At 36.1% G+C, this 72,089-nt stretch overlaps 2 protein-coding genes and 1 long non-coding RNA gene across 3 annotated transcripts; 1 reads left to right on the top strand and 2 right to left on the bottom strand.

Annotated features, from left to right (window-relative positions):
• Nucleotides 1–11,011: 11,011 nt before the first annotated feature.
• On the bottom strand, nt 11,012–18,134 carry LOC104095698 (uncharacterized). Its single transcript, XM_009601882.4, has 13 exons — nt 17,788–18,134; nt 17,436–17,512; nt 17,266–17,346; nt 14,771–14,899; nt 14,592–14,678; nt 14,136–14,189; nt 13,888–13,978; nt 13,741–13,811; nt 13,576–13,645; nt 13,434–13,486; nt 12,120–12,213; nt 11,884–11,981; nt 11,012–11,307 (listed from the first exon to the last, which is right to left on the bottom strand). Exons 1-13 carry the CDS (start codon nt 18,017–18,019, stop codon nt 11,218–11,220), a joined length of 1,227 nt encoding a protein of 408 aa, XP_009600177.1. The 5' UTR covers nt 18,020–18,134; the 3' UTR covers nt 11,012–11,217.
• A 40,160-nt stretch (nt 18,135–58,294) lies between these two features.
• LOC104095696 (uncharacterized) lies at nt 58,295–59,943 on the top strand. The gene is made up of 3 exons (XM_009601879.4): nt 58,295–58,864; nt 58,931–59,416; nt 59,489–59,943. The coding sequence occupies exons 1-3, from the start codon at nt 58,388–58,390 to the stop codon at nt 59,609–59,611; spliced, it is 1,086 nt and encodes a 361-aa protein (XP_009600174.1). The 5' UTR covers nt 58,295–58,387; the 3' UTR covers nt 59,612–59,943.
• A 257-nt stretch (nt 59,944–60,200) lies between these two features.
• LOC104095695 (uncharacterized) lies at nt 60,201–61,029 on the bottom strand. The gene is made up of 3 exons (XR_686175.4): nt 60,923–61,029; nt 60,665–60,827; nt 60,201–60,583 (listed from the first exon to the last, which is right to left on the bottom strand). It is a non-coding gene; the product is annotated as an uncharacterized lncRNA (long non-coding RNA).
• Between the last annotated feature and the right edge of the window lie 11,060 nt (nt 61,030–72,089).

The raw sequence follows: 72,089 nt of genomic DNA, 5'->3' as shown, positions 1-72,089 counted from the left end.
ACCCATGAGTGAAGTATATGTGATAGGTGTGGTGGTCAAAATGGTCATTGGGCTAATTGTGCTTATTTGCACGTCCCTTCCCCGAACACCCCTTTGATGATTCTACTTTTTGTGATAATAATTATAGGGATATGCAAGTGGAAGAAATTGAGCGGGGCCAAAATGAAAAGTTCAAGATCATTATGGAATGCCTACTTGAAGGAAGAAACAATGAGCAAAAAGCCTTGGAGGAGCTTTTGGAAAATAGTCTCCAAAATAATTTGGCGTTTGAAAGGTTGAACTCATAAATGGGAGAAATACTTGAAGCTTTAGAGGTCCGAAAATCCTCATAAGTGAATGATAGCCAAGAACCTTCCTTAGATTATGAAGCCCAAAATCCCTCTTTGAAAATTGATCAAAATCAAGAAGAACTCTCAAATGCTCAAAATGAGAGGTTTATGCTAATGTTCGAGGCCATTCTTGAAAATGGGGAGAAGAAACTTGGCATACAAGGACTTGAAACAAGTATTAAATCATAATGATGAGAGTATCTGCATTTTAGAAGATCAAATGAAATAATTGGTTGAGGCTCATAATGCTGACCAACTTGAGAGTGTGGAAAGAGGTCAAGAAGAGTCTAACTTCGAGGAAGAAAGTGAGCTTCATTTTGAGGAATCAAGAATTGAACATCTTCCAACTGACTCCATGCGTGTTGGTGATGCCGAGAAAAATATAGAATTAGATTCAACCGGTGTAATTGAAAATATGGTTGAAGTTGGCTCTAGTTCGGGGGAAAAAAAGGATGTCAAAATCCGGGAAATATTACAATTTGGAGGCTTGACGCCACATTCCAAGCATTTTTCAATATTGGAGTTATGTGGTGATATGGGAATTGAACTACACGAATCAATGAGGGATTGTGAAGAGGAAAGGCAAAGTCCATACATTTTATAATTTGAAGGCACGAAAAGGCAAAATGACATTCCTCACGTGAAAGCTAAGAAATGTAAAATGAAGCAAATGGCATTCGGCTTTTTCATCTACTTACCACCCCCACCGCTCGTGGTCACAAGCTTTATTCCAAGTTAGGTGCCCAATTCTCCAAGTAGCGATAAAAGTGGTGAAGTTGGTAGTTGTCATGCCACACCACTAAATGCGGTGCTTAATGGGAGGCAACCCGACGTATTCAAATTTTGAACTCATTTTTGAAATCTTCTTTTTTAGAATAGCTTTATATATTATTTTTGACTAATATGCTAAGTTTCACAATTTTTGGAGTTGATTTGGGCAGGTCGGGGTGATCGGACAGCCAAAAACCAGTAGCTGCTGGAAATTGCAGAAGCAATGCTTCGCGTTCGCGATAGCACATCGCGTTCGTGAAGAGTAAATAGTTTTCTCACTCTTTACATTCACGATGACACTCTTGCGTTCGCGACTGTTAAGGAAAGTTTTACTTTTTGTAAAGGCGATTGTGCCCTCGCGAACATGACTCGTCAGGTAAGTATAAAATACTAAACCACTGGAAATTGACTCTTAATTCTCCTCTATGCTCAAGAACCATTTATTCCTACTCCTTAACCCCCAAAATCAAATTTCCCATAATCTTCAAATTCATTGCAAGTATCCCTCGCCATTCTTAAGGTATGTTATTTACTCTCTTGTCTTTTAATTTTTTCTTCCTTTTCTTGGTGTGAATTGATAGATGGGCAGCCATTTTCATTTCATGCTTAGGTTGTAAGTTTTGAATAGTTGAAGTGAAAATCTTATGTGCTTTATATGCTTGCTTGCTAAGTGAGGTTAGTTGAGTGTGAGTGTGTTATTGTGAACAAAAATTGGCCAAGATGTGTGCTTAAAAGGTCTCAAAATAACTACAAGAAATCAGTGCACACAAACGGTTTTAGAAAATGCCTGAAAGAAAAAAAATGTCTGGGCGATGAAGATGACCTTCGCGAATGTGATTGTTTGCTCGCGAACACGAAGGTCAATTTCTAGGCAATTTTATTTTGCTCTTCGCGAACGCGAAGAGCAATAACCGGAAGTACCAAAATTGCCTAAAATAGTAGCTTTTCACAGCTCTACCCGTGGACCTTTTTCACCCATTTATTTGGATTAAATACTTCCTAATACATTGTTTTAAGTGTCTATATGAGCTTTTAACATTGTTGGTCTATCTTGTAGGTATTTCGGCCATAAAATGGATCCATAACATAATGAAATAGAGCAATAACATGTCCCTGAAGCTAAACAAGAGGAACCATTTGATCATGAGAGATTTTTACCTACGGGATGTGAGTGAAAATATGACGAACTCTTGTCCAAAACCATCGTCAATAAAAGAGGCATAAACATGAAAAAGTTTGAAGCTAAAATATCGGGCTTCTACATAAGACTGGTATAAAGCAAGTGGATTTGTTTTGCCCCTCAACCAAATGATGCCAACTACACAATGGTACTCGAAGTTTACGCAAATTCCTTGAGGACCAACTTCCAAGGAGCATTAGTTACTATTGTGCGGGATATGCAAGTAAACTTTAACCTTAAGATAATCAATGAAATTTACGGCATTCCCAATGCCGATAATAATGTTTGCAGAGACAAAGAAAAAGCAGAAGGAAACCAATGGTTGGTGAAAAAATTGCATGACGGGGTGACCCCAAAGTGGTTGACACTACACAAAGGTGTTGATTCTCATGAATTCATTGCTGTAAAAGATTTGGCTCTCCATTATTAGTGTGAGGATCTTGCTTTCGACAAATGACACTGATGTGACACCAGAGAGAGCACTGATAGTTGTTGTTGTTGTCATGGATGGACTACTTGTGAGCGTGGGGCAATACATTGTTAGAGAAATCGAGGAAGCCACCCATGGGAGTTACAAGAGCCTATTCATCCCTCATTTATTACTCGGATATGCTATGATGTTGGGGTGTTAAAATAACTAAATGATGATGAGAGAAGCCCGGGAAAGGCGGTGATCCACCCATTGCTAAAAAGGGGGCCCACTGACAAGCAGAAAACGAGGAGTATTGATGTTGCATCCTCTTCATTTGGGCAGTTCTATGAGGCCACCACTGATCCCTTCGGATCCTTTGCACCTGCACCAGGGTCATATGACCTGATGGGACCACTCCAATTTGGCCCTCATACTATGTGTCACCTCTCCAGTCAGATACACGGGGTAGATGCACACATTAGGCAGCTTATAGTTGGCCTTCCTACTGGCCCATATGGGGCTCGCACATCTAGTGGTATTGCTGCCCCACCATCCCTGGATGATGTGGTCAAATATCAAAAATCAATGACGGGCAATATGGAGGCCATAAACAAGAGGCTGAAAAATATGAGCCGTTGGCAAGGGAAGATTGAAAAGCGGCAGAGAAAGTTCAGGGAGTAGAAAAATAAAAGAGCAAACTCCTTAACAAGATGATGGATAAGCTGAGGTCGTTCTATAGTTCCTATGACTCTGATGATGAGTAGGAGGAGGAGCTCAAATTTCCCTCCACCTCCTGCTCCGACTGAGGCCGATTTAGGGAGCCTCTCTAACTATTATACTTTTGTTTTGATATTGTACAGTGAGGACACTGCAATGATTTTAGTTGGGTGTGACACACTTTATTTATATATTTATGCTTGACTTATGCCCTTGCCGGGCTTGTTTTGTGATTAATATAGTTATTGATTAGTCGCTTTTGTCATTTTATTTTCTTTAGTAATTTTTAGTTATTTTATTTTTATTCCTTTAGTATTTTTAGTTTTTTTTTTTTTTTATTTTTAGTAGTAATATACTTTCCAATAAATCTCCTTGGGTTTTGTTTATGCTACGGTTCTTTCTCAATGAATATTTTTGTATTGAATCGAGTGACTTTTCCCTATGATGGATGACATGACGCCTTTCTTAAGAGAATTAGTCTTGTAGTTTAGGTGTATTTTTAGTTAATTTAGGAGCATAAGTGATTTGAGTTGTGAAATTTTGCCTCATGGCCAATTTGTGGCTTGCTTGATACCATCATGATTTAAAACTTGACATATGAATTCTTGATTTTTGGAGAAGAAATGAGATTGAAGTAATGATTCTTATTATGACTTTTAGATTCAATATTTGGCTCTTAGGTTCACTAAGTATTCTCTTTAGACTATGAGTGACTTTTTTCAATTTATTTATTTTAATTGGATTATAGATACATATATCACTCAAATTCGCATGTGCCATGTGTGGTGAGATTTGTTGTGAGTTCTTTTGCATGATTTGTAGTCTAGAACTTGTCCAGAATGTGCTTCAAGGCAAAATCCTAGACTAAGTTGGTTTGAAAAATGATTTCAGGCCTTCCTTGGACCGTTCTTTTGCCTTAAATTTTCTACCCTTGCATATTTTCCCTAGTCAACCTCTTTTGAGCCTTTAACCTTTTATTTGGCAATCATGTTATGTGTTTTAATATTTTGTTCTTTATTTATATATCTTTTGATATCCCACCTCTCTAAGTGCTTTGAAAGTGTGAACATGAGCTAAGAGCCTAAGTTTGGTGGTGACAGTTAGAAAAGTTGTGATGTGGAGGTGCTTATAAGGTGAAAGGTTGAAAAGATAAATAAAAAATATATATAGTGGAACATTCCTTGGCTTTTGAAAAAAAAAAATCAAAAGGAAGAAAAAGGAATAAAAAATAAGGAATTGCGAATAAGTGGAAGATTAAGTGATGAAATAAAAAATAAAGAAAGGGTGGAAAAGTTTTTGAAGAAAGTGTACTTTAATTGTTAAAATATTATACTACTTATGGAGGTTTTGAGTCACTCTAACCAAAATTGTGCCCTATTTTAACCAAAACCTTAAACTACAACCCTTTAAGTCCTAATTGATTTTGAACCAATTGTGTTTACATTAGTGGAGAAATACATAAAGGAAAAGCATATGGTACTTGTGTGCATTTGAACATCTTTGTGAGAAAGTTAATTCTTTTTATTTGATATCCCATTTATGTTTTGAATTGCAATTTATAAGTGTGGGATTCCCTCTTGCTTGTGAGGGCATATTGAGATTTGAGTTGTTAATTTGTTCCATTTTTCAATTGAAAAGAATGAACAAAAGAAAAGTTATTTTGTGACGAATAGGCAAACTTTGAAGCTTTAGTGACATGACTTGATTGCTACTTTGATTAACTTGGTGTTTGAGCACTTGGAATGAAATGATATTTTTAAGAAGTTGTTGGTGATTCATATGCCTTGGATTAATTGTTGGTACCAATTAAAGTCATGTGTTTGTACTTAAAGTAGACTTTTTAACTTGGTATGATATTGATGCTCTATTGAGTTGATTACTTGGAAGGAGATTTTGTGATTTGATTGCTTGAGGATAAGCAAGTTTAAGTTTGATATTGATGCTCTATTGGTAGTTTACCAACTTATCTCTTCTTTAATCTTAAATTTTTGCTATGTTTGATTGATAAAATAGTATGTTTAATGTCGTTTATTTATATTTTATAGGTCTCATGTTATATAGAAGTGATCAGGAAGAAACCAAGTGAAACAAAAGTCAAAATAGCTAAAATGAACATAAATTTTGTCCAGTGAATTACCCTTCGTGAACGCGAAGGAGGATCGCGAACGCGTAGCTTCAGAAGTCAAACCTTCGCGAACGCGAAGATTTAGAGGTCAAACCTTCGCGAATACGGAGTCATGATCGCGAACGTGAAGCTTAAGGAGTCAAACCTTCGCGAGTGCGTAGAAGAAATTGGCGGAAAAACTAGGCAGTTCTGAAAATTCACATAATTTTTGTCCCAAACCATTTAATACATGACTCAGCTCATTTGGAAAATATCTTTGGCAGTCTTTGAGTAGCAAATACAAATTTTGGAGCTAGGGTTCCTCCACACACACTTGGTACTTGATGATTTGAAGCTTTTGGTTGAGAATTTCTTACCCATTTTTACTCATTTATTCATTTTCTTGCTTTGTATTGAATATCCAAGTGTGTAGTATTTATTTCAACAATTGAATGTTGTTTATGGCAATATTCATTATTAAAGTGTGGATTAAATATCTTGGTGTGCTTATGTATTGAATAATTTTTATTAATATTGAAATGAGTTATTGTTTTTTAATTATTCTTATTCTGTAATGTTTCCAAGGGGATTAGCTAACCCTAGGATTCGCCCATTAATTTTGAATTAATTTTGTAAAAGGTAATTTGGGGTTGAAAAAGATTAATTAACAAGAACTTGAGGCGGTAACCCTCATTTTGTATCACTCATCCCAACAGCACCACGTATGGAACAACAATGATAACATGCGACGTAACAATAAATGATGAACAGCGACTGATATATGACATGCAAATAAATAATCATGACTGAATGTAAAATTACAGTTAAATCGGATAACTTCAAACAACAGAAATAGCTCATCAGGTCTCAATCAAATAACCACATAGCCTAAATATGATTTCTAACATGAATAATTGTTCAATTAATCTAACAAGTAGGAAAAATATAAAATAAGACATGATAGCAAATAATACAAAAGTCAACCTGGATCATGATTACCCAGGTGAACGTCCACTCGCCTGTCACCTAACATGTGTGTCACCCCAACACATCACAAATAACATGGTTCTCGTGGATAATTACCCTCAATTCTAAGTTTAGAAATGTTACTTACCTCAAAACGCCCAACTCAATACTCCAACAAGCTCTTGCCTCGGGAATCAGCCTCCGAGCGACTCGATTCTAGTTAAAGCAACTTAATATCATCAATAATAGCCATAGAAAATAATCCCAAATGATAAAGCTAAAGTCTTGAATCAAATATGCAAGGTCAACCCAAAAAGTCAACCCCAGACCCGCACCCTAGAGCTCGACAAAATTTATAAATTCTAAACACGCATTCAATTACGAGTCCAACCATACTAATTTCATCTAATTCCATCCCTTAGTCACCAAATCGCACTCTCCAACCACATGGTCTAAAATCCCCAAATTTCTCTTCAAATTCACAAAAAGTAGGTATATTAATCAATGGGTAATCAATATCTAACATCAAAAGTGATGAAACTTCACTTACCTCTTTAATTGTAGCAAAAACCTCTAAATATCCCCCTTAGCCGAGCTCCACAAATCCAAACTGAGAAAAATGACTCAAACCCTCATTTTAACCTTCTGCTCAGTGATTTTCGAACCTGCGGTCCCGTAGGTGCAGCCATAATAGCGCTTCTACTATCCATTTGTAGCCTCCGGCCTTCCGCATCTGCGAGTTCGCTTCTGTGGACTCCCTCCGCACCTGCGAACTCTAAAGCTCCCAGCCATCTCTGCATTTGTTGACAACTTAGCGCACTTGCGCTTCCGCATCTGCGGCTCACTATACGCATATTTCACCACTGCCTTGCCCAGGTTTCTCCGCTTCTGCGACCATCGAGCTGCTTCTGTGGTCTCTCACCAGCGGCCAAATCCTCGCAGGTGCAGAGGAAGTACTACCAAACTCTTGAAAAATCTCTGAAATATCGAAGAGAGACGACGAAGGATATTCATGATATTTCAAGTGTGATCAAATAACTAAAAATCAAACAATAACAGAGCTATTACGATTGCGACAACCATTGCATAGCTATTCGAAGTTGCACTCAGAGACTTACGATTGCGACAACCATGGCATCGAATAGCAATTGCGACACCCGAGGCCCTATCCAAATACACCAATTAGTTCTAAAATATATTACAAACTTACTCGAAGCCTCAAATCACATCAAACAACATCAAAATCACGAATCGCACCCCAATTCAAGCCTAATGAAACTAATGATCTTCTAACTTCTAAAGCTAATGTCAAACCATATCAAATCAACTCCGAATGACTTTAAATTTTGCACACTAGTCCCAAATGACACAACGAACCTATTTCAACTCCCATAATCAAAATATAAACCCGATATCAATAAAGTTAACTCTCGGTCAAACCTCTCAACCTTCCAAACCTTCAACTTTCCAACTTTCGCCAAAAAGTCTCAAACCAACCTACGGACCTCCAAATCAATATCCAAATATACGCCTAAGTCCAAAATCACCATACGAATCTATTGAAATCATTAGAACTCCATTCCAGAGTCGTCTACACCAAAGTCAAACTCTGGTCAACTCTTTTAATTTAAGCCTTCAACCTTGGGACTAAATGTCTCAATTCACCCCAAAACTTTCCCGAAACCAATCCCACCGCCCCGGAAAGATACACAAACACAAATGGACATAGAAGAAGTGATAAATAGGGGAACGAGGCTACAATACATGAAACAACCAGCCTAGTCGTCAGAGTTTGAATCCAAATAAGTACAGCACAGGATTGTATTTGCCAATACTTATAAGAATGGGATGCTGCAGTTGGTGGAAAAGCTTGATATACAAAGGTAGACACACTTGTTTCTTAGAACCATTCCTCCCATTTGTAAGGTTGTTGTAGCAGAGTTCTTTGTGAACTTTATGTTTGTTGAAAAGTGGTTAAGAGAAGTAGTATAGGAGTGGAGATGGAGTTTGATGATGTAAAGTTGGGGGTATCTATTCGATGCGCCTTCCAATGGTTTTATCACTATGTGAAGAAGGCTTGGCCTTCAATTGATGAAGGGGTGACAACTACTGTGGATGTTACTAGGAAGCTCTCTCGGAACTTTGACCGAAATGCCAAAGTGAAAATGACACAATTTCACAAGCTGATGTTTGAGTTTATACATGAGTGTATATTTCCAAGGTCCAAGAAAATCCATGAGGCAACCATACTTGATATGGAGATAATAGAGCTATTTCATGTTGGAAAGCCCATTAATCTGCAAGGACTAATGATTAATCATATGGCAAGAGTTGTTGATACAAACAAGGCTGGACATGCTGCCTTGTGGATTTCTACTGACTATATTTTTTGACAAGTTGTATGTGCGCTTTCTTGAAGTCAAGTATGGGACACAAAATGATGTGTATGATGCTATCGCCCTGAGACAATGTGGATATACTAAGCTAAAGTCTTGGGTAGGAGCTGGTTTTTCTGCACTTCTTAGAAGTAGCAGAGTTGTTGATGTGATGAAAAAAGATGGAGCTGCTCATTGAGGACAATCAAAAGTTGAGAGAGGACAATGATATCTCAGGAAAAAAAAAATCAATGAGCTTAGAAAAGATATAAGTCCGTATAGTTCCTGTTAAATTTCTCAAAAGTTTAAAATCTACTTATGTGTGTCTGTCCATGAATAGCTTTGAATCCATGATATAACATGGTGAACAAACACATTTATTTGTCATTATCAAAAAGAAGAAATTTATTGAGTATTGATGTGTTTTGATGATTAACAAATAAGTGTGACTTTGTGCGTGTCTGGATTAAGTCCTAATGTTTTAATGGGTAAGAAATCATTGAGCTTATGTGTTGTTGGACTGAATGTGTTAAGAATCAAGTACTTAATATGCAAGTGTAAAGTAGGAGTGTACTAGTAAGCATGGTCAGACACGTGTGTGCTGAGATATTTTAGTCAGGAATCTTTGTGTATCTGCTAGTTAATGCGAATAATATTATAATTACACGAGATTTTCCTAACTCTTTGAGTTGTAAAGGGTAGTGTAGTTATCTTTGAAAAGTATTTAGGGCGGCATAGGAGTCCTTACTTGTGTGGGGATCCAATTAATTAAGTTTCTTACTAGTGTGATTACTAACGTGTTGGTATATATAGTTTGAATCTTCTTGTAGGTTAACGTACTTACACAAATTGAGAGATCGGGCAAGCAGTTGAGAACGTTCAAGCAATTCATTACTTGGGGAGTTCAAAGGCTGTTCATCTTAGAGTCCGTAATGAGCTAGGCTGGAGCAATTGGTCCTTGTGTCACTACTTTAATTCATTGAGTCCAGTTCTAGTTCAATTGTCATAGGTTATCAAGTGGTAATTATTTTTGCTTACTCAAAAATATTCATAGGTTGCTCTTGTTTTACGGAAATAACTAGTCTGCTTAACCCTCGTACTTCGAAGTACGTCATATAAAGTGGAACATAGAGAATAATAATTTTAGGAATTAATCTGTTATATCTCTTTAATTGGAACCTCTCATGAATTCACTGATGTATGAATTCCTAGTACGAGCTCTTTCTCTTCTTCCTTGGGATAATTTTTATGGTAAAATGTTGATTTAATTGTTCAAATTATACTTTCTTCCTTCTAATTGCTTGTTCTCGTTTTATCTCCATCTTCTTGTTAATTGTCTCATCTTAATTATGTGTTTTTGTGTATTGATTCGTATCAGCGCAGCGCCTTGTATATCATACCCCTTTATAATTTTGAATTTAAGAAAATGATCTTTTTAGATCTCTTATGTGTACCAAAAAAATCAATTGATCTCGTATCAGCCCAAGCGCTAAACCATATAAAATGGCATGATTACTCTTCTACCCCCCCCCCCCCCCCCCAAAACACCCAAATAAAAGTTGTGAAATAAATGTAGAATTATTGTCTTCTATCAATTACATTCTCCCACTTTATTAGCTAGTAAAGCAGCTTTTACCATTATACATAACAGCTTGTTTGGATGGTTGTTACCCATCGTTTTATAATGTATTGTATTGTGTTGTATTGTATCATATCGTTTTATAAATACAATGTTTGGATAGATTGTATTGTTTGCGGTTGTTAAATAATATTTTGCTGTTTGGTTTGACTGTATCGTACTGTATTGTAACTGATAAGTTTACTAAAATACCCTCAATTGTTTAAATATTAAATTTATCAAGAATTACGCATAAAAATAACTTAAGAAAATCCATTTCTGCTAATTTATCACCAAATATGTCCTATAAATAGATTAAGCAATTAAATTCATGCAAATTCTAATAAAATTAGCAATTTTACGTTGTAGTTGGAAGCAGCATAAGTTCTGGAAAAAAGGGACGAAGACAAAGTAGGTTATATGTGGGAGATTTGGAGTTAAAATAAAAAAAAGGTAAATGGTAAAATAGAATTATGAAGTAATAAGTTAGGGCATAATTGGAAAGAAAGATAGGAAACAATCCCAACACACCAAATCGATTGTTTCAAAAAATGAGACTTTTCATTGTTCCGGAACAATAGATTTAACAATACAATACAACCAATTTTAATGAAACAATCAAAACAAATATTGTTTTGGGATAACAATACAATATGATACAACGAGTAACAACCATCCAAACAAGCTGTAAGAAATTATCAACAATCTTTTATTCGTTTAGGGGGAAGTGACGAAAACCTTGCTATTACACTTTAAGGAACCTGTCAAACCAATTGCTCGCTTCCTTCACCATCAATGGAGTCATTTTATGTCCAATACCATCTTGCGCTATCAGCTGAAATGTGAAGGAAAACAGACATGAAAACTGGTCATCTAAACTGGAAAAGGAATTGTTTTGTTTGGTAAGAAGGAAATATTTTCTCGAAAATGTTTACCAATTTTCCTATGTTGGTTGGCTTAAATGTTTTAGAAAATATTTTCCTCGTGAACTCATTTTCCTCCAATCGGAGGAAAATGACTTTCCTAGTTCCTACCAAAATGAGGAAAAATATTTCCTAGAATTGTTCTTCAATCTTCCCCACCCCCACCCCCACCCCCCACCCCCGAATAAAAATACGGCCCCTAGACCTTGACCTACCACCCTCCCTCGCCCTTACCCATTTCGTCTCCCGTGCTGTTTGCCTACATTATATATTTTTCAAAAAATATTTTCTGCTACCTAATATTCTACCTAGTCAAACACCAGAAAATAAGTAAGAACCACTTATTTTTCAAGAAAACATTTTCCAGGAAACATGCCCCTTGTTTTCCCCGTTTGAACCCTTGGAATCAAAATTAGCTGATGGTGAAGAAAGGAAACATGCTTTGTTTTCCTGAAAAAAGGAGGGAGGCAGTGAGGATAACATTGTACCTTGAAATTAAGTGGACAACCAGCATTCTCATAAGCTTTATGGGCTCTTGATTTTGGAATATCCAGGCCAGCAATGGGACAACGAGAATCTTCCGCTCCTACATTTCCCAAATGTTGATTTATCTTCCAGTTATTTGCACAAATTTAAAATGATACATACATTCCGACGATTGATGTTTAATAAATGGCAATGGCACGAATTAACATAAATCATGTGAACAAACAGATCATCATACCATTTAAAATCAGCAAGGGGCGTGGTGCAATGACTGGTACTGTGTATGGTGAATCGAACTGAGATGCCAAACCTGGAGCAATTCTGTCCCAGACCTGGTCACATATTCTAATTAAGATCAAACAGAAATCTTTTTTTGATGAATATTATCGTGCAAAATTTAAAAAGTTCTAAAGCTGCATTTCGGAAACTTGAATTCAACATACAATTGAATTCATAAATTAAAAGTTGCCTTGCCACAAGTCTAACTTGAACAGTCGCTTGATCCAGTCTTTCGGAAAGCTATACATTTACTTTTTCTCAACTTTAGGCTGATTAATTTTTACAGCTTCTCAAATACAATGCTGGCCGATAAAACTGCATCAGAGATCTCCCTTAATTTATGTCACGCGAGGGGAGTTTATCCACTAAGAAAGGGGTCATTGTGGATAGTCTTCTATTGGCTCAAGAAACTTATTGCAAACTAGATGAAGGAAAGATGAAGTAAAAAAGAGACATTGAAATAATAGCAAACCAGATGAATAAGGTTATGAACAAGTACCAAGAAAAACGTCTGAAGACTTTTGGTCTCAGAAATTTAGATGTCCTCAACAGCATGAGGTAAGGGTTTCCATCTTAATTAGTAGAAACTATGAGAGTTCCACTAAAGAAGGATGAGTCTAGGCCTCACCTTATTTATACATCAGCTGAACCTCTGAGAATAATCCGAACAATGTGAGATCCCATTTTCTTTTGGTTACTCCGGAAACTGGTAGAAACTATGAGAGTTCCACTAAAGAGGGATGAATCTATGCCTCACCTTATTTATATATCTCTAAGAATAAATCTGAAAAATGTGAGATCTCATTTTTCTTCTGGTTACTCAATAGATCCCGCTCCCTTGCACGAGAACTTGCTTAAACAGATTCAGTTTTGCTGCTACTGCTCCTCATTTTATCCCTTAAGAGGTCATGGATGTTTAGAGAGCTTCTGGTGAAAAGGCTTGATCAACTGAAACATAGGAGCGTTTGCTTTTTTTACTTTTTACAATTTACACAGCTGCAACTAGTGCACCAAGCCACAGGCTTGCTCCTAAGAACTTACTTCTACCTATCTAGAGACTTTTTTACTCTTGCCCTTTCCTTTGATGATAAGAAACAAGATATGATTTTCCCAAATCTCCAGCCACTTTTAGGCCAGTTATATTTAAAAAGAATGAAGCAACTTGAGTAAAGCTAATCAGGATCTGCACAAACACAATGACCAAGTCGCTTACTAGACATGCAACAAGGAAACCAGATAGGGTACAAGAAGCAGGAAGACAAATAGACCTGACCTTCTGAACCACTTCTTTATCAATTTCATTCTTGCCTAAATCAGCACGTGCTTCTGAAAGGACAAACAGATGACATTTCCAGATAAGAACATACACAACTACAATAAGCTTATAAATTACAAGTTAATTCAGTTTCAGTCACCTTCAAACACAGCCTTGATACTGTCAACTCTTGCCTGCCACCTGTCATGTTCAATAGCCCACTGAAAGCCCTGCAACCTCATTCCAAGATCTTCACAGTAAATCTCCTATTGATATATCCATAAGTCTTTCCTTATCTTCACTTAAACTAATTTTCAAGTGTCACCTGAACTCCAATTATAGGAACAACCACTGCATAGCGAGTTTCAGCGAATGCAGCAAACCATGCATGCATACCTGCAAGACAGAACATATTATGAACTCCACATGTTTAAGTGACAGTTGATATTGAATGTAAAGTGACTCGCCTAACCTCCAAGTGATTCACCAGTAATTCCAATCCTTGAGGAGTCAATATCTTCCCTCTCTGTCAGATAATCTGCCAGTTTTATCAAGTCCCAGACCTTCAAAATTTGCAGAAAAGTATTTTTTTTCAGAGGCTAGATATTAGATAATAAGCATGGTGGTTTAAGATTAAAAACTGTACTTTATCAAGTTCTCTCAACTCAAAAACAGTGGAATTACGTTCATTTTCTCAACAAGAAGTCTCGGTTTCCTTACCGTATCAAATATGAAAGGCATTGTATCACCTTTCTTCCATGATGATATAAGGGCCTGAATTGTAGAGAGAAAGCAGTCAGGCATATCAACACAATCAAATAGTAGCATCCAAGCATTCCATGTAAAGAAAATAGTGTGGCAAGTTCACTTCTTGATTTCTCCTCCTCAATATGAAGCCAGTAATAACAGAAATTAAGTAAACCATGATAGACAGAACAGATCCTCCCCCCCAGTTTATACTCCGAAAAAGCGAAGTAGTTTCAGTATTTCCATAGGCCATAGGGTTAATACTCAACAAATTGGATCCTTCACAATAAAAGGCCAAAGGTTTTGCTACTAAATGGGAGAGTAATTAGTCCAAGGTATAAATTTAAGACAGCTCGCCCATAGCCTATTGGAACTGAATATACTGTTTTGAATGAAAAGATAATCAAGATTAAAATGCTATGTTCTTACATCTCGATATGTTGTCATATTGGTGGCACGTTCTCCATGATATCGAGAATCAATTGCTACAGCTATGTAATCCCTTGAAGCATACGCCTGAACCCAAAAAGTAAAAAGAGATTCAAACACAGAATTGTCCTTACTGATCCATGATGATACAGAGTATTTTGAAGAAAACAGAATATCACCTCAAGCAATGGCCGTAACCACTCTTTGCATTTGTTTGTACTATGCAGGAAGACAACAGCTGGCCTCTTCTTCTTATCACTTTCCTTCATGCTCAATACCAAGACAGGCAACCGCCCTTGCTCTCCTTCCTGGAAACAGTGAGTTCATGCTCAATACTGACAGCTGGAGATTGATAAGTTGGTATTTTGCTAACTTATTCATACCTTTTTCTTGAGTTTTAAGGTTCTTTAAGTAAGATTTAATAGCCTTAACTAACTTAATTCGGTTGATTTCAGGTGTTTGAGCCTAAATGAAATAGTTGATGAAGGATTTGATCAAAAAAGGATGAAAAGAGATGGAATTTGGAGCAAAGGATTGAAGATTTAAAGACTTAACGATGGAAGAAAGTGGAGCCGAAACTAGGGATGAAAAAGTGCATGAAAAAATGGCTGAAGTATGGAAAATTTGGAGCGAAGTCTGCCCAGCTCCACGGTCTTGAGTGGCTAGACGAACAACTCCACGATGTGAATCGTGGATGAACCGATTCAGGCCATGATCGATCTTGAAGAAATTGAAAGAACTCTGTCCAAGTCCATGAACACCAACGGCTCCATAACAAGGCCACGAAGACACGTGAAGCATTAGAACCAAAGTGGAGACGGTCATCAATAGGCTCCATGACTGGACACCATAGGGGCACTTTTGCCAGATATTGCAAACAATTTTAAATAGCAATCTAGGTCATTCTTTAGAGCATCTTTGATCCCTTTGAACGTCGGAGAGCAGCTTTTGGAGTTTCCCTTCAGATTTTGGGCGACTTCACCATTGTTATAAACAAACTTTCTTTCCTCTTTAGCTATTATGTTGAGAATTTCATCTCTTTTTGTATTTTCTTTCCTTATTATGTCTAGCTAAGCTTTTTAAGCTAGGATTGTGAATCCTATGTGGGGTTATGTTTTTGGGTTGTTAATACAAATTCTAAGTTTGATTAAGCTTTGTGTTATCTAATTACTTCATGCTTTATTGATTGATTTTGTGGTTGCAAACACTAAATCCATGCCTAGTTTGCTTGTTCCAACTTGGAAGAGTGGAACCTAGCTTAGGTACAAAGTAATTACCAAGAAATTAAGTGGGTTAATCACCTGACTAATGAAATCTAGCTAGGAATAGTGTGATTTCTACTTGCTAATCAATTTCTTATCATTGAGCCTTAATTGACTTGGAAGAGCAACTTGGGGTAAAAACCTTTTTTTAAGTGTTGGAAGACATTAAGTTAGTAGAATAGAAATTGAGGCCATAACACATGCTTAATTAACTAGAATTGAACATCTATATACCCAAAAGCATAGCCTACACGAAGGGAAAACAATCCTAGTATCTTTCTCTTATTTGTTACTACACTTTTACCGTGTTATCAAAGGCGCGCTTAAAGCACGCTTAAGGCCTGAAGCGAGGCTCAAAACATGTTGAGCGTTTCGCTCGCTTAGCGGGCGCTTCAGTGATGTCATCAAGGCTCTAAGATATACTTTTCCTTGCCAATGAGCATAATACTGAAGAGGTGACGCTAAACAATTAATATTTTACTTTATCGTAAATTTTCTTCAATTTCTTTGTCCATATATTTGGTATTCATGCTTATAGATATTAATCTTGGACTACACATACATATTTGTGGTTTTTCTCCATTTGCGTCGTTCTTCATTAAAGCTCATGCTCCGCTTTTCGCTTAATGCCCGAACAATCCTTAGAGCTTTTTTGCGTTTTTCGCCTTTGATAACACTGCACCTTTATTTGCATTCTACTTGTTCGATAGAACTCCTTAGTTAAATTTTAGTAGTAATTGTAGACATAATTGATCACCACTCTTTTGCTTGAAGATAAACTTAAGAATCACCAAGTTTACATGTATTTGGACACTTTAGCACAAACCTACTCCTTGTGGGATTGGACCTCAACCTTTGTTGGGTTTATTATTGCTAGACCGTGCTAAGCTTCATTTAGAGGTGTTGGATGAGACATGGAGATTATTACTTCTGAAAAATGAGAATATTCCTACATTTATCTCTCAATTAATATGTTATTTTTGTAATTAAAGAATTATAAATGATATAGCCACTTCATTGGACTGCTAGCACCATTTTTTTAAATTATCGCAGAACCTTTACACTTTTATCTACTTTACAAACACTTTGAGGCACTCTAGTCCAAAAATAGCGAAATGAATAGTGAGGATTCATATAGCTGACCCCAACTGGATTTAGATTGAAGCGTAGTTGTTTTTGTTTTATAGAGGTATTTCAGTTCACAGAATAGTTCTTTTCTTTAGATCCAATACACGAGATGTTGGAAAAGGGTCTGGGCATTATATTCTTTTATCTCTGTCAGTATGCTTTTTTCCTACACATTGGGGAAGGTGGGAAAGGGGAACATTAAATATCTTTACTTCCATAAATTATAATGATATATAGTAATCTGTACATTGATGAATGTAATGAAAATATAGAAATCATGTAACCTCTGTGGTCAGGTAGAAATTTTCCTCCTGAAGAAGTTCCTTCAAATTGGGTATATCTTCCTTAGGGCAAGATGCCATTACCTGTATTTGACAAATATCGCCGGTCAAAATGGCACCAAAAAAGTGCAGAATAATAGCAAAATATAAAGCTTGTGCAGGAGTTGTACGACCTCACTGAATGTTGGCTTTGGACTTTCCTGATATAATGGATCAGTCACAGGTTTTCCAGGCACCACACAGAGTTGAACTGGAAGGAATTACAGAAAGGAATACAAGTTCGTTGATTAGTCTAAGGGCGGTAAGACAAGAATCCACAAAGTCTACCAAATTGAAAAAAGAAAAGGTGATCTCAACAATCAAAATGTATAGTTGAAACAAGAAAATCTAGTAGCAGACCGATGGTTAAGTGACTATGGGTCTTCAAACTAGGCAAAGTATGGAAGAAAACATAAAGCCCTTCTTCAACATTCAAAAATATTGAGAATATTCTAATTAAGGAAATAGAAAAACTAAAAAGGGGACCTTGAGGAGGACGGCGGGTGCAAAGGAACTGAAGAAAGTCAGAGCGAAGATTGGCGGCATCCTCCTCCGCCATTTTGCTGTTGGTGGTGCAATCCATTTTGTTGTTGGTGTTGCAATTAGTGAAGACGAATTTATTGTTTGGTGAGAAGCAGTTTGAGACTCGACCTCGGTGTTCATAGCAGAGGACGTATGGCTTGTCGGATTGCACGTGCAGTATGGGTCCCACCAACATCCCTGGAAACACACCAAGAAGGTTCCTACGCAGCTACCGCATCCTGCAAAAAAAATTAAGAAAGGGAGTGGATGAAGATATATTTCAAGAAAGGATCCTTTCATTCGTAGAAAAATATTGGAAAGCTTATAATTTTTGCCCTTTAGTTGTTCCTTTTTCCATTAAAATAAAAGTGTAAAATAAGGTGTTTTTGTTTTTTTCCTAAACTTGTAATCAAACACTGAAGATTCATTTTCATGCTTCAGGTCCTCATGTGCGGTGGCGTAACCGGTGAGAATTGAACTTACAACCTTACAAAGGTTTTAAACTTTTTTAACCATTAAGCTATACTTTTGAACTGTATCAAGGGATTTCAAAACGTAATATACATAAGTAAAAAATAGATTTTATCTTATAAATACGATGTAATTTTTCGGCGAATGAATTCGAGTGAACCCGTTCCGTCCCTAAATCCGTCCCTGGTCATGTGTGCTTGCCGTTCAGGGACAAAGTTGATATTTGGCTTACTTGTGTAATTTTGATTGGTTTATTTGTGTGTTGGTAATAAGGGTGGCAAGTGGGCCGGTCCAAGTTCGGGACCGGTCCGGGACCGCGGACCAAACGGGCTAAACGGATCAGGACCGTTTGGCCCGATTTTAGTGGGCCTAGGTCGGTCTCGTGGGCCGGTCCTATAATTTGGGCCCGCCAGGGACCGGGCGGGGCCAAACGGTCCCAACGGCTATTTTTAAAAAAATAATAATAATAATAATAAATATAGTCGTTGGGCTGTCAAAAATAGTTGTTGGCTATTTATAAAATAGCCATTTAACCCCCCAACTTTGTTTTAATCCTAAACTTTTTATAATTACACTTTTTCCCTATTTTCAACTATAAATACTCCCTCATTCTTTCATTTTTTCTTACAAAATCATCAATCTCTCTCTAATTTTCTTCTATAATTGCTACTATTGCTTACTTTATTGTTACAATTTGTGAAACAATTGTGAAGTTGGTGAATTGAAGTCTTCAACGATAATCAATTTTCAACACGTTGTTCGTCAATTCGGCAAACTCGTTCCAACTCTTAAGTTTTAATATTATAATTTTGTTTGTTTGTTTTATTTTCTATTACCTTATTAATTAAGATGGCTTCCTTAAAAAAAATTGGTAAAAATAAGGGAAAATCCAAGAGTGACGAATCTAGTGCTCAATCTGTTCCTCCTCCACTGCCCCGGGCTCCCCGAATCAAACTCCATATCTGTCCTACACCTGATATTCTTGATAGCGATAATAGTTTATTATAATCTACTGAAAGTCAATTTTGCCATAATATAAGAGCTGGTGAACAATTAGACCATGAATTAATGAATGCTCTTTATTCTAATCCAACTATTGATGAAAATTATGACGAGGAAATAGATTTTGATGAAACTCAACCGGATGATGATACACCAACTAGTCCTGCTCCTGATGTTAATTCAACTAGTGATAACCCTGCTAATCCAAATGATGCCCCATCTGATACTCATGTTACTACCTCTACTTTTTCTAGACAACCTAGCAAACGGACGGAAATATCTCCCGTTTGGCCTTTTTTACACAACTAATTTCAGGAAATAAGGCTAAGTATATAACTTGTGGCACGGAGTTAGTTTTTAAATATTTTGGATTGCGGGGGAGGGAAGGGGGGAGAACTTTGGCTAGACACATAATGAAACACCCTCAAGATAGAGTGAGATATCTTCGTCTGAAAGTTTTGGCCGAGGGAAAAAGTCTACCTACTCCTAGTCAGGTTGACCCTAGTACCGGTTCAAATCAATTTCAATCGGGAACTAACACTGTTACCGGTGGTATTTTATATTATGATCCAAAAAAAGATCGGGAAGAATTGGCAAAAATGGTAACTGTTATGTGTTTACTCTATATTTTTCCTTCTGACCCTAACTTTGTGCATTATATTAGAAAAAATTTTAATCCTACTTATAAAGGTTTTCCTCGCACAACCGTAAAGAGCGATATTTATAAATATAAACATGAATATGAACAATATTTGCGCTATTTATTTACTCATATAAATTATCGTGTTGCTATTACAACTGATATTGGTAAAAGTGGTAACGACTGTGATTACCTTACTGTTACCAGTCATTGGATTGATGATGATTGGATAATGCAAAAGCGCATTATTTCTTATAGAATAATTAATTTACGTCACACAGGGCAGTTTATTGCTAGCACATTTACATATATTTGTAGATATTTTTGCATTAGTGATAAAATAATATCAATTTCAATGGATAATGCTACTAGTAACACAAATGCTATATCCTTGCTTACCATTACGCTAAATCCTACATTTAGTGATATTTTCCGTGTTAGATGTATTTGTCATATTTACCATTTAATTGTGGGTGATGGTATGAAAATTTTAAATATTGAAATTGAAAAGGTTAAAATGGCTCTTAACTGGCTTTTTTATTCAAACCGTAGAAGTAGACTTAGAGAATATTTTAAAAGATGCGATAAATTTGGCCTAAGAGAAAGAAAGGTTCCTAAACCTTGTCCAACTAGATGGAATTACATGTATGAAAGTTTAGTTATTGCATATGAATATAGAAACCCCAAAAACTCAACATTTAATGCACATGTAAGTGATGATGATGAGCACCTTACAAATGGGGATTGAGCTAATGTTAAAATACTTGTAGATTTTTTAGAAAAATTTCATATTGCTACAAATGAATTTTCTGGGCGATATTATCCTACTATTTCTAACTGTTTAGTTTATATTGCAGAACTTGCAAATTTATTTGCTCATTTTTCAGAGGGTGGGGAAATTTATAAACTTGCTATCGATTCCTAAAATATATTTTTTTCCTATTCCCCCTATTTATGGTATTTTTGCTTTGTTAAATCCTTGTATGAAATTAGGAGGTCCTCATTTTTTGTATGAAACTGTTTATAATGGTTTAGCACTTGAAGATGAGGAATTGTCTCAACTTCTGGAAGCAATAGCCTCAATTAGAATAAATGCTCAAACTATTTTTAATACTTATTAAGTTGCATTAAATCATGCTAGACCAAATGTTCCAACTCCTTCTTCTTCTGATTCTCAATCATCTAAAAGAACTGCGGGAGTAAGAGCACTTAGTGTTTGGACGAGGTTTAGAGGTTCTCAAGTTTCTAGTAGTAGTGATTTTTCACAACTAAATGAGCTTGAAGTTTATTTGTCGCAGGGAATTGAGGAAGTGAATCCCGACGGCTCCTTTAATTTTTTGGAATGGTGGAAGGACAAAGAAAAATACTTTTCGGTTCTTTCAAAGATGGCCCGAGATATTTTAACTATTCAAGCTTCAACAGTGGAATCAGAGAGCGCTTTCAGTCAAGCAAGACTTCAACTCGGTGATTATAGAGCGTCTATGAGGGAGAGCTTGGAAAAATCAGTACTTTACAGAGATTGGATTCGGTCGGAAAGAAGAAATTTTGGACTTGCTGAATCACAACCAGATGAAGACGAAGCTTACGAAGAAATGCTAGCTGAACTTGCGGAGGATGTTGCTTCGCCCGGAAGTGGCGATGACCAAGCTACTTTTCCGCTACCACCAACGAAAATTCCTCCGGACCTTGATAGATTTATGAAGTTTGTAAGAGATACCATGTAACTTGCATGAACAAAAAATAGTATGTATTATGTAACTTATATTTTGGCACATCTTGATTAGTTTCTTTTTCTTCTCAATTGTGGTATTAGCACCTTGTTGTGCTCATTCCATAGGGGGATGAAGACTAAGTAAGATATTGCCATATTTTTTAATGCTATAATAAAATTACAAGGCATATCTCTTTACAATATTTTTGTCTTTAGATTTAGATATTATTTTTAACATCCTTTTATCTCTAATTTCTATTTAATTTTTAAAAAAAATTCATTGGGCCCACTTAGCCCATTTAGCCCGCGGGCCGGGACCGTTTAGTCCGGGACCAAACGGTCCTGTTCTCGGGCCGATCCCTGCAAAAAGACCGTTTAGCCCGAGACCATTTAGCCCGTTTAATTTGGGACCGGCCCGGGACCGGGACCGGGACCAGAACCGTTTGGATCGGACCACTTAGCCCGTTTAGGACCGGGACCGGCCCCGGCCCACTTGCCACCCTTAGTTGGTAATATAGGTTTTTCTTTAACTTTTGGCTGTCTAGACTATTCAGCACTCTTTTGTTATCCATTGGTTTAATAGCGTGTTTGGCCAATCTTTTAGATGAAAAAAGTATTTTGGAGGAGAGAAGCAGAAAAAAGTACTTTTTTGAGATATACTTTTTAGAAAAATACACTTAGAAGCTTTTTCAAAAGCTTGGCCAAATACTGTCCAAAAGTAATTTTCAAATTAATTATTCAAACTCAAATTACTTCTCACCCAAAGTACTTTTTTGAAAAGTAATTTTGAGAAAAATACTTCTCAAAATAAACTGATTTTAGAAATTTGGCCAACCTCCACATCGAACTAGCTGCTTTAATCTGGGCCCACAAATATGATGAGTCTACAACACCTTCTCTTCCGAGTCAATGAAATTTCACTTTTGGAAAGCTGATGTAGTTCAGCGAGGAAAAGTCCAAAACCATACATGATCTTTGGCTTTAGATTCAAAGTCATACATATTCTTTCACATGGAGCACTAATAGTACATTTACTTTAACAAAGTGGTGCACTTTTAGTCATAACACTGAAAAAAGCCAAAAAACATATATTATTTTTGGTTTTAGACTCAAAGTCATACATATTCTTCCACATGGAGCACTAATATTCCATTTACTTTAACAAAGTGGTGCACTTTTAGTCATAACACTAAACACATTTTAATTTTTAACAGAAATCTAAGATCTGATAAAATATATGTTCCCTTTATTTTTATTTTTATTTTTTTTGTTTAGAATATTTTTATTTTATGTATATTTACTATTTGCTATCTAGATAAATTTGTCATCTTTATTTCTTTCGGTAAACAAGAAAATAAAGGGAACAGATATTTTATCAGATCTTAGATTTCTGTTAAAAATTAAAATGTGTTTAGTGTTATGACTAAAAGTGCACCACTTTTTAAAAGTAAATGGACTATTAGTGCTCCATGTGAAAGAATATGTATGACTTTGAGTCTAAAGCCAAAGATAATGTATGTTTTTAGTTTTTTTTAGTGTTATGACTAAAAGTGCACCACTTTATTAAAATAAATGTACTATTAGTGCTCCATGTGAAAGAATATGTATGACTTTGAATCTAAATCCAAAGATCATGTATGATTTTGGGCTTTTCCTCCCGTTCAGCTCATTCATTAAGCTTTTGGGTTTTGCGATATATGTTTCTCTTTTTTAAATTTTTATTTTTCCTGCTTTAACTTCGATATATTTACCAGCGTTAGAGAAAATGAGGATGACGAATTATTTTTAGGTTTGTTGAGTTATTTGGCTTGACTAAGCCAATGAAATATGGAGCTTAATTTTTGTTGTCTCCGAAAATTTCATGTGCAAATTGGAGCATAACACCGACACTTTATTTTCTTTGCTATTATAAATGATCTTATTGAAAAATCGATATGTTCATGTATTGATTGGTACTTTAGAATCTCATAATAAATTTCAAAATAATGCACCATGTTAATAATATTGTATTGCAATTCAGATAGCTCACCTTGTATTTAATTATGTGATGTATTCCATAGATCCCAAGTATGTTAATGGAGTATATCTTTTCTCATAAATTGTAAGTTAAAAAAAATTACTTTCCTGACTATAAAATGACAAACAAAATAACATATCATCACTTGTATTTGGTTGTTGAGGCGCCCGGCGAATTTTGTGACCTAAAACTAAATTTTATGAGGGGCCTTAACTTTACAAAAATATATATATATTATTTTTTAATTTAAAATCTATTTTTCTAGCTTTTTTATATGCAAAGTTATTAATAATTTTCATATAATCAATTTCTTCTAATAAGTCTTTCTCAATTGACAATATAGCTAATCCATTTAACCTTTTTAAGACATTGTTGATCTTAGATAAGATTTTATTAATTTTAATTTTGAAAAACTTCTTTCCGTTGAAACAGTTGTAAACATGAGTTATTAACATTATTCTATAAGCAACATAGGCATTTGGAAAAGAATTGATTTTTTTATTTAATTGAGTATATCAATTAATCTATTATCTTCTAATTGCACTATTTTCCTTAACACTTTAATTCAGAAAATAAATCTAAATCATCCATATCTGAATGATTATTATACTTTAAGGAACGTTCAAGAATAAGGCAATATTTTTCAAATTTTCATCATCTAGTGATCTCACTTTTTTACCGCTAAATAGAAAATCAAAAATATTTTCTTGTGCTTCGAATTGTTCGAAATCCATTCTGAAGTAAAAAACGTATTGTCTACTATGTATAAAAAGTAATCAACTCTAAAGGACTCTTCGAGAGATTTTGAGATTTCATTATCAACATTCTTATCAAATTGTTTCTTCCTACATATCACACGTTTCTTACGAAATTCGTGTTCGATATTCATTTCTAAGACAATTTTCTTGGCAGAAATCATAGCAGTTGCAAATTTTTCTTCTCTATATTTGTTAATGAAGAAAATCAAACATTTTCACTTTACAGAGCTTTTTTTAAAACTTATATATGCTTGAGAAGATTAAGTTGAAGTAGGTGAAAAAACGAGTTGCTAAATTTTTTTATGGAGTATCAAGGTTTTTGGGAAGTACAAGGAATGCCGTGCTATCCATATTTGTTTATGGAATTACCGATAAACTTTGTCTTAATTACTATTTTCAATTTACAATAATTATAGTTGTTTCATTTTCTAAATATCCACCTTTTTAGCAAGTTATGACTGTGTATATAATTTTCTGGAAACATTACATTTTTATACACTAGTTGTTTGGGAGGAGTGAGGACTCACGGCTTTGACTGTAGTGAAAAGACCCTATGGAAAAAAATTAATTAGTACATTATAAAAAAAATATTATGTCTACAAAACGAGAAAATGATATTTCTATCAGTGTTCACTTGTAAATTTAGCTATCACGTCCATTTAAATGGGAAACTTCATCATAAATTGGAATGAAGAATCACATGAGATGAAGTGCCAAAAAATTTTGTTCTATCATATTTAAAATCTCAATTTCCTATCTTAACTGACTGGATTTTGTGCGATTAATTGCTTGTCTAATTCTCATTTCTGAGCCAACCCATGGAAATGGTAAGCAAAAAAGAACGTAAATACACTAAGGGATCGTTTGGTACGCGGGATTGTATAGGGTAAAATATGATATGACACGTGGTTGCTGTTATTCCCGGTCAATATTGCTGTATTTGTAAATATTAATTCTGCAAAATATAAGTTAACGTAATGAAACAATAATAATAAATTCGAGCTCACTGAATTCACAGTGTTTCCTTAAGGAATTTAATCCCCTCCTAGTACCCAAGGTAATGGATTATTTCCTCCCAGGATAGAACGAATAACACACTGGTGTAGCGGTACTTCAAACCCCAGTGTTTCGGCGAACACAAAGTTCGGTAGCAAATCACACTTACAGTTGCTTTGTTTGAAGTTAAAAACAATGCAGAACGAAGGAGTATATACTCAGAAAAACGTATGGAAGTTCTGAGAGGAAGGAGTGCAATGTATAGCCAATTTGTTGAGCGAATTGTATGTTGAGTTGAGTATCTTTCTTCAACATTTGCTGCTCATATATATAGCAGCCAAGAAGGAGTGCAAGACCAAACGTCCACCCTTCATGGTGGAGCAAGCATTACATGTTTGTGGAGCAAGCACTTCATGTTTGTGGAGCAAGCACTTCATGGTGGGAAGACCATTATCCGGCTGCCAAATTATCAATACACGGATTGGAAAATATCCGTTTATAAATACGGATAATCTTACATTAATATTTACTATTAACAAATAAATTTGGTCCAAAAAATTAATCAATCAATCGATCATTTGACCAAATCCAAATCCAAATCCAAAGCCGAATCCAAAGCCGAAGCCGAAGCCGTAGCCGTAGCCGAAGCCGAGCCGAGCGAGCGACGACGACGACGGCGCGAGGCTTGCTTTCTTCTTAACTCTTTAAGAGCTACAAGAAGAGCAATTATATATATACCCACCAAAAATGTCTTCCACTTCCAATATGGGACAATGTCTCATTGTTAAGAGGGAAAAACTTAAAATTTTACTCAAAATTTCATTTTCCCTCCATTTCCCATTCACCCTCATTTTAAGAATATTACATCTTAAAAAATAAAACCTCAACAATCCCCCACATGAATGGGGAATGGCTATATCACGGAAGTATGCATGAAAAAACTGTGTGATTTACAAGCAAGGATTAATTGCATCTGGATAAGTAGGTTTCCCTTTGAACTTTCCGTAGTAAACTTATGTCGGATATACTCGGTCAATCGGTAGATTTGATATCTTTGAACCGTCGATCTTTGGTGTATACCTAGACAACCATAAGTCACACAATCAACCCTTAACCGTCTTTGGTTCTCATTGTTGTGTTCGTTTTAGCCATGAACACCGCCTGGTTTCATAAGTGCGTAGAGAACTGGCCTTACAAAGTTCTCCTTGAAGCGGCTCACACTTCACACTTAAATAGGTGATTCCTAAACGTGTCATCCTGTAGATACACTATTTGATATACCCCGTATCAAATTTAGAAATCATTAAAAAGCCTTAATGCTTTATCCTTGGTACTGAACATTGTCTCATCACGAGAATGGACTAAAATTTTATTTGACAATGTTGAACCGTCATTAATGACTTTGTTTGATCTCTTTGAACCTAGATCTTGGGATCTCCAGTCTTCTAGGTAGAGTTACCGCCACAATGACTTGTTCTCGGCCATAGCCCCATTCCCCTTGATGATTTCTCAACTACCTCTCTAGTTAGGCCTTTTGTAAGTGGATCCGACACATTATCACTTGACTTTACATAGTCAATTGTGATAATTCCTCTAGAGAGTAATTGCCTAACGGTTTTATGTCTTCGTCGTATATGACGAGATTTACCGTTATACATGACGCTCCCAGCCCTTCCAATTGCCGCTTGACTATCACAATGTATGCATATTGGTGCCAACGGTTTGGGCCAAAATGGAATGTCTTCCAAGAAATTCCGGAGCCATTCAGCTTCTTCACCGGCTTTATCTAAGGCTATGAATTCAGCCTCCATTGTAGAGCGGGCAATACATGTTTGTTTGGACGACTTCCAAGATATCGCTCCTCCACCAATAGTGAATACATATCCACTCGTGGACTTAGAATCAGTTGAACCGGTGATCCAATTTGCATCACAATATCCCTCAATCACCGCAGGGAAATTACTGTAGTGCAATTCAAAGTTCTGGGTATGTTCTAAATATCCCAAAACTCGTTTCATTGCCATCCAATGAGATTGGCCTGGATTGCTCGTATATCGACTCAGTTTACTTATAGCACAAGCTATGTCTGGTCGTGTACAATTCATGATATACATTAAGCATCCCAATACACGAGCATAATCCAATTGTGATATGCTTTGGCCTTTGTTCTTTGCTAATGCAAGATTCACGTCAATTGGAGTCTTTGCAACTTTAAAGCCCAAGTGCTTGAATTTTTCAAGTACTGTCTTAATATAATGAGATTGTGACAATGCCAGACCTTGAGGAGTCTTATTGATCTTAATTCCCAGAATTAAATCAGCAACTCCCAAGTCTTTCATATCAAACTTGCTATTGAGCATACGCTTAGTAGCATTTATGTTGGCAATGTCATTACTCATTATCAACATATCATCCACATATAGGCAAACAATGACTATGTGATTTGGAACATTTTTAATGTACACGCATTTATCACATTCATTTATCTTAAAACCATTTGACAACATTGTTTGGTCAAATTTCGCATGCCATTGTTTGGGTGCTTGTTTTAGTCCGTAAAGAGACTTAACAAGTCTACATACCTTCTTTTCTTTACCTGGAACTACAAACCCTTCAGGTTGTTCCATGTAAATTTCTTCCTCCAACTCTCCATTTAAGAAGGCCGTCTTAACATCCATTTGATGAATTTCAAGATCATACACTGCAGCTAATGCTACTAACATCCGTATGGACGTAATTCTTGTAACTGGAGAGTATGTATCAAAGTAGTCTAGACCTTCTCGTTGTCTATACCCTTTGACTACGAGCCTTGCCTTGAATTTATCAATAGTGCCATCATCTTTGATTTTTCTCTTAAAAATCCATTTAGAACCCAAAGGTTTATTTCCAGGAGGAAGATCAACCAATTCCCATGTATAGTTGTTCAATATGGATTCTATTTCACTATTGACTGCCTCTTTCCAAAACAATGATTCCGAAGAAGTCATAGCTTCTTTAAATGTTTGAGGCTCATTCTCCAATAAGAAAGTCACAAAATCTAGTCCAAATGAAGTAGACGTTCTTTGACGTTTACTACGTCTTGGATTCTCCTGATTACATGTACTTTCTTTTGTTTCTTCCCGAGGTCGTTTAGATCCTTCACCAAACGACTCACATTCCTTTTTATACGGATATATATTTTCAAAAAACTCAGCATTATCTGATTCTATAACTGTATTATTATGAATGTCGGGATTTTCTGATTTATGAACCAGAAATCGATATGCTTTACTATTTGTCGCATATCCTATGAAAACACAATCAACGGTTTTCGGTCCTATCTTTACCCTTTTGGGTTTAGGAACTTGCACTTTTGCCAAACACCCCCACACTTTAAAATAATTCAAGTTGGGCTTCCTTCCTTTCCATTGTTCATAAGGAATGGATTGTGTTTTGCTATGGGGCACTCGATTTAATATTCGATTAGCCGTAAGAATGGCTTCCCCCCACAAGTTCTGTGGCAAACCAGAACTTATCAACAACGCATTCATCATCTCCTTTAATGTGCGATTCTTTCTTTCCGCAATCCCATTAGATTGGGGCGTGTAAGGGGCTGTTGTTTGATGAATAATTCCATATTCTAAACATATTTCTTCAAAAGGAGATTCATATTCACCACCCCTATCACTTCTTATCATTTTTACTTTCTTGTTAAGTTGCGTTTCAACTTCATTTTTGTATTGCCTGAATGCGTCTATTGCTTCATCTTTACTATTCAGTAAGTAAACATAGCAATATCGAGTACCATCGTCAATAAAAGTTATGAAATACTTCTTTCCACCGCGAGATGGTATTGACTTCATGTCACAAATATCTGTGTGAATTAAGTCTAAAGGATTTGAATTCCTTTCAACTGACTTATAAGGATGTTTAACATACTTAGATTCCACACATATTTGACATTTTGATTTTTCGCATTCAAACTTGGGCAGTACTTCCAAGTTAATCATTTTCCGCAAGGTTTTATAATTGACATGACCCAAACGTACATGCCATAAATCATTTGACTCAAGTAAGTAAGAAGAAGCTGAAATATTATTATTATTTTCAACAACCATTACATTTAGGTTGAAAAGGCCCTCGGTGAGGTAACCTTTTCCCACAAATATTTCATTCTTACTAATTACAACCTTGTTGGATACAAAAACGCACTTAAAACCGTGCTTAACAAGAAGTCCAGTAGAGACTAAATTCTTTCTCATTTCGGGAACATGAAGGACATTGTTCAAAGTCATGACCTTGCCAGAAGTCATTTTTAGAAATACCTTCCCATATCCTTCAACTTTTGCTGTTGAAGCATTTCCCATATAAACTGTCTCTCCGGGTTCAGCAAGAGCATAGGTAGCAAAAGCCTCTCTAACTGCACAAACATGGCGAGTGGCTCCTGAATCAAACCACCACAGTTTAGGATTTCCCACCAAGTTACATTCAGAGAGCATGGCACACAAGTTATCAACATCATCATGGTTTACTACCATGTTTGCTTGACCCCTTTTCTTGTCTTTCTTCGGAGCACGACACTCCGTAGATTTGTGTCCGGTTTTCCCACAGTTGTAGCAGTTTCCACTGAACCGCTTCTTGCTTGGGTTGTATTTCGGATCAGAAGCCTTCTTCCTCTTTTTGTTAGCTTCAACAATATTTGCTCCCATTATTGTTGAATTTCCACGGCCTCTCCTTTCAGCAGCTTTATTGTCCTCTTCGATTCTCAACCGAACAATGAGATCTTCAAGGGACATTTCCTTTCGTTTGTGTTTCAAATAATTTTTGAAGTCCTTCCACAACGGAGGCAACTTCTCAATCATTGCTGCTACTTGGAATGCTTCGTTGATTACAAGACCTTCAGCAAGTAGATCATGAATAATCACTTGCAATTCCTGGACTTGAGTAATAACAGACTTGCTATCTATCATTTTGTAGTCCAGAAATTTTGCGGCAACGAATTTCTTCATCCCGGCATCTTCAGTCTTATATTTCTTTTCAAGCGCATTCCACAATTCTTTGGATGTCTCCATGCTACTGTATACATTATACAGATTATCATCCAGTCCGCTAAGAATATAATTCTTGCATAAAAAATCAGAATGCTTCCACGCTTCAATCACGAGAAAGCGTTCATTATCTGGAGTTTTATCCGGCAGATCAGGAACATCTTCCTTGATGAACTTCTGTAGACATAACGTAGTTAAGTAGAAGAACATCTTCTGCTGCCAGCGTTTGAAATCAATCCCGGAAAATTTTTCGGGTTTTTCTGCCGGTGCCAACGCCGGTGTTCGGCTTGTCGTTGCGTTGGCAGTCGCCATCGGAACAGCTTGGTTTTCGTTTTCAGTCATCATCTTTTCTGTAAAAGAATGACACAAACAAACGTTTAATACACGTTTTCAAACTGGAGTAAAAATCACGTAGATTTTAATATCCAACAAAACGCCACGAAGGCTTAACTCTCCAAAACGGGAGTACACAAACCACAAAGGTTTTAGTTTGCAGAATAATAAGAATAACACAAGTACAGAAATAAATATTAAATTCCTTAAGATTGTTATTCCCGGTCAATATTGCTGTATTTGTAAATATTAATTCTGCAAAATATAAGTTAACGTAATGAAACAATAATAATAAATTCGAGCCCACTGAATTCACAGTGTTTCCTTAAGGAATTTAATCCCCTCCTAGTACCCAAGGTAATGGATTATTTCCTCCCAGGATAGAACGAATAACACACTGGTGTAGCGGTACTTCAAACCCCAGTGTTTCGGCGAACACAAAGTTCGGTAGCAAATCACACTTACAGTTGCTTTGTTTGAAGTTAAAAACAATGCAGAACGAAGGAGTATATACTCAGAAAAACGTATGGAAGTTCTGAGAGGAAGGAGTGCAATGTATAGCCAATTTGTTGAGCGAATTGTATGTTGAGTTGAGTATCTTTCTTCAACATTTGCTGCTCATATATATAGCAGCCAAGAAGGAGTGCAAGACCAAACGTCCACCCTTCATGGTGGAGCAAACATTACATGTTTGTGGAGCAAGCACTTCATGTTTGTGGAGCAAGCACTTCATGTTTGTGGAGCAAGCACTTCATGGTGGGAAGACCATTATCCGGCTGCCAAATTATCAATACACGGATTGGAAAATATCCGTTTACAAATACGGATAATCTTACGTTAATATTTACTATTAACAAATAAATTTGGTCCAAAAAATTAATCAATCAATCGATCATTTGACCAAATCCAAATCCAAATCCAAAGCCGAAGCCGAAGCCGTAGCCGAAGCCGAGCCGAGCGAGCGACGACGACGACGGCGCGAGGCTTGCTTTCTTCTTAACTCTTTAAGAGCTACAAGAAGAGCAATTATATATATACCCACCAAAAATGTCTTCCACTTCCAATATGGGACAATGTCTCATTGTTAAGAGGGGGAAACTTAAAATTTTACTCAAAATTTCATTTTCCCTCCATTTCCCATTCACCCTCATTTTAAGAATATTACATCTTAAAAAATAAAACCTCAACAATCCCCCACATGAATGGGGAATGGCTATATCACGGAAGTATGCATGAAAAAACTGTGTGATTTACAAGCAAGGATTAATTGCATCTGGATAAGTAGGTTTCCCTTTGAACTTTCCGTAGTAAACTTATGTCGGATATACTCGGTCAATCGGTAGATTTGATATCTTTGAACCGTCGATCTTTGGTGTATACCTAGACAACCATAAGTCACACAATCAACCCTTAACCGTCTTTGGTTCTCATTGTTGTGTTCGTTTCAGCCATGAACACCGCCTGGTTTCATAAGTGCGTAGAGAACTGGCCTTACAAAGTTCTCCTTGAAGCGGCTCACACTTCACACTTAAATAGGTGATTCCTAAACGTGTCATCCTGTAGATACACTATTTGATATACCCCGTATCAAATTTAGAAATCATTAAAAAGCCTTAATGCTTTATCCTTGGTACTGAACATTGTCTCATCACGAGAATGGACTAAAATTTTATTTGACAATGTTGAACCGTCATTAATGACTTTGTTTGATCTCTTTGAACCTAGATCTTGGGATCTCCAGTCTTCTAGGTAGAGTTACCGCCACAATGACTTGTTCTCGGCCATAGCCCCATTCCCCTTGATGATTTCTCAACTACCTCTCTAGTTAGGCCTTTTGTAAGTGGATCCGACACATTATCACTTGACTTTACATAGTCAATTGTGATAATTCCTCTAGAGAGTAATTGCCTAACGGTTTTATGTCTTCGTCGTATATGACGAGATTTACCGTTATACATGACGCTCCCAGCCCTTCCAATTGCCGCTTGACTATCACAATGTATACATATTGGTGCCAACGGTTTGGGCCAAAATGGAATGTCTTCCAAGAAATTCCGGAGCCATTCAGCTTCTTCACCGGCTTTATCTAAGGCTATGAATTCAGCCTCCATTGTAGAGCGGGCAATACATGTTTGTTTGGACGACTTCCAAGATACCGCTCCTCCACCAATAGTGAATACATATCCACTCGTGGACTTAGAATCAGTTGAACCGGTGATCCAATTTGCATCACAATATCCCTCAATCACCGCAGGGAAATTACTGTAGTGCAATTCAAAGTTCTGGGTATGTTCTAAATATCCCAAAACTCGTTTCATTGCCATCCAATGAGATTGGCCTGGATTGCTCGTATATCGACTCAGTTTACTTATAGCACAAGCTATGTCTGGTCGTGTACAATTCATGATATACATTAAGCATCCCAATACACGAGCATAATCCAATTGTGATATGCTTTGGCCTTTGTTCTTTGCTAATGCAAGATTCACGTCAATTGGAGTCTTTGCAACTTTAAAGCCCAAGTGCTTGAATTTTTCAAGTACTGTCTTAATATAATGAGATTGTGACAATGTCAGACCTTGAGGAGTCTTATTGATCTTAATTCCCAGAATTAAATCAGCAACTCCCAAGTCTTTCATATCAAACTTGCTATTGAGCATACGCTTAGTAGCATTTATGTTGGCAATGTCATTACTCATTATCAACATATCATCCACATATAGGCAAACAATGACTATGTGATTTGGAACATTTTTAATGTACACGCATTTATCACATTCATTTATCTTAAAACCATTTGACAACATTGTTTGGTCAAATTTCGCATGTCATTGTTTGGGTGCTTGTTTTAGTCCGTAAAGAGACTTAACAAGTCTACATACCTTCTTTTCTTTACCTGGAACCACAAACCCTTCAGGTTGTTCCATGTAAATTTCTTCCTCCAACTCTCCATTTAAGAAGGCCGTCTTAACATCCATTTGATGAATTTCAAGACCATACACTGCAGCTAATGCTACTAACATCCGTATGGACGTAATTCTTGTAACTGGAGAGTATGTATCAAAGTAGTCTAGACCTTCTCGTTGTCTATACCCTTTGACTACGAGCCTTGCCTTGAATTTATCAATAGTGCCATCATCTTTGATTTTTCTCTTAAAAATCCATTTAGAACCCAAAGGTTTATTTCCAGGATTGGCAGTCGCCATCGGAACAGCTTGGTTTTCGTTTTCAGTCATCATCTTTTCTGTAAAAGAATGACACAAACAAACGTTTAATACACGTTTTCAAACTGGAGTAAAAATCACGTAGATTTTAATATCCAACAAAACGCCACGAAGGCTTAACTCTCCAAAACGGGAGTACACAAACCACAAAGGTTTTAGTTTGCAGAATAATAAGAATAACACAAGTACAGAAATAAATATTAAATTCCTTAAGATTGTTATTCCCGGTCAATATTGCTGTATTTGTAAATATTAATTCTGCAAAATATAAGTTAACGTAATGAAACAATAATAATAAATTCGAGCCCACTGAATTCACAGTGTTTCCTTAAGGAATTTAATCCCCTCCTAGTACCCAAGGTAATGGATTATTTCCTCCCAGGATAGAACGAATAACACACTGGTGTAGCGGTACTTCAAACCCCAGTGTTTCGGCGAACACAAAGTTCGGTAGCAAATCACACTTACAGTTGCTTTGTTTGAAGTTAAAAACAATGCAGAACGAAGGAGTATATACTCAGAAAAATGTATGGAAGTTCTGAGAGGAAGGAGTGCAATGTATAGCCAATTTGTTGAGCGAATTGTATGTTGAGTTGAGTATCTTTCTTCAACATTTGCTGCTCATATATATAGCAGCCAAGAAGGAGTGCAAGACCAAACGTCCACCCTTCATGGTGGAGCAAGCATTACATGTTTGTGGAGCAAGCACTTCATGTTTGTGGAGCAAGCACTTCATGGTGGGAAGACCATTATCCGGCTGCCAAATTATCAATACACGGATTGGAAAATATCCGTTTATAAATACGGATAATCTTACGTTAATATTTACTATTAACAAATAAATTTGGTCCAAAAAATTAATCAATCAATCGATCATTTGATCAAATCCAAATCCAAATCCAAAGCCGAATCCAAAGCCGAATCCAAAGCCGAAGCCGAAGCCGAAGCCGTAGCCGAAGCCGAGCCGAGCGAGCGACGACGACGACGGCGCGAGGCTTGCTTTCTTCTTAACTCTTTAAGAGCTACAAGAAGAGCAATTATATATATACCCACCAAAAATGTCTTCCACTTCCAATATGGGACAATGTCTCATTGTTAAGAGGGAAACTTAAAATTTTACTCAAAATTTCATTTTCCCTCCATTTCCCATTCACCCATATTTTAAGAATATTACATCTTAAAAAAATAAAACCTCAACAGCTGCATGGTTGAGGACCGAACACAGCCACTCCGTTTGTCACCGGAAAGGATAACGTTCGTAAAAGTGTATTAAATGCTCTGCGTCCGGTAGCATTTACTAAGGAATATTCTACAGCATTAAGAGCTACGGTCCGTTACAGAGAATTTGGCATTTACGTTCACCGTTACATCTTCATCAATGACCCTTATACTTGGCATTAAAGGAGAGTATGATCCTAGGACCGTTTTCCCTAGACGTAACTATAAATAGTGAATTATGTTATTATAAGGGGAGAAAATTTCTGGCAAGAACATATACTATATTATATACAAAGGTTTACATAATTTCACTTTCTTGCTTTTTGATCTCATCATTGCTATGTTCGGAAATCGTGTTCACGGAATCACCATCTTTGCTATTTTATCTACATTCTAAGGCTAAGTATTGTGTATTTCTTCTATGATTGTATTATTTCATGATCAAATTAGTTCACTTGTTTAGAAACCACGTATAAATTCAACTGTACCGTTTTACGGGTAAACAAGGATCAAATTAGTTCACTTGTCTAGAAATCATGTATAAATTCAACTGTACCATTTTACGGGTAAATATGGATAAGTGGGATATGGTGAGATATTCAGGATTAAGTCTGAGATTAAATTTATACTATATTTAGTTGGCAGTATAAAATTATCCCGGTGTAATCTATACTATACTAAAAGCACGAAGGCCCTTAACGAAATATCGTTCGTCTTTTTTACCCTTTCAAAATAGATTTCGCACTAGGCAAAATAGTAATTTAGTTCTTTTTTCTAATATTTAAGTGTTTGAAATCAACTAAAATACTGACTACTAAATATTTTCCTATTTTAACTTGTACGCGTCCTAATTTGCACATACATTGTATCTTTAAATTATAAAAGCTTTATTATTATTTCCTTATATTAATTAATTAATACTTCTAAGTTTTATACAAGAAAATTAATTGATTTTTACGGAAGTCAAATCTCCTGCTCCTAATAGTTGTCTAACGAAGTAAAATCAAGTTATGTAAAGAAAATATATTTCTATGGGACTCATTAATTAATTAATTAATACTTTTTGTAAGTTTTATATGAGAAAATTAATTGGTTTTTACGAATGAATCCCATTATGCTACCTCATAACAATAATTACACAATGTTAAAGAGGCACGTAAATATTATTAAATAATATATTTCAATTATAAAATAAAATTTTAAAAGTACAAGACATTGAAAATAATAAATAATATATCTCGACTCTCATGAGTGACGATTGAAAAATTTATAATTATTCAAGTTCTTCACTTCTATGTTATTCAAGTAGGGTTACATTTATGACCAATGCCTATTAAAAGAAGGCAATAATTGAGTTTAATTTATATAGATGTTAAGCCATCAAAATATACATGTCAAAAGGAAAGTCCTAAATTTCCTCTGCTACGTGCTTTTGGTCTATTACCAACCAAAAAGAAAAATAAAGAAGATTGCTATATAATAAACTAAATGTTGTTGCAAGCAAATTCATGTGTATCAAATCAGTATCGCCTTATCATAATTCACACTTACTATGCAACAAATCATACCAAAAACCATTCATGAACACACATATACCCTGATAATATTTCATAGACATTTACACGTTAGAAGGAACTATGGTATTTAAGAAATGAGATTTAATTCACCTTCTGCATAGTGATGTATCTATAATTCAAAACAAAGAGTACAATAAAAATTAATTTTTTTAAAAAAAGACACAAGAAATTTTCCCCAGAAAGGGACGAATGTAAACAACTCGTGGGCATACAAATTGTATCTAATTATGATATTTACATGTACAAGTTTTAATTTACTTAACACCGGAAACAAGTTCTTAATAGTCTAAACAACCTCATAATTTGGCACTTGGCGGAAATAATTTTTTTCCATTAAATAATTTTACCGAAAAGTCCACAGTCATCTCAGTTTGAAATAGTAAAACACTTAATATATCCTAATTGTATAGATTAACTTTTATCTTCCAATGAAGGCTTGACATATTCGAATCTATTTATCTATCTATCTATCTATCTATTTATCTATACTATATTAAAAGCACGAAACTCCTATCGAAATATCATTCGTCTTTTTACCCTTTAAAAATTAATTTCATATTAGACAAAATAGTCATTTAATTAAAAAGTCCTAATATTTAGGACTTGAAAATTAATTATTATTTAGGACTTGGTCATAATAGGACGTTCAAATCAACCATAAGTTTGCCGAGTATAAATTTTTGTAAATCACTGCCGCTAGAGAGATCATTATTTGTAATGGATTCTAATTGATAGTTCCTCTATGAAAACTTAAATAGAAATAAATTGTGGTTATTTGTTCTTACATATGATTTTTGCAACAATTGTCATTTAATAGTATACATTTTTTGCGAGAACAATGTGCCATCAATGATAAACCGTAAGAATCTCTCTTTTGTGTATTTGTCACATGAATCTATATCTTGATTAAGTCAGTGACTTTATATGAAAGCCATTTAATTTCTACAACGCGGTTTTTGTTCTAGGTTGCAATGCCTTTATTGGCATAACCTCTGCTAAGTTTTTACGTGTAATACCATAGTAGTATTATTAACTGTATTTCAGTACTCCTAATATATATATATATATAATATTGTGGGTGGGTGGATGGATGGAGGTAGTTTGGGAACTTGGAATTTTGTGTATTCACAATTAAATTCATGAATTAATTGATTTGATGATATTCCATATCGTAATACTCATTACATCACTCCTATTTGTAGTATTTGTATGTGATATTCTTTTAGATTGTATGTTATATCACAACATACTATGATACTTGAATCTTATAAAAGAATATTCACACGGTTTTAGGTTGATTAGAATTCACAAATTTCAGGTTTGTGTTTTAATTTCTCCTTTCTTTTATCCCAAAGTTATCGAACCTACAGTAACCGTAGAATGGATTCGTTAAGATAACTTAGTTTGGTTGTTTAGTGCCTTTTTGACGCCTCTACGAATTGGACGATCAAACTTTAAATTGAGTTAGACAAATTAAAAAAAGGTCGATTCCTGCCACATTGCTCCCATCCAAAATATATAGGCCAACCTGTTTGACCAAGTTTTTGGGAAGTCAAAGGTAAATATTTCTTTTTTAAATATATTTATTTTAGAGAGTTAAGCTGTTTTGAGATGCTTTAGAAGCCGAAAAGGGTACATATTCCGATAAGCATGGCCAAAGTGCTTCTAAGCATGAATTTATCCCTAGAATTTATTTTGTGAGTACATTTGTATTTTTAGATAAAGTATTTTTTTTCATTTAAATGACCGTTGTATCTATCTCTACATCAATTGCTATTACATATAATTTATTTTTATTCAATATTTCATATATATTTTAATCGATAGACGCAGAATACACATGCAACGCACGTACACTAAAACTAGTCCTGACATAAATGGCACGGGCTAACTTCACTAGTTTTCTAAATAAAAAGTACTATTTGATACTCAAGAAGACAAGAACTATGAAAATTGTCATAAGCTACAAAGTTCAATTATATTACGTAAAGAAAAGCAAGTTTTATCTAGATAAAAATGAAAGTCTAATAAGCAAAACTAAAGTTTAAAAATTATTTAAATTTGCTAACTTATGGAATAATAAAATTGGGTGTTTAAAGGAAAATCAATTTCGCTGATAAGTGTAAAAAATTCATTTGTTCCCCAATAAACGAAACATATTTTCCTTGAGAACAAATCTCAGAAAATCACTTTCTCATAGAAAACATTTTTTTTTGTTTGTAAAAGTAACTTATACCATACATATATCTTTAATGTCCTCCTCCCTAAAATTTAAGCATTTTAATATTAAGTTTTGAAGTCAAGAATGAAGATTTTTGCTATAGTTAGCACTAAAACAAATGTATATTAGTTTATAAAGTTGAAAACCATATTCTTATGATTATGAGATCTAAAAATGTAAGTTTTAAGAAGAATTCCGGTATGATTTTTTTTTTTTGTTGTTGGTGGAAGAACAGGTAGAACAAAAGGAAATAGATGTAAGTAGAGGGTTGATGTTATGCCTTCAATCTTAAAAGTCACTTGTATTTTTTTATTTTCTTATTTTGGGTCTTCTGGTTCAAGTTTTTCTGGCCTTCTAGATTCACTGATATTGCTATTTTTGTGTTGTTATCGATGGTTGTGGGTTCTTCAGAGTTCTCCATTATATTGACTATAATAAAGTCATGTAATAAAAAATAAATAAATAAAAGTTATGTAATCACACTATAAATTCATTTCGTCCATCTGAATCTTTTGTTCCTTAATTCTTCTTTAAAATTATGGATATGAACCATTCTGTGTATGTATTAATGATTAAACCTGTAATGACACGCAGGTGAGGTCCTTCCTTAAATCAAGTAAAGCAACTGCTTTAGACCTCATATTTGTGGGGCCCTATTTTTTATTCCACCTAATATATTATATATATAAGAAAATAAGTACAAGTAGAAAATAACAGTTTAACCGGTATACTCAATCAAATAAAAAGATTTGATTTTTTTTCCAAATGCATGTATTGCTTATAAAGTAATGTTAACAACTCCTGTTACTGTTGCTTCAGCAGAAAGAATTTTTTCAAAATTAAAATTGATAAAATCTTACCTTAAATCAATAACGTCTCAAGAGAGATTAAATGGATTAGTTATATTGTCAAGTGAGAAAGACTTATTATGAGAAATTGATTATAAGAAAATTATTAATAACTTTGCATCTAAAAAGCTAAAAATATATATTTCAAATTAAAAATAATAATTCTTTTAAAAAAAGTTAAGCCCCCTCGTCAAAATTCGCCAGGCCGCCCCTGATGAAATGATGTTGAGTTTTAATTTTTATCGAATATGAAGTTGTACGAAAGATTGACTCAGCCATAAACATTTTATCTTCAAATTTTGCTCAAATTTCATGTGTTAAAGCTTTGTTAGTTGTTGTTTAACTACCTGAAGACTCGGTTTTACAGATCTGATCACTATTGGGCAGATTTGAAAACCTTTAGTCTAAATGGCTGTGTTTGTAAACATAGTTTACTTTAGTTAATTTTGCAAACATGGCCTAATCGGTGTATTGAATGGTTACATTTGCAAGAGTAGTCTCTCATAGCTATTTCTGCAAGTGTGGCTCAAGAAAAGTGAATATGGTCATAGACGAAAAGGGTCAGATATGCAGCTTAGCTCATGTTGAATTGTTGACCATCTCTACAGATATGAGTTTAAAGAGGCAATTGCGCTTTAAGGAAGTCAGTGCAGAAGAAAATAGAGCAATTATCACTTCTAGCCATCCAGGAAAAACTAATGACAATCGGTAGCCACAAAATACATCATACAATTCATAGTCCAAAACCAATTACAAGGGCTAGCAATTGCAACTAAAAAACCAGCGGCTGCCTAGTCTTCAATTCCTTTTACGCCCATAAAAAGTTCCTTTTAGGTTTTAGGTTTTTTTTTTTTTTTTTTTTGTTATGACAAACGGAAAATCATTAATTTTTTAAGTTTCAAACACTTTCATCTCCTTTTATGTTTTGGATTTTCTTTTTTTTTTTGGGTAATATTTGAGCACTTTCATCTCTGCAACTTTCAAACTCTTCCTATTATAAATAAATTATAATTTTTTTAATCTTTTACTAAGAGCCTAAATTTTTTATTGATCTAATCTAAAAAAATATATGATATTGCATAAGCAAAAATACTCATGATATAAGAAAAAAAGAAGAAGGTGATGTATACCTTGTACACACAATATATATATATATATATATATATATATATATTTTACACTAGTATAAAGTGTATATACACTTTTTATACATCATAAAATAATATATACGCTTCTTATGCATTGCACAATAATATATACACTTTTTATACATCGTAGAACAATATATATACTTTGGATACTCTAAAACTCTTAGAATACACTAAAGATATTTTAGGGGTACACCAAAAAATATAGAATACACTTTATATACAAAATTTATACAATGTATTAGTATATATACAATTTCATCTCTTTTTTTTTTTGCTTGCCAAAAATAACCCAAAGACTGAAAAACTTCTCATAGTTGAAATTGTATAAAGTATATATATATATATATATATATATATATATATATATATATATATATACATGGATTATATATAAAGATACACTAAATATATATTTATTGTACATGGAATACAATAATTATACATCTCTATACAAAGACTTTTAGAATCCATGGAAGAAGAAGAAGAAGCAACAACCACCTGTACAAATACACTTCACCCTTTACTTCTTCCCAGGAAATGCACATAAATTCATCCCAAAAGAATCATGAATCCCCAACCTCCAAAACATCTCGCAAAACACTAACAACCCACCAACAATATTTATATTGTATAATCAGTGTATATAAATTGTATAATTATACATATACACTTATTCTATACCATATATACATTTGTAAGGTCGTTGCAAAGAAGTCAGCGCCATAAATATACACTAATGATACATTAGGGATACACTAGAATATAGAGGATACACTTTATATACAAAATTTATACAATGTAATAGTATATATATAATTTTTATACATTTTATATAAAATGTTATAATATACACTGAAAATACAGGATACACTTATATACAAAATTTATACAATGTGTATATAAAATATTTAATACATTGTATAACACTCTCTCTCTCTCTCTCTCTCTCTCTATATATATATATATATATATATATATATATATATATATATATATATATAGAGAGAGAGAGAGAGAGAGAGAGAGAGAGAGAGAGAGTTACATATAAGTATCATCCAACTACCCCAATAAATACAGACCCACCATCGATACTCACTGTAAAAGATCTTTACTCACAAAATACTATTATGACCAAAGAAGAAGAAGAAGTAGAAGAAGCTTGACTAGAAAACCCCACGACTTTGGCTACCACTCTTGTATCATGTATCGTAATTGAGTAAATCTTTTTAAGAATTGAATTAAAAATTTTGTGATTTTTCTAGGTACTCAAACAAGTTTTTCCAGTGTGAAGTAAAAAAATAAAGAGAAAAAATATAGATCTTAAATGGGAGATAGAGAAGAGAAAAAAAACTGGAAAAAAACAAAGAAAGATAAAAGAAAGACGAAGATTACACATAGAAAGAAAGAGGTGAGAAAGAGGGCGAGAAAGAAGGAAGATAAGAATGAAAGTGATAATGAGAAGAAAAATATGTGCATTGGATAGAATGAAAGAAAGATAAAAATGTTAGGAATAAATGTTGTCTTGGAAAAATAAATACATTGAAAATAGATAGTGGCTACAAGTTACAAATAAATTGGGTCGAAAGGCCATTTCGGGTCAGTAATGAAAATATAGGCTAATAAAATCTTTGAGTGGCCATACAGTGTCATTTTCTCAAGAAAATAATTGCACTATGCTTATAATAATGACATGTTAAATAAGTGGGAAAATACATAAGATGCACTCCGAACCTGTCCTGAAAAACTAGTTTCCAACTCAACCTTTTACGGGCGTTCTTTTTCCACCCTATGCTTGTCCAGACTGAATTTAACCCCCCCCCCTCCCCCCTAAACGGTGACATAGCAGAGAAGTGGTTTGACTCTCCCAAACTCGAGTAGAACTAAGAAAAGAATATTAATTACATACTAAATCATACACATATTATATTTTTATTTGACATTACATATTTAACTTAATTATTTGTGGGGTGCCACTTTCTTTTTCACTTTCTTTATCTTATTTTACTTTTGATTTTATTATTTCTATCACAATCATTTCTTATGTCTTCTCTTCTCCAACCCAAAAATACACAACCCGTGCTACACTCCCACCATTGCTGGACTACCTAATCTCCCCTCCCCCTTCACCCCCACTATTTTCTTTTCCACCTGACTCATGCCTCTAATATATTCCCAGCCTTATTTTTATTAGATTGTCTCAAAAGATCAAATAAAATTACCATTCAAGAGTTTTTTCTAACCGTCTTCATTGTCTCTGCCGGTGAGTGTGTCGGATAATTTTTCCGGCTAATATTCAGTCAAACAGCTTTGACAGATCTTTCTTCTCCATATTTGTTCTGCCCGAACTTCTTTCTTTAGGCTAGCAATAACTGATTTGGTGGTCTTTAATGATTATGGTTGAAGGAGAGAAAATAGTGATAACTTCGTAGAAACCCAATATTTATTTTTAAAATAACGGTGACAGAGGTGGAGTGGGATTGAAAAATAATTAACAAATAAAAAAATAAAATAAATTAGAAATTGACATGTGGTGGAGCATGTAGAACACAACCCTCTACAAGCTTGGTTATGTATTTTTAGGGAGGAATTAAATTCAGCCTGGACAACTATAGGATGGAAAAAGAAAGACCGTAAAAGTTAAGTTAGAAACTGATTTTTCAGGACAAGTTCGGAGTGCATCTTATATATTTTCCCTAAATAAGTTGCGGATGAATAGATGGGAAATGAAAAGTTCATAGGAGCCCTTATTAGAAGTGATAATTCAAAATTGTTGTATATAGAGCGCGTGAAGTAGATAATTTAAAGCGAGATTCATATTTTAATCAGAGAATTATAGCGATTCACAATAAATTAAATGATGTAGTGGAAAATTCAGGTGGAGGGCTCGCTTCCTTAGCAAGGTTACCCACACGTAAATGCTGAAGCAATTGAAAAGACATAAATGCCCTTGATTAGTAAGCAGAGATGATGACGATCTCGTCATGCTTCTTAACCTCTTTTATATAGTACCAGTTGTGGTAAGCATGCGTTGAGCTTTGGGCCCAAACTCCAAGTAGAAAAGTAATAGTTTTGATTAAAGTTCTTAAATTTATACTAAATCTCTTATTTTTCCTTAAAAACAATCGAGTGAATTCAAATTAGGGATTCCCTATATATTTTGTAGGAGCCTATTTCTTCTTGCGAGTCAAATTTCAAATCCTCCAGCATATTTCTAGTCTTTAAATTCATCTCTTATGAATCCTGAATTGATAAGACCTTATAAAGAGAGAGCGAGGAAGTATTGGTATAAACTTTATTGCAACAGTCAAACGGACCACCTGTTTATCATCTTTTACCATTTTTAATCACACATATTTCAAGTGGAAATATTTAATTTAGCTAATGAATTCATACCAAATCTCTTTATTGACAGGAATAGTCCTCATTATATAAGCATAAAATAGGTTAATACAAGTATAGTGTTCAAGCTGGGCAAAAATTTCAAGTACCCACGACACATAAAAAAATGTGATACCCTAGATCCATAAACATTAAAACATTCAATAATCGTGCAAAAGGCAGCTAACACCAAACTTTCACTATTTCGCCCAAAGTTGTTATTCTTCGATTTTCTTGGGCATCATAGAAAACTCATAGACATAACCTTTTCTTGAAAAAAGAAAGGAAAAGTACATAATTACCTCTCTAACCTATACCCAAAGTTTCAACTACACACTTTTTCTTTGCGGGATTCCTAGTACCCCCTAAACTTGTTTTTACCTTTAATTATTTGGACCTTTTGTGCTGCGCTGGACCGGTACCCCAGTTAAAATACATGCGGTGTATATACGCACATCATTTATTAAAAAATGATGGCCCCCATCCCGTTCCTCTTTTTAATCTTTTTTTACCTCGTATTTTCCATTTCATTAAAACAAAACATACCAGACCCAAAACATTCTCCCATTAACGACCCGGTCGGTCGTTTTGAGTATTATAACCTCGTTCCCCAATTTACTTCTCAATTTATGCCTTATAATTTATTTATGACTTATCGGGTTAGTTGGTTCGGGTCCGGAAGGATTTCAGAGTGAAATGAGACACTTAGTCTCATAATTGAAAACTTAAGTTGAAAAAGTTGATCGGATATTGACTTATGTGTAAACGACCTCGAAATTTAATTCTGATGATTCCAATAGCTCTGTATGGTAATTTTGGACTTAGGAGCGTGTCCGAAAAAATTATTTGGAGGTCCGTAGTGGAATTAGGCTTGAAATGCCGAAAGTTGAATTTTGAGAAGTTTGACCGGGGGGTTGATTTTTTGATATCGAGGTCGGAATCCGATTCTAGAAATTAGAATAATTTCGTTATGTCATTTATGACTTGTGTGCAAAATTGGAAGTCATTCCGGATTGATTTGATGTATTTAGGCACAAGATATAGAATTTGAAAGTTCAAAGTTCATTAGGCTTGAATTGAGGTGCGATTCGTGGTTTTACCGTTGTTTGATGTGATTTGAGGCTTCGACTAAGTTCGTATAATGTTTTAGGACTTGTTGGTATATTTGGTTGAGGTCCCGAGGGGCTCGGGTGAGTTTCGCGGTAGTTTCGGACCATTTCTAGATCATTTTTAATTGTTGGTGTCTGCCTACAGAGGTGTGCATCACGATCACGAATATTTGGTCGCGTTCGCAAAGAGCAAACAACAGTTTGGGGCCTTGTGAATCGCGATCGCGGAAGATTTTTTGCGATCGCGTAGAATAAATCTCTGTTGCACTGACCCGATTTTGGAAGCTTATGTCTCGCAATCTATAAAGAATTTGGAGATGATCCAACAAAAAAAAAGTTGTAGCCCTTGATGTCTAGTTTTTAGAAAGGCAAACCATTTGTGATTTGGAGTTGTGTACAAAACGTTATGGTGGATACATTATAGGCTGTCTGGGAAGAGTTTGGAAATCTCCGTTGCACAGAGCTGACTTTGGAAGCTTATATTTATAAATCTATAAGGAATTGGGAGATGAGGAACAAATGAAAGTTATAGAACTTGGTGTCTAATTTTCAGAAAGTTAAACCATTTACAATTTGGATTTTTGTACAAAATGTTATGACCATTATACTAGAGGCTATCTGGAAGAGTTGGGGGAGTTTGTTCTTTGCGATCGCGATTGGTTTTCCGCAATCGCGAAGAACAATTTTGGGGCTGAAAAATTTTGTTATTCGCGATCGCGAAGAGTAAATGCCTGAACAGAAGATATATTTTGAGGTATCGACCATCACATTTGGAGCTATGAAGCTCGGATTGAAGCGATGTTTGAGGCGTTTTTCACCATATGGATTGGAGTAAGTGTTCTATATCCGAAAGTGATTATACTTCATGATTCTATGGTTATATTCATCATTTATTTCAGATTTAAATGGAAGAAAATCAAGATTTTTGCAAAATCTTTCAAAAACAAAAATTTAAGATTTGGAGGTCGAGTTGTTATCGGAATTTGATAAAATTGGTATGGTTGAACTCGTATCGGAATGGGTGTTCAAATTTTGTAAATTTTGTCAGATTCCGAGACGTGAGTCCCACGGGCGATTTTTGAGCTAAATTTCGGATATTTATGGAAAATTAGTATTTTCTCATGGAATTAATTTCAATAAATTTTATTGACTGAATCGAATTAATTGTGGCTAGATTTGAGGCGTTTGGAGGCCAATTCACAAGGCAAAGACATAGCGTAGTAAAGAATTACATGGTTTGAGGTAAGTAACACTTCTAAACTTGGTTCTGAGGGTATGAATGCCCGAATTTAGTATGATAAAAATTGTTTAGAGGTGACACACACGATAGGTGACGAGCATGTGGACGTGCACCATATAAATTGTGTCTTGAATAAATCCTGTGCAGTTGTAAGATTAAAGAATCATGTTATTATCTGAACATTGTCCACGTGTTAGAGAAATTGAGCTGAGGCTCCTATTAAAGATCATGTTTAGGCTACGTGCCAATATTTTGGTACCTATGGAGTCGTATTGCTGTTGAATTATTTGTTCAAAAATATACATTTCACACTTAGTGATATTTTTCTATTGTGAGGATATTTATGGGATTGCGCTGCGCGACGCAGCAGGCCATAATGGCTTTATACATTATTATTATATGGATCGGGGCTGCCTGCCTACAGCAGGCCTTATAGGCTTTACTATTTTATGGATCGGGGTTGCCCGCATGCAGCAGGCCTTATAGGCTTTACTATTTTATGGATCGGGGCTACCTGCCTGCAGCATGTCTTATTGGCTTTATTATTAAATGGATCGGGGCTGCCCGCCTGCAGCAAGCCTTATTGGCTTTATTATTATACGGATCGGGACTGCCCGCCTGCAGTAGGCCATATTGACTTTATATAGCGCTTGGGCTGAAGGAGCCCCTCCGGAGTTTGTACACACCCCTAGTGAGCGTAGATGATTATGTATATTCGGGATGGATTTCCCAGGGCATGGACTTGCCTTACTTATTTGTATTGTAATGAGTTTACCTGGACATGGATCTTGTCCGTATCATTTATATTTGGAGATAAATTATCCCAGGGCTGGATTGGTCTTATACGGTACTGGGTGACTGACTGACTGTCAGTCGATGTATATTTATATACGGGTTGGAACACCCTGGGGTGGATTGGCCATAAACAGTACCGTGTGACCGGATAATTTGTGACCAGTATTTACATGAGGTCTCTCTACTGAGATGTCATATTTCTCATATCATGCAGTATTGATCTATTTCACTTGTACTGAGTTTAACTGTTAAATTTGAAAGCATGCCTCCATTATTTATACTGGACTGTATATGCGGAGCTCATCATTGCTTTCATCCTAGAGGTTAGTCTTGTTAGTTATTGAGTTAGTTGTACTCATACTACACTCTGCACCTCGTGTGCAGATTCAGGTGCTCCCGGATACGACGGCTGCTAGAATTCAGAGTTATTTCTGTTGGAGACAATCAAGGTAGCTGCTTGACGACCGCAGACTTGATTCCCTTCCTGTTTAGTTATTGTATTGTTCTATATTTCAGACAGTGATTTTTATTAGTCAGACTTTGTATTCATTTAGATGCTCATGTATTCAGTGACATCGGGTTTTGGGAGTGTTATATTTGAAATTGTGAGATTTATTTCGCTGAATTTAATTATTTTGTTTTCAAATTTAAAAGATATGGTGGCTTATTGAGATTTTTGGCTTGCCTAGTATTGAGATATGTGCCATCATGACAGGTGAGATTTTGGATCGTGACAAGTTGGTATAAGAGCTTTAGGTGACATAGGTCTCACGAGTCATGAAATGGTTTAGTAGAGTCTTGCGGATCGGTATAGAGACGTCTGTACTTATCTTCGAGAGGCTACCGAACCCTTAGGAAAATTTTACTTTCTTGTATTCTATCGTGCGGAATTGATTCAGCTTGAAACATAACTCTTTGAATTCCTTCCACCCATTCATATGCATACATGAGTGCTCGATATCAGTTTTGCATCGCCGGCTTGTGATTCCATGAATGATGTTCAAGATGTGTATTCTGTGTTTTGGTGATGGGCCAGTATGGAGGACTTGAGGCCAAGTTTAGACCACAGCTTAGGCTCGGTAGCTTCAGTTGTAACCTGTACATTTGGGCTCATATGTCCAATAATATCCCTACGAGTGGAATTTGTGGCTCGATGAGCGGTAGAATGGCTTTGTGATGAGTATGATGTAATTGCGGGATGTGTTAAGACGATCTGAATGTGATGAGAAATATTTCCTTGAAATGTAAAGGAAGGCCATTGGGTGCTTTATTTTCGTTTTGATGTGACGTACAATCTCAAGTGTGAATGTTTTGAAAGATCTTTCACATTGTTAAATTTTGGGGAAAATTAAATTCTCGTGTCTGGTTAATGAGTTTGGACTCATAAAGATTAAGTGATTTCATAGTAATTGTGGCTGCGAAAGGGTATAACAAGATGCCAATTTGAGACTAAGCAGGTGGGTTATCTCCTGTGGAGTAATCTATGTAGGTGTGTTCCTTATGGTGTGAATAAAGAGTTTCTTTTCTGCCAGCGGGGCGTATGTGTTGAGACTTGAATTTGAATTTGGTTGAGAAAGTTGACTTGAGTGTTAAGAGAATGAATGCGAGATTAGCGGATGATTGGGTATTTTATGGTTGGCGTGTCTTAAGCTTGAGAAGAATTTTTGTTGAACTGACTGCAGTATTAAGGTAGTAATAAAGCATGGGTATTGTGAGTTATCAAATATTTTAATCTATAACTTTGAGCCAAGTAGGGGAGCCTTCTATTGACAATTCAATTCATGGTTATGTGTCAAATTTTTTATTTGGTCTGAAGTATACTTGGGAATCAGAGATGACTTGCAGAGGTGGAGTTCGAGAATGACTCGAGTAAGAAAATTTCTGGATACGGGTTATATTGCGCTTTATGAGTATATGAAAATCGTGGGATGAGTGAGTTGTTATTTGTGAATGATGTAGTGCGCACGGAGTATGAATTTGATAGGTGGTATTAAAGTTGAGTTACTTCTTTGAGTGTTGTTGTGCTGATGGGGCACGTGTCTTTTGGCCCATTTGGGCGGTATAATGTAGATTTGAACAAAGGGGGTGACTCTCGAGAAAGTTCTAATGGATTCGAGATTAATATGTAACAATTGAGAATTTTTGGCGGATTTGTGTACGGCTAAAATCTGAGATTTAAGTTGGATGGTGTCGAGACTTGTGGCATTTTTGTATATCATTATGGATTTTATATTTCGGTATCAGGAAGGTGAATGAAACAGCCTTAGACTCAAATAAGATATTTTCAGAATGGGTATTTCGGTTGTGGTATTTATAGATTATATGGGTAATTATGATGTGGTGAGACTCTACAGATATTTTGGTGGCAATATTCTTGGGTTTTGGTGACCTACATGGTTTGGTCGAGTTAGAGGAATTTAGTTCTAATAGCTTAGTTATGTGAAGATGGATTTCAAAGTGTTCTTGATGGTTTCTACTATGGTTTAAACCGGATATTTTCTACTGGTATGGGAAACGTGTTGTGTATTATGATTTCCTCCTGGAAGGAAGCAAGAGGAAGGTTTTTAACTAACCGGGTATGTAATTTGCTGATGACTCAGAGTTGATAATGAGATTCTTGTGCTTATCACATGATTAATAAATATGGTGTGTTGTGCGGGATTAAGATTTACACGTACAAGGTGACAGTTCAGTCTTGAAGAGAAGGTAACAAATGTTGGACAACATGGTCAGTTTCAGATATTTTGATGAATGTTATAACTGCTTGATAATTCCTGAGAAGGGTGCGCATTTCAGAAGGCACGTTGTGTTTTGACTTACGGATGTTCATCGGTATTGTAGTACTCTCCTGGTTGATAGACTGCTGATATTCAAATTATTTCAATGTGGTACGAAAGAATTATGAAAGTATTCCTCATGGGATTATCGTGAATGGAAGATGTGTTAGTCATTTTAGTGTTGGAGTTGGGATCAATTACGGTGATTCATGTGTTCGATGAATTTGGAGACTGGGAGTTCTCAGAAGTATATTGTTTCGGGGTTGCGACCTATTTGAGGTGACTATTTTATTTAAAACTCGGTGGAGGCACTAGTTGCGTTAATTATTTGTGATAGCTATGCGCTATGGGAGCGCATATATGTGAGGTTTGAGCCATGTGCGGGCATTAGAGCAAGTACACATACTCGAAAGAATGCTTAGGCTATAATATGCCTAGAGTTGACTGTTAAGCGTAAAGTTATAATGTTTCCCGTATTCGTACCTTTGTTGAGAACTATTTGGGCTATACTTAAGGTTACAAAGAAGATGATTCCCTAAATAAATGGGGTAGTTACTAATTCTGCGTTAAATTGCCGATTTGAAGTGTGATAGCAGACTTTGCACATGCTTACACTATGGCGTGCTATTTATACCAGTCCAGGAGCATGAGAATCTTATTTCATTATCATATACAAGTGTACTTGTTTAATTGCTCCTGTATGGTATGCTGGGACTGGAGGCCTGTGACCATGCCGGGCGATTCATATTATTGGCATGTGAGTTGTCCGTGCCGTGTGTGGGAATTCTATTTCTATAATAATTTATCTGATTTATTAATTTTCTTCCTCTACAATTGTGCATATGCGCCTACGGTTATCATCTTCACGAAATTTGAGGAGTTGGTTGTAACACTGCAGTTGTAGTGGTGCTTGTTGAACTTGCAATACGGTTCTCTTCCTTGAGACATCTCCCATATTTGGGTACACAGATTGCGCAGTTGTGGCTTGAGTTATATTGATGTGGCATGTCTGTGGGATAGTTATGTTTAATAAAATAAGGCAATTGGACCTAGAATGGATATTATCAGGCTTGATTATGGTATATTCAGGAGGATAATATTGAAAGTCGGCTTAGGAGAGGATTGTGGTTTTGGTTGGGACGAGAGAGCTCCATGGCTAGTTGATCTGATGAGTGGTTATGAGTTTTTGATTGTTTCTTTCATCTTTGGCAGTGTACGAAGGTTTTGAAACGAAGTTCTATTGAATGCAGGGTTTTATACTAGTACTTGGTTGCTTTTGAGTAGTTACTCTGATCAGAAATGGTGTTACGAGTATGCAAGTTGTGTAGTATGTTATGCGATTATATCTGGGATTATGGTTATGGCTGGATACATCTTTTTCAGGCTTATACAGTAAGTAATGTGAGATTCGGGTCTTGAAAAGAATTCTGAATGTTAGAAATTTGGCTCCAAGGTTTTTGGGCTAAGGTTAAATTAATGATTGTTTTTTTGTTATGTTGCATGGTCAGGCCTATATAGAATAGGGTGACGTGATGATCACCCCCGGGTACATGTGTGGTAAGATGGAATAGTGATGTGGTGGGTTGGAAATAACTCCTGGCACGTTCGAGGACGAACGTATGTTTAAGTGAGGGAGAATGTAATGACTCGGCCGGTCGTTTTGAGTATTATAACCTCGTTCCCCAATTTACTACTCAATTTATGCCTTACAATTGATTTATGACTTATCGGGTTAGTTGGTTCGGGTCCGGAAGGATTTCAGAGTGAAATGAGACACTTAGTCTCATAATTAAAAACTTAAGTTGGAAAAGTTGACCGAATATTGACTTGTGTGTAAACGACCTCGGAATTTAATTCTGATGATTCCAATAGCTCTGTATGGTAATTTTGGACTTAGGAGCGTGTCCGAAAAATTATTTAGAGGTCCATATTGGAATTAGGCTTGAAATGCCGAAAGTTAATTTTTTGGGAAGTTTGACCGGGGGGTTGCCTTTTTGATATCGAAGTCGGAATTCAATTCTGGAAATTGGAATAGCTTTGTTATGTCATCTATGACTTGTGTGCAAAATTTGAAGTCATTCCGGATTGATTTGATGTATTTCGGCACAAGATATAGAATTTGAAAGTTCAACGTTCATTAGGCTTGAATTGAGGTGTGATTCGTGGTTTTAGCGTTGTTTGATGTGATTCGAGGCTTCGACTAAGTTCGTATGATGTTTTAGGACTTGTTGGTATATTTGGTTGAGGTCCCGAGGCCATTTTTAACTGCTGGTTTCTGCCTACAAAGGTGTGCATCGCGATCGCGATCGCGAACATTTGGTCGCGTTCGCGAAGAGCAAACAGCAGTTTGGGGCCTTGTGAATCGCGATCGCGGAAGCTCTTTCGCGATCGCGTAGAACAAATCTCTACTGCACTGACCCAATTTTGGAAGCTTATATCTCGCAATCTATAAGAATTTTAAAGATGATCAAAAAATAAAAGTTGTAGCCCTTGATGTCTAGTTTTTAGAAAGGTAAACTATTTGTGATTTGGAGTTGCATACAAAACGTTATGGTAGATACACTATAGGCTATCTGGGAAGAGTTTGGAAATCTCCGTTGCACAGGGCTGACTTTGGAAGCTTATATCTAGAAATCTATAATAAATTGGGATATGAGCAACAAATGAAAGTTATAGTCCTTGGTGTCTAGTTTTCATAAAGTTAAATCATTTATAATTTGGAATTTTGTACAAAAGGTTATGACCATTATACTAGAGGCTGTCTGGAATAGTTGGGGGAGTTTGTTCTTCGCGATCGCGATTGATTTTCCGCGATTGCGAAGAGCAATTTTGGGGCTGAAAAATTTCGTGCTTCGGGATCGCGATGAGTAAATACCTGGATAAAAGATATATTTTGAGGTTTCGGCTATTTTAACACATTTGGAGCTATGGAGCTCGGATTGAAGCGATTCTTTAGGCGATTTTCACCATATGAATTGGGGTAAGTATTCTATATCCGGAAGTGATTATAATTCATGATTCAATGGTTATATTCATCATTTGTTTCAGATTTAAATAGAAGAAAATCAAAAAAGAAAATTTAAGATTTGGAGGTCGAGTTGTTATCGGAATTTGATAAATTGATATGGTTGAACTCATATCGGAATGGGTGTTCGGATTTTGTAACTTTTGTCGGGTTTCGAAATGTGGGCCCCACGGGCGATTTTTATGCTAAATTTCAGATTTTTATGAAAAATTAGTGTTTTCTTATGAAATTAATTTCAATAAATTTTATTGACTAAATCAAATTAATTGTGGCTAGATTCGAGGCGTTTGGAGGCCAATTCACAAGGCAAAGGCATAGCGAAGTAAAGAATTACACGGTTTGAGGTAAGTAACACTTCAAAACTTGGTTCTGAGGGTATGAATCCCCGAATTTGGTATGATATAAATTGTTTGGAGGTGACACACACGATAGGTGACGAGCATGTGGACGTGCACCATATAAATTGTGTCTTGAATAAATCCTGTGCAATTGTAAGATTAAAGAATCATATTATTATCTGAACATTCTCCACGTGTTAGAGAAATTGAGCTGAGACTCCTATTATAGATCATGTTTAGGCTACGTGCCAATATTTTGGGACCCATGGGGTCGTGTTACTGTTGAATTAATTGTTCAAAAATATACATTTCACACTCAATGATATTTGTCCATTGTGAGGATATTTATGGGATTGAGCTACGCGACGCAGCATGCCATAATAGTTTTATACATTATTAATATATGAATCGGGGTTGCCCGCCTGCATCAAGCCTTATAGGCTTTACTATTTTATGGATCGGGGTTGCCCGCATGCAGCAGGCCTTATAGGCTTTACGATTTTATGGATCGGGGCTACCCGCTTGCAGCATGTGTTATTGGCTTTATTATTAAATGGATCGGGACTGCCTGCCGGCAGCAAGCCTTATTGGATTTATTATTATACGGATCGGGACTGCCCGCCTGCAGTAGGCCATATCGATTTTATATAGCGCTTGGGCTGAAGGAGCCCCTCCAGAGTCTGTACACACCCCAGTGAGCGTAGATGATTATGTATATTCGGGATGGATTTCCCAGGGCATTGACTTGCCTTACTTATTTGTATTGTAATGAGTTTACCTGGATATGGATCTTGTCTGTATCATTTATATTTGTGGATAAATTATCCCAGGGCTGGATTGGTCTTATACGGTACTGGGTGACTGACTGACTGTCAGTCGATGTGTATTTATATACGGGTTGGAACACCCTGGGCTGGATTGGCCATAAACAGTACCGAGTGACCGGATAATGTGTGACCAGTATTTACATGAGGTCTCTCTACTGAGATGTCATATTCCTCATATCATGCAGTATTGATCTATTTCACTTGTACTGAGTTTAACTGTTAAATTTGAAAGCATGCCTCCATTATTTATACTGGACTGTACATGCGGAGCTCATCATTGTTTTCATCCTAGAGGTTAGTCTTGTTACTTATTGAGTTAGTTGTACTCATACTACACTCTGCACCTCGTGTGCAGATTCAGGTGCTCCCGGATACGACGGCTGCTAGAATTCAGAGTTATTTCTGTTGGAGACTATCAAGGTAGTTGCTTGACGACCGCAGACTTGATGCCCTTCCTGTTTAGTTATTGTATTGTTCTATATTTCAGACAGTGATTTTTATCTGTCAGACTTTGTATTCATTTAGATGCTCATGTACTCAGTGACATCAGGTTTTGGGGGTATTATATTTGAAATTGTGAAATTTCTTTCGCTGAATTTAATTATTTTGTTTTCAAATTTAAAAGATATGGTAGTTTATTAAGATTTTTGGCTTGCCTATTATTGAGATAGGTGCAATCACGACGGGTAAGATTTTGGGTCGCGACAGTTCTCTATCAATTGGATACTAATAGATCAAAAACAAGTATAAAGCCCCTATTTAATGGTTCGATTCAAGGAGTGGGAGGTCAGATTGGAAGGCTAAACAAGAATAATGTTCTAGGGTTTTTCGTGTGTCGATTGAAGGTCAGATTGGAAGGTTAAGCTTTTTATTCGCACAATCCAAGAGCAAAGGTTAGTTCTTTACTGCATTTAATTACTTTTGTGTTAGTTTAGGGGTTTTAAATGCTTTTAGCCACTGTGATTTTGCTATTGGCAGAATAAATTTGAGGTTTCTTGTATGCATGTTAACCTCAAAGATTTTATTGTGCATGGGTTCAATGAAAAGTTTTGGTTTTTAGCAAATAAGTATTTTTCTAGTACTAGTATCTATAGTTTGTCGGATTCTGCTGAATTTGGTTTTATCGACTATTTTTTGCTTTGTTTGTATATAGGTATGGGTGGGTTTGCTTTAATCACTTAAAGATTATATCATGGTGGGGTCTTAGAGTTTGGAAATGGTGAATCAACTGAAGATAGTGATGATTCTGAAGACAGTGACTTCTTTGGAGGGGATGATTATGGCAGTGATGTACTTGAGGAGTACATAGAGATTAGGAAGGAAAGTAGGTCATTTCAAAGTAGAAAAAGAAAGGAGAAAGTTGTTGTTGATACTAAAGATGTACCATGTGGTGATGCTGGGCCAGATCTTGGTTTTGATGAGACTGAAACAGGTAAAAAGAGTGTAGAAGAAAGGCTAGGTGGTGATGAACCATATTATCCAAGTTCTGATGCTTGTAGCTTTGAAACCGATGAAGATGAATGTTGGAATGAAGATGGGGAAGATAGGAATATGGGTGTCAATGGATATTTAAAAATCGACTAAACCGACTGAACCGTACCGAACCGATTTTTAGGTTTCTTTTAATAACACCGTAGGTTTTAATATAAATCTATAACCGTACTGATAATTAGGGTAGATTTTTTATTTTATGAAAATAAACCGAAAAAATACTGAACCGTACCGAATAAATTTAGATGTAAAAAATTTATTTATATATTACGTTTAAAAATAACAAAGCATTAAATTATTCTTCCTTGGGCCGTGAAATTATGAAAACGGTTACAAGCTAACAAGTAAACTCAAAATCCTAATTCCCAAACCTATTATGCTACTCCTATTGAAATTAAATTATTTTCAACATATTCACTAGCAAGACACATGGTATTCTAGCAATTATGAGTAGTAAAGTACAATGTATTGAATATGTTTCCTTTCGTATGATTTAGATTTATCTTTTTGAATATTTAATCTTCTATAGACTTTATTCTTGAGTCCCAGCGTGGTTCATATCTTTCCGCTCGTGTGATTTATATTTTCTTTGTCTTTGCTTAGTTTTTTTTACACTGCTATAGAATAATTGATGGATCTATACTCTAGCCATCTTTCATGTTTTCTTAATTCATCACTCTTTAAACAGTAAAAATGTCCAGAGAGTTTTGTGAAGTCCTATAAAAGTACGCAGGTTATTGCATTCTACTTCTACTAGTGACTTTTACATGACGTTAAAAAAATAACTGAAAATTAACCGAACCGTACCGATATCGAATAGAAACTGACATGATTGGGACGGTTTCAGAAAGTCTAATTTTGGTTATACATAGTAGAATAACCGAAAAAATAGTATGGTACAAATTTTATAAAATAACCGGCCGAACCGAATCATTGGCACCCCTAGATAGGAAGGTAAAGCTAACAAAAAGGAGATCTACATCTACAAAGAGTGTGACGTTTGATAAAATATGTAAAAAGATTGTATGGCAGTTGGGTATGATCTTTGAGAGTGTTGATGACTTAAGAGATGCAGTTGAAAAGCATGTAAATGAGCCAACTAGAGTCAGGCTGAGGTGCACCAAGAATAACTGCAATTGGCTTTTGTTTGCAAGCTTGGACAGTGTAAGGTAATAATTTTGTTATAAGAACTTACAATCCAGTTCACAAGTGTGAGAGGGCCTCCAGAAATTATTTGTGAAATTGTAAATTCTTGGACAAGATCTTTAAAGATAGAATAACTGAACAACCAAACATAAGAGTATTCAAGTTGCAAGAATTAATTAGGAAGAAATTCAAAGTTCATGTTGGTAAGACCACAACCAGGAGAGCAAGAGCTAAAGTACTGCAACAAATAATGGGTGATCATAATGTGGAGTTTGGTAGAATTGTTAAGGACCAACCCTGGGAGCACTTGTGTTGTGAAGCTTGGTGAACCTGATGAACTTGGTAGGCCAGTGTTTGTAAGTTTTTACATATGTTTTGAGGCACTAAAAAATCCTTTCTTGTGGTGTAGAAAATGCATAGGCTTGGATGGTTGTTTCCTGAAGGGTGTAAGTAGGGGACAACTACTATTGTTGTGGATAAGGATAGTAATAACCAAATGCTTCCACTTGCTTGGGCAGTAGTTGAATATGAGAAGAAAACTACATGGCCATGGTTCTTAACTTTGCTGAAGGAAGACTTGGGATTAGGTGATGGCACAAGCTTCACTTTGATTACTGACATGCAAAAGGTATATTTTCAGCAACTGTAACTTTGTGTTTCATTAGCTTCACTTTCTTTCTTTAAAACTGACTTATCATTCATTTTTTGTTTTTCATGTAACTGTAATTTACAGGGATTGGATTCAGCAATTAAGGAATTTTTTCCAGCTTGTGAACAAAGGATGTGTGCTAGGCACATCTTAGCTAATTTGTCAAAGAAATAGAGAGGGCTTCAAAGGAGGAACTTATTCTGGAAGTGTGCCAGAAGCACTTATGAAGCAGAATTTAAAAAAAAATCTGAAAACACTGTCAATGTTTGGCAAGAACATAGTGGATGATCTATTGTACTATGACAAGGAGTATTGGTGCAAGGTGTATTTTAACTGTGAAGTCAAGCGTGATGCAATGGATAATAACATGTCAGTGAGTTTTAATGCCTGGATCTTGATAGAAAGGCACAAGACTATTATTAGCATGCTTGAAGAGATTAGAATCAAGATGATCACCAGAATAGGTAAGTTAAGGGCATTTGCAAACACATGGAGCAGCAACATATCTCCAATGGCCTTAAAGATATTAGAGGACAATATTGAAAAATCAATGAGATGTACCATTGAGTTTAATGGGCAAACATGAGATGAAGTAATGGATAATGGTAAACAACATACTGTGTACCTTAGAAAGAAGGTTTGTAGTTGCAGATCTTGGATGTTAAAGGGAATATTATGTCCACATGCCATATGTGCAATGTATTATGACAATGTTGAACCAATTGACTTCATTGATAGCTGCTACAACAAGGAGACATATTTGTTAACTTATTCTAATTTAATTCAATCATTGAGTAATATGCCAATGTGGCCTGAATCTACTAACCCTTCTGTTGCACCACCAGTTGTCAAAAGCATGTCTGGCAGACCAAAAAAGATTAGAAGGAAAGAGACAAATGAACCTAAGAAGTCTGGTAAATTACCTAAAATTGGTCTTGCAATGACATGTAGCCTCTGTCATGAGAGGGGTCACAACACAAGAGGGTGTACAAAGAGTGAAAGACTTGGTGCTAGTTCATCAACAGATGCTGCAAAACCATCACTTTCAGGAAATGGAAAAGGCAGATCAAAGGTAATGTTCGATTTTGTATCAATTTCTTTTAAATTTAGTTAATTGTCTAACATGCTTTTTTAACAGAAATCAACTACTAATGAAGGTGATCCTACTGTAAAAAGAGGAAGAGGTAGACCAAGGAAAACAACTAATGTATCTACTGCTAATGCACCTGATATTGCACCTAGTGCATCTATTGGTGCTGAATTTCCATCAACTTCTTCACTTGGCAGTTGGTTTACCTGTTCTGCTCTTAGTTCTGCACCTCCTGATACAACAACTAATATTTCTGTTGTTGCTGGAATTTCTTCAACAACTGGAGGCAGGGGAAGAGGAAGAGGAAGGGGAGGAAGGTCCACAATATATCATTCACTTGAAAGTTGGTTTTCATGTTCAGCTCCAAATGCTTCTGATATTGTATCTGCTGCATCTATTTCATCTGTTGCACCTAGTTCATCCACTGCTACTAGAGGAAGGGGAAGGGGTCTTGGAATCTTAACACCATATAAAAGGCCAAGACTGATGGGAATGGGTGTGTTTCAGGATGAGAATGGCTTCACAACTATTAATGTAAGTGTTGATGCAATCAGTTATGCTATTATCTTAATGCACCTTGAACTAATTAAACTATTTTTTGTATAGACTAGGATGCCAAGTAGCAGAATAGTATCCACTAGATCATTAACAAAGATAACAAGATCAACTGATGTTACTGGTGACATTGGTTTCAAACCAACAAGTAGACTGAAGTGGAAAGGAAAATAAGCAATCACAACAAGAAGACTTCAAGAGATTAGAGACAAATCAAGGAATGCTAATTCACAGTCCCAAGAGCCATGGAAATTATAGTGTTGATAGGGTCCTATTGTTTTTAGTTCTATCTAGAATGGTGTTTTTGTGTTATGAAGCTGCTGAAATTTTTAAAGTGTTGTTAGAATTGTGGAATATTGGTATTCAAATGTACCATTATTTTGGTTGTTGAAAACTAATGTTTTATGTTGTGTATGAAATGGTACTGAAAGTATTATGTTGGAAAGTAATGTTTTGTTATTAGATTATTGGTATTCAAATTTACCATTGAAGTGATTTGTTGGAAATTATAGTAGTTTTCTTCATATGCGATTGGTTTGGATGTTTTGAAGTCGCTGGCAGTGTGCTAACCAGCTATTGTGAAGAGGCTTCTTTCTTTTTGCCAAAATTTGCTCAAACAACAACCAAAGCAGATTTGTCAACAGAAAATGATACCATGCCACCAAAATGATGTTTCATTCTAATACAATACCGAAATTATGTTTCATTGCAATATCAAAATGAAGTAGACAACCAAACCACATCTAACTTACTCTATCCGACATCAATACCAAAATGATCTTCTATTATGACAACAACCAAAAATGGTCTTATATTATAACAACAGTCAGCTACTATGGCAACACCATTTGATTTTTCTTCAAGTTGCCAACTTGGATTAATCTGCTAACATACACAACAACTACACAAATCATAATACACCAAATTAGTTTTCTACACAAGTTTCTTCTATTTTTTTTCCTTCATACTCTTCTCTTTCGAATCAACATTCTGTTTTGAATCTTCAAGCTCATCCAAATACAGCTTAAGACGGTCGTAATTTTCTTCTAACTCTTTGATTTTGTTTACCAATCTTGGAAGAATAAACTTTGATCACTCATCAACTCTTTCCTTGTCTCTTCATCTGAAAAACTTGCAATTTGTGGCCTGAAATTTAAAGAATACAATAATGACCCAATCAACATTAATTTTCAAATTAATCGATAGGCTTAGAACATGAACACATACCTCATAGTGAGGACAAACCAAAATCGTCTTTTGGGATTTCGATCTGACCAAGAAGTTTGCATTTGCAGCAAAATACGATGTTTGCATCGCACTTTGACATTGAGCATTGGATCATCTTTGTCCATGCACAATTTATTCAACTTGGTGTTTGCCATTCCTAACCCTATGATTTCATAGACATAAATTAGGGAAGAAATTAAAAAAACCCTAACAGAAAATCGAGTCAAAGGGAGGAATTTACACAAAAAATTCACTTACCTCTTCAAACCAAAGAAAATTGGAAGTCAAACCCCAGCTTCAAAAGTCTTGAAAATGGCCGGTATAATGGGAAAGAAGAACATTTTATGTTTAGAAGAAGAGCTCTTATCAGCTTTGAGAACGACACGTGGCCATTTTTTATAGGTTAAAGCCTTTTTCTTTAATTTACTACGCGCTTGGGGCGGTGTATTCACGTTCCAGTCCAGATCAGCACAAAAGGTCCAAATAATTAAGGTAAATTTTTTTTTAGGGGTACTAGAAATTCCGCAAAGAAAAAGTGTGTACTTGAAACTTTGGGTATAGCTGAAGTGGGTAATTATGAATATTTAAGTCCAGTCTAGAGGGCTCCTCCTGAAAAGATAAAAAAAAAGAAGAGCTATTAGGATTTTAAAGTTATATATATTTCGAGACATCTTGCTATCTTAAATAAGCTCAAGAGAATTATATCGGGTGGGGATAAATCTGCAAAGTGTTTACCAGTTATTGTTAGTAATTATATTGACTTGACAATGGATTGAATTATTTAATAACATAACTATAGTCTAAAAGTTATATATTTACTAAGTAATGCAAGAAATAAACAAACAATTATAAAGGCACGAACAAGTACCAAGGCTGGCTAACCGTCTCAAGATATTGGAGGCTGTAAATCGTCATTAGTGATCTCTATATAAGCAACTCTGCAAGTGTATGGCCAAAAATCTTAATATTCAAAATATCGACCAAGATTTGATGTTGTTCCTACTTCATTAGAATTTCTTTTTCTATTCATCATATAATGTTATCCACTACTTACAATATGTTAAGCTCGGATTTGAGGTAAGTGAGACCTTCAGCCTCTTGAGTGCTTGCTTTTTTAAAAATGAGTTATAACTTGCATAAATGCTTTCACATACCTACTATATTATGGGCGAGCATGTACTAGGTCATTATATCTTTTCGATAGACCGTTATGCATCTTATGACTTAGAGAGTGTTTGGATTGACTTAAAAGCTGTTCAAACCAGCTTAAAAGTACTTTTTAGCTTATTTTGATGTTTGACAAATACAAAAAGTCAAGTGATTTTAAGCAAAAAAACTAAAAACAAGCCAAAAGAAATAAGTTGGTCTATCCCAACTTATTTTTTTTGGGCTTATGAGTTTGACCAAGTAATTTGCCTTATTATCCCTTACATACTTCTGTAATTACCAAAGTACCCTCTCTTACTAAAACCTCTAACCCGTTTATTTTTCTTCCCATTTCTTCCTAACTGGTATCATAACCTCAGGAACATTCTAAATTGATTAGCAATACTTATTTCTCAACTTCAAAAGCTTTCCAACTCCTTCCGATTCCATTTTTGATTCATTTGCCTAATCAAAAATGAAAGCAGAAGGCAAAAAAGTAACTTTTACTGGTTCTTCGATTTTGAAAAGTACTTAACGTTAATTTATTTACTTTGTGGTAATATTATATGAATTGTTTATATAATTTAAGCATATTTTTTAATTACAATTACTAATTGATGTTTTACCTAATAAGTACTTTATATTAATTAAAATAATCTTATCTAATAAGTATTATAAATTAAACTGAATTGATACACAAATTAATCTGCATTTGAGTTAATTTAAAATTTAAAATGCATCAATAAGCTTATTTTTAGTGTTGACAGCTTTAAGGGCATCTCGGTCATTTTAACAGAAAAAAGAGCTTATCAGCACTTGTTTACCAAACATTTTAATAGTTTTTTTTTCAGTTTAAGCACTTCTATCCAAACACGTTACTGCTTATTTGTAAAACAAGCTCAAGAACTTAAAAAGTACTTTTAAGCACTTATGCTTAAAAGTCACTTTTTTCCGGCCAATCCAAACGGGCTCTTATTCGTCATACTTTTGAGATACCAAAGCATGAGCACGATTATTATTCATCTCGTTGATATACGTGTTGAAAGTTATTATCCATCTCGAGATTGCATTTGATATATTATATGAACACATGCATGATATTTAAAAGACTTGCTCCACGAGGTACAACGGTGGGGGAGAGCGGGTCAGTGATTTTACTGGACTTTAGCTCACCAAAAATATTATTTACTACCTTGTGCAAATCCTTTTGCTGGTATCGCAACAGATTCAGATCTTGTTAGAGATGATAGCTGATTCCAATTAAGGTGAGCCAACCGCATCTACTCGTGGTGGTGGATTTTGATTATCCTTACTTTTATGTCTTTCTTTTTGGGCTTCAACTATGAAATTTTGTATTCGGATTTACATTAGATGCTCCATGACTTTGTTTTGGGCTTATGGGGGATTCCAGTCGCAACCGTATATTAGACTTATGCTGTATTTGAGATTTGGACAAGAGTGGGTTGTTATAGTGGTAAACACTCTTCACTTCCAACCAAGAGATTGTGAGTTCGAGTCACCCCAAGAGCAAGGTGGAGAATTCTTGGAGGGAGGGAGCCGAGGGTCTATCGGAAACAGCCTCTCTACCCCAGGATAGGGGTAAGGTCTGCGAAAACACTACCCTTCTCAAACCCCACTAGTGGGATTATACTGGGTTGTTATTGTTGCTGTATTTGAGATTTGACTATATCTATGCTATGCTTCTGTCTTGGGCTATTAAAGTGCGACTTTAACATTAAAATGGGAATGGTTCGCGAAATGGGTAGTAGCTCGGGGGATTTTAATTTTTAAGACACTTCAAAATTTATATTAATTTTTAAGACAAACTTGTTAAAGAATGAGGTAGAAGTGACACTTTTGTAATTAGTGCTAATGACATAATTTTTAAAACCCCCAAAATTTTCTTATTTACAAAAAAGTCTCCCTCCTCCTCCTCCCCCTACTCCTCTTACTCCCCTTGTTCCTCCATCTCGCAACACTCCTCTCTATCCTCCCCTTGCTTCTCCATCTCACAACGCTCCTCTCTATCCCCGCCACTCCTAATCCTCAAACATTTAGGAAGATGTTTCAAATATCTAGAGAAATGTTTCAAACATCTACTGAGATGTTTCAAAATATCTGCACAGATGTTTCAAACATTTGTGGAGATGTTTGAAATATCTGTGGAAAAAAAAATCAAACGTCAAAAAGAAAGAAGCAGAAGAATCCGAGATATGTTTGAAACATCCCGAGAGATATTTCATTAAGGGAATGTTTGAAACATCCCGGGTGATATTTTACATAATACTCATTTATGTGAATGTCTCAAAATATCTCGAGAATATTTTGCAGAATACTCACTTTATAAAATTTCATATTTTTCTCTTTCTCTCGTACATTTTAAATCACTAGAAGAAAAGAAAAAATGAAAGAAGAAGAAGAAGATGAAAATGAGATGAAGAGGGAAAGAAGAAAAAGAGAAGGAAGAAAATGAAGAACAAGAAGATTATATAGACGAACCAGCAGCATTAGCAATGAAAGTTGAAGAGAACGAAGAAAGTTGTCATGACCCAAACTGATGGGCCGTGACGAGTGCCCGAGTTCTACCTATCGAACACCCCTAAGCATTCATCTAAGATATAAACATGAAATAAGTGTAGGTCATGCATAACGTCTGAAAATAAACTACTGATTCATATGAACAACATACGTGGGAAAACATGCCCAAAAGACATATATATATATATATACGGAATACGGTAGGGCGAGCCGACAAGGCCACATACTATCCAACTATACATGACTGTCTACAGACCTCTAACAGAGTGTACAACTGTATAAAGTACGTGAATGGGCCCCGTCATACCCATATGTATACAAAAGTATCGTACCAAAACTCAATAGCAGCTCCGGATCAAATGGAGCATACCAACTATCGCTGAGCAGGGATCCTAAGATGGGGGACCGTCAGCCTGTCTACCTGCACCTTCCGGCATGAAACGCAGGCCCTCGGGTAATAGGGATGTCAGTATAAATAATGTCCCGAGTATGTAAGGCATAAAAATTAATATATAACAAACATGAAAGAAACATGGAGTAAAGGACTCAACATATAAGCCTGAATAGCTCTGTGAATCATGAAACATTTATAATGTCATGCATATGCGTATAAATGACATATCATGCATATGTATATGCGTACATAACATCATCAAGCCTTTAAGGGCATCCCATCATATTATCTCAGCCTCTGTGGGCGAAGTCATAAACGTATACCAGCTGATCAAGTGGTGGTGCGTATATAACGCCATAACCTTTCTCCATACCCCATATACATATACTATACGCGTATATAAAACCATCTGGTCATGGGTCAATAAACATGTATAAATGGATGCAATACATAATGAAGTAAGTTAATAAGATCTCTCGGAATGTCATGAGACCCATGAACAGACGATATGATAGTAGGACATATGGGGAATCCAGAACCTAGGCAACCCTAGTACTTCTAAGAATAGAATCATTTATGAAAGTTGTGTGCTTACTCATTTCGTTGTATTATATGGATCATGCCGAAAGAAAAGAAATGATAGCCTTAACATACCTCAAGTCATCAATTCAACTCAACAACAAGCTTATAAAAACTTGTGCGAAAACCCTATAACAAAGAAATACATGTACGACTTAGATAGTGGTGCTAGTATATTACGTATCTCAAATGATAACTCGAATCTAAAATAGAACGGGCAACATTTCCCCTGATTTTACTGTTCCCTCAAACCTACTATAGGTGAGATACAAACACAATACAATCAGCAACTCAAAACCAACCTAATTACAATTCGGAACCTTCAATACAACAAAAATCCCAAATATACCATAACACACCCAATCAACAAGTTATCAATTAGCCTGAAACTGCAACGACGAGCGACCAACCTACAAACCTACCATATGTGGCATTTCTCCACGCTTTTTTATCCTTCCAAACTCCATAAATTAGCAGCACAACAGGCCAACATTAGTGGACTACAAAACAGTCCACTAAAAGTGGAAAAAAATCGAACTCACGACTTCCGATCACCGTACCGTAAGTTCTAACTATTAGGAAACCAATTTATCAACCTTCTTTGATATTTAAGCACTTAAATACAGAAACTAGATGCTTCTTAACTATGAAGTACCTTACAAAACTCGAACTACAAAGAAAAAACAGAGGCGGTATAATGATACTTACGTCGTAGGGATCGTTTAGATGTTATCGCTTCTCCGTTTCGTACCCGGGATGTTAGTATTCTTTGAAACCCTATTAGAGAGCTCAAGGATAGGTTTTATGGTGTTCTCTAGTTGGGTTCTATGTAAAAATGAATAGAAAGATGAGTTAAGACCTATATATCAACTTTTGAAAAGTCAAAAAGGTGCTAGCTTGGTACCCTCGCATTGGCCCATCTTCCAACGCTTATATCTTTTTATCCGTATGTCGTATGAACGAACCGTTAAGTGCATTGAAAACTAAATTCCAAGACATTCAATTTTTTATATAATATTTCCCAAAAATACCTCATATAGCACACGAAATGTATTTCTCAAAAAGCTCTATTACAAGGCAAATTCTTAGTCGGTTTTTCCGCAACTTAAATCCGATTTTTCCCAAACTTTATATTTTTTATCCAAACATCATATATAGTCATATTATGACTTTAAATGCATTTAAATCATGATTAAAAAGTCTCATATTCATTATACGTCATATTGGGACGTGCAAGGTGTAACAATCTTCCGCCCTTAGAATCATTCGTCCTCAAATGTTAAATTCCCAGAGATTTATAGAAATTTTGGCAGAGTCTCCTCCGTAATGGTACCACTACCAACCTGCCAGACGGAAAACCCAAAAATACAAAGCCACACAAGGCCACAATCATCAATAACACCAATGGCCTCACACGACCAATGACAACAACTAACATAAGAATCAAGTACCATATATGTACCTAAGGTTGTGATGTCTCAGTCCGATCCTCCTCCGGAAGCGGAAACAAGTGAGGATACCTAGACTTCATGTATTCTTCAGCTTCCCAAGTCATCTCCTCCACATTATTGTTCCTCCAAAGTACTTTAACCCGAAGATACGTATTTAGTTCTCAATCTCTGAACCTGTCTATCAAGTATAACAATGGGAGCTTACTCATATGATAGTTACTCTGTGACCTAAACATCGTCAATTGGAATGACTCTAGAAGGATCTCCAATACACTTACATAGCATAGACATATGAAAGACTGGATGTACTGACTCCAAGTTGGAAGGCAAGTCTAACTCATATGCTACCTGGCCTACTCTGCGTATGATCTTATAAGGTCCCATGTACCGAGGGCTAAGCTTTCCTTTCTAACCGAATCTCATAACGCCTTTCATCGGTGATACCTTTAGGAATACACAATCATCTACTTGAAACTCCAAGTCTCATCGTCGATTATCTGCATAGGACTTCTGACGACTCTAAGCTGCTAATAGCGTTTCCCGTATAAACTTAATCTTCTCAACTGCCTGTTGTACCAACTCTGCTCCTACTAACTTAGTTTCCCCAACCTCGAACCATCCGATATGTGACCTACACTTTCGTACGTAAAAAGCTTCGTATGGAGCCATTTGAATGCTGGAATGATAGCTATTATTAGACGCAAACTCAATAAGTGGAAGATGATCATCCCATCTACCCCTAAAGTCTATCACACAAGCCTGTAGTATATCCTCTAGTGTCTGAATAGTACGCTCAGCCTGACCATCTGTCTGGGAAAGAAATATTGTACTAAGACTTACTTGAGTCCCCAATCCTTTTTGGAAGGACCTCCAAATATTAGTTATAAATTGAGAACCTCTATCTGAGATAATTAGATATAGGGACACCATGAAATCTTATTATCTCCTTAATGTAAAGCTTTGCATAATCCTCTGCTGAATACTAATCTTGACAGGCAGAAAAAAAAGTTCTGATTTGAAATTCTATCAACAATAACCCATATAGAATCAAACTTACGCTGGGTACGAGGTAAGCCCATAATGAAATCCATATTACTTACTTCCCATTTCTAAGTCGGAATCTCTATAGCCTGCAATAATCCACCGGGTTTCTGATGCTCAATCTTAACCTGTTGACAATTAGGGCATTGAGCAACAAACTCTGCTATATCCTTCTTCATTTTGTCTCACCAGTGTATTTCCCTGATATCATGATACATTTTTGTCGCTCCTGGATGAACAGAATAATGAGAATAGTGAGTTTCTCCCATAACCTGTTGGCGCAGCCCTGCCACATTAGGAACACATAATCGACCTCGATATCTGAGGACTCCATCTCCTGTAATCTCAAATGGTGTCTTCTCCTTTTGAGGGACTGTATCTCTATAATGAGCTAGCACATGATCCTCATACTGGTGTTCCTTCACTTCAGTTAGATGTTGTCGTGTACTGAATAGTAACTCCGATATCACCTGAATCTAGTAATCGAACTCCAAGATTAGCTAGCTGATGAATCTCATAGGCTATCTCACTCTTCTCTGGTTGTAAATATGATAGGCTACCCATATATCTATGGCTGAGGGTGTCGGCTACTACATTCGCCTTCCCTGGATGGTATAAAATATCAACATTATAGTCTTTCAGTAGCTCCAACCATCGCCTCTGACGTAAATTCAATACCTTTTGCTTGAATACATACTGAAGGCTCTTATGATCTATATATATATCAACATGAATACCATACAAATAGTGCCTTCACATCTTTAATGCATGAATCACTGCGGCTAACTCTAAATCGTGGGTCAGGTAATTCTTCTCGTGCTTTTTAGCTGTCTAGAAGCATAAGCTACAACCTTACCATATTGCATCAGTACACAACCCAATCCAATGCTCGAAGCATCACAATAGATATCATAACCATTGATCCCCTGTGGGAGTGTCAGAACCGGTGCTGAAGTCAATCTGTCCTTTAATGCCTAGAAACTCCGCTCACAAACATCATTCCACTGAAACTTAGTTGCCTTCTGAGTCAACTTTTTCAATGGTGCTGAAAGAGAAGAAAAGCCCTCTACAAATCTCCTGTAATAACTTGCCAAACCCAAGAAGCTACGAACCTCCGTCGGTGTCATGGGTCTAGGCCAAATCTTCAATGCCTCAATCTTCTGTGTGTCAACACGGATACCCTCATCTCAAATAATATATCCAAGGAAAGCTACAGAATTCAACCAGAATTCACATTTAAAGAATTTTGCGTACAACCTCCTTTCTTGTAGAACAGATCTAGAAAGGGTCTGAACATACGGTTCATCAAGTCCATGAATATCGCTGGGGGCATTGGTCAAACCGAACGACATAACACAAAACTCAAAGTGCCTGTATTTGGTCATGAATGTTGTCTTTGGAATATCCTTCTCTTTAACCCTTACCTAATAGTACCCCGACCTCAAGTCTATCTTCGAGAAACACCTGGCACCCTTCAACTGATCAAATAAATTATCAATCCTCCGGAGTGAGTACTTATTCTTGATCGTCGCCTTATTCAACTATCTGTAATCAATATACATCCGCAAGGAACCATATTTCTTTCTCACAAATAACACAGGTGCTCCCCACGGTGATGTACTGGATTTGATAAAGCCTTTTTCAAGCAAATCCCTTAGTTGTTCTTTCAACTCTCTCAGCTCTGCAGGTGTCATTCTATAAAGAGGAATAGATATCGGCTGAGTATTTGGTAATGTGTCAATAGCAAACTCAATCTCCCGCTCTAGCAGAAGGCCTGGAATCTCATCGAGAAAAACATCGAGAAACTCATTAACCACCAGGATAGATTGAAGGGTCGATGACTCTGCTTTCACATCCTATACCAGAACTAAGTGATAAATATAGCCCTTTCTGATCATCTTCCTTGCCTTGAGATAGGAAATAAACCTACCTCTCGGCGATGCAGTATTACCTTTCCACTCTAGAACTAGCTCCCCTGGAAACTGGAACCGAACCATCTTTGATCTACAATCAACATTAGCATAACAAGAAGCCAACCAATCCATACCCATTATAACATCAAAATCTACCATATCTAGCTCAATCAGGTTTGCTACTGTAGAACGACTAAGAACTACTACTATGCAATCTCTACATACCCATCTAGCTATCACTGGATCCCCAATAGGTGTAGACACCTCAAAAGGTTTAATCAACCCAGGTTCTATCCCAAACTTGCTAGCAACCAACGGAGTGACATACGATAAAGTAGAACCTGGATCAATCAATGCATATATATCATATGAGGAGACTGATAATATACCTATAACAACATCAGGTGACGACTCCTGATACCGTCGACCCGCTAATGCATAAACGAGATTCTGAGGACCGCTCGAGCTAGATGCTCTACTTCTGCCTCTACCACGACTGGCTGGTGCCTGTGAACCTTGCCCAGGTAGGCGTACTGATGATGATGAACCAGCTACAGATCCCGCTAGCTGAACTATACCTGCACCACCTCTCGTTGGATAATCTCTCATAACGTGGCCTGGATAACCACAAGTATAACAAACACCCAACCCCACGAGGTACTACCTGGCATGTTGCTTACCACACTGAGCACATCGTGGCAAGGGTGGCCTCATCTGACTTTACTCACCCCTATACTGAGAACTAGAGGCCCTGGATAGGTGGAACGATCAAATCTCCTACCGGCAAACTGAAGGGTTCACTAGCCGATGGTTGGGCTGGATACCTCGGGTACTGCTGTCTCTGAACACCTCAAAACTTACCAGAAGGACCTGAATATCTCGCTCTCTTACTCTGGCCCCTATCATGCTCACGATCGGCCCTCTACTTCTGCTTCCGCTCCTCTACACCCTGAGTGTATGCCTAAATATGAGAAATACCAATGCCTGGATGAAGTGAGACTGACATACAGTCATTAAGCAGGTGGAGATCCAACCCCATCACGAACCGGTGAACCCGATCCTCCATCTTAGTTACAATAGTGGTAGCATACCTAGCCAAAGAATCAAAATGAAGGTTGTACTCCCGAACACTCATATTACCCTGCCGAAGGGTCAAGAACCTATCAACTCTGGATCGTCTCACCTCTGGACAACTCTCAAGACTCGTACCAATTAATTGCAACACCCCGAAGTCTATAGGAAGCTAGCTCAACTAACTTAGTCGCAGTGGCCTTCACTACCCTCAAAGTACTCTGCATCCTATCGATAAATACCTGAGGGTCCTCGTTTGGATCTGCTCCAGTGAATATCAGAGGGTCCAAATTAATGAAATCATGAACCCTCGCACTAATGGCCCTATCTGCATGACCAATACCTACCTCCTGCTGCCGAGCCTGTGCGGCCACTAATCGAGTCAATAGCTGAATAGCATATCTCATCTCTTGACCCAAATATGGGGGGTTCTGGAGCTGGTGCCCCCGGATCTCCTTTGGAGAGGATAGGGTATGTGAAGTCTAAGATGGAGTCTCACTATGCGACTCTCCCCGAGCCCCGGTAACTCGTGGCGCTCGACTTGTAGTCTCATCAGTCACGGACTTGCCCTTCTGGGCGGTTGTAGCCTTCTTGGGCATCGCTGAAAACATAACATATCGTTAGGAAAATGAATCCTCATATCGCACGATCTAAGATAAGAAGGGAGGATAACATCCTATATGTCCTGCAACCTCCTCTTTATAAGTGTGGTGCACAACATACTCATAAACAAGACTCTACTAGATACGGTCTCTAAACAACCCTAGGATGGAACAGTTCTGATACCACTTTTGTCACGACCCAAACCGATGGGCCGTGACGATTGCCCGAGTTCTACCTATCGAACACACCTAAGCATTCGTCTAAGATATAAACATGAAATACGTGTAGGTCATCCATAACGTCTGAAAATAAACTATTGATTCATATGAACAACATACGTGGAAAACATGCCCAAAAGACATATATATATATATATATATATATATATATATATATATATATATATATATATATACGGAATACGATAGGGCGAGCCGATAAGGCCACATACTATCCAACTATACATGACTGTCTACATACCTCTAACAGAGTGTACAACTGTATAAAGGATGGGACTGGGCCCCGTCATACCCATATATATACAAAAGTATCGTACCAAAACTCAATAGCAGCTACGGATCAAATGGAGCACACCAACTCTCGCTGAGCAGGGATCCTAAGATGGGGGACCGTCAGCCTGTCTACCTGCACCTGCCGGCATAAAATGCAGGCCCTCGAGTAATAGGGAT

This window comes from Nicotiana tomentosiformis, chromosome 1, assembly GCF_000390325.3.
Source record: "Nicotiana tomentosiformis chromosome 1, ASM39032v3, whole genome shotgun sequence".
Lineage (NCBI taxonomy): Eukaryota > Viridiplantae > Streptophyta > Magnoliopsida > Solanales > Solanaceae > Nicotiana > Nicotiana tomentosiformis.
Note: the sequence above shows the minus strand (reverse complement) of the source record. Positions and strands in the feature narration are given on the sequence as shown.

Coding starts and splice junctions, on each gene's coding strand:
- LOC104095698 (XM_009601882.4), bottom strand. CDS start 18,019: ATGTTGGTGGGACCCATACTGCACGTGCAATCCGACAAGCCATACGTC. Junction 17,513..17,787: donor CACCCGCCGTCCTCCTCAAG/GTCCCCTTTTTA, acceptor AATTCCTTCCAG/TTCAACTCTGTGTGGTGCCT. Junction 14,679..14,770: donor GGTTACGGCCATTGCTTGAG/GTGATATTCTGT, acceptor TTTTGGGTTCAG/GCGTATGCTTCAAGGGATTA.
- LOC104095696 (XM_009601879.4), top strand. CDS start 58,388: ATGGATAATGGTAAACAACATACTGTGTACCTTAGAAAGAAGGTTTGT. Junction 58,865..58,930: donor ATGGAAAAGGCAGATCAAAG/GTAATGTTCGAT, acceptor CTTTTTTAACAG/AAATCAACTACTAATGAAGG. Junction 59,417..59,488: donor ATGGCTTCACAACTATTAAT/GTAAGTGTTGAT, acceptor TTTTTTGTATAG/ACTAGGATGCCAAGTAGCAG.